The sequence below is a fragment of the Aquila chrysaetos genome, chromosome 4, assembly GCF_900496995.4.
Source record: "Aquila chrysaetos chrysaetos chromosome 4, bAquChr1.4, whole genome shotgun sequence".
Lineage (NCBI taxonomy): Eukaryota > Metazoa > Chordata > Aves > Accipitriformes > Accipitridae > Aquila > Aquila chrysaetos.
Window position 1 is genome coordinate 32,273,292 of NC_044007.1, and position 71,366 is coordinate 32,344,657.

At 43.1% G+C, this 71,366-nt stretch overlaps 1 protein-coding gene across 4 annotated transcripts; it reads left to right on the plus strand.

Annotated features, from left to right (window-relative positions):
- Positions 1-10,541: 10,541 nt before the first annotated feature.
- TPD52 (tumor protein D52) lies at positions 10,542-53,926 on the plus strand. 4 transcript variants are annotated; one of them, XM_030011154.1, is made up of 8 exons: positions 10,542-10,764; positions 40,685-40,800; positions 43,115-43,263; positions 44,145-44,246; positions 45,275-45,301; positions 49,734-49,775; positions 51,212-51,260; positions 52,385-53,926. In XM_030011154.1, exons 1-8 carry the CDS (start codon positions 10,743-10,745, stop codon positions 52,499-52,501), a joined length of 624 nt encoding a protein of 207 aa, XP_029867014.1. In that variant the 5' UTR covers positions 10,542-10,742; the 3' UTR covers positions 52,502-53,926. The 4 variants fall into 4 exon arrangements, with proteins under 4 accessions (XP_029867014.1, XP_029867011.1, XP_029867012.1 ...); XM_030011151.2 differs by lacking the exon at positions 10,542-10,764 and adding an exon at positions 35,120-35,600; XM_030011152.1 differs by lacking the exons at positions 10,542-10,764; positions 45,275-45,301 and adding an exon at positions 35,121-35,600.
- The last annotated feature ends 17,440 nt before the right edge of the window (positions 53,927-71,366 follow it).

The following is a 71,366-nucleotide window of genomic DNA, read 5'->3' on the forward strand; positions in this document are numbered from 1 at the left end:
GGAGATTACTCAGACATCTCCCATTGCAGTCTGTACCTCACGAAAAGCAAAGATACCTCTTTGCGTACTGGACTGACCACCAAAGACATGTCTCATGGAGGTACACCCTGACTAGTTCAGGGACTGATGATGTGCAGCTGTGCAAGCCTGGGATTCATGCTGCTGTCTGTGTTTATGCTGCTCCTTGGGTAGATTTTACAACCTGCAATTCAATTCCTTGCTCTACAGCTACATTACTGAAAATCCCAAAGCTAGGTACTGTAGAGCTGACCTGGAGCCACTGCAGTGATGTGGCACAGCAGGTCCTTCAGCCTGCTGTGCTACAACAGGGTGATGGGCAACAAAAGGCACAACAATAGAGAACGATGATTGACTGGGCCTGCAAAATACATTTCCATTTGAATCTGGCATTGTTTCGTCAGTAGAGATAATAGCAATAAGCTTGTAGGAGTAATCTAAAAATGGTAACTGGAAAATGAGTTCCAAGAACAAGGCATCAGATCTGTGGTGAGCAGGTCTTGCAGCCTGATGCGTGAGCCACAGCATTGGGTGATTTTTCTCTAAGTCCCATTGTCTCCCAGTTCTTGATTATGTATGGCATTTGCCTTGATATTTCTTCTTCTTTTCTTTACGGAGTAGAGTTAATTAAGCTGGTTTGACTCTAATGTACACGCAATCTAGACAAGGACAGCACCGTGTCATAAAAAATTCCCAGGGGGCAGAAAGATGAGTCTGAGGACATGATCAGTGTGCTTCCTCAAGCTTCTGGATTGGAAAAGAAAGTGAAAAGAAGCAGAATTATATCAAACACCTTTTTTTAAGCCATTTTAATGATTTGGGGAGATTTTATCCTGTCTTCAACAGTGGCAATAAGAAGGTGGCTATTTAAGGAGAGCACATGAGCCTGGCCACTTTGAACTGCTCACTTGTGCAGCACGTGCAAGTACATTAAGGCTGTGAAAGGGTACATTCTTGCCTTTTCCTTCTAGTATTTATAGTCCCGTTGTCTGTGAAGAAGAAAAGACAATGTAAATAAAGACAAGCCATGTGAGAAGCCTTATGAGAAAGGAAGACTGTTGGAGATTTGTTGTCTTTTCTCCCCCATCAGAGCCACCTCAGGGTGCCTTCCTCCGGTTGCTGGTTGCACGGGTTGTTTCTGCCCTCTGGTCTGCTGTTCTCTCCTTTCCTCCTGCTCTGCCCTGGGTGAGGGATCCATATGGTTTGCAGGCTGGGAGGCTGCAGGCAATGCATGATGAGCAGCAAGATGGGAATTCACTGTCAGCAGACCAGGCTGCTGAACTACAACCCCGGTAAACATTCGTTGCACAGCACCTGGAGGTGCTCTGGGGGGAAGCCCATAAACATCACATGGAAGGTACCAGTGTTTTCACTGGCTTTGATAAATGAGTATGTGTACCTTCTAAATGTTGTCCAATGACTGTGAGACAGCGTAATTGCAGTGAGGTGGCAGTTGCTACAGAAACGGGTCACTGGAAGAGCCAAGCAATTAGGCAAGTAAAAGCCAAGGAAATCATCCATGTGTAAACTGACTTCCTAAACATCCACACCTCCTCTTATTGTATGCACTTGTGGGCAGAGAGATGGACTGTGTAAATAGGTAGAGTATTTATCATTAGCCAGTTTGAGATGTTCTTTTTTTAATTTTTTTTTTTTTTTGAGGGAGTGTACATCCTCTTTAAAAATGAAAGAAATGACCACTTAGAGACAGAGGAAGCTTTGCTAAAAGGTCTGTCTTCCCCTGGCCTTATTTATTATTTAGTTCTTCAGCTGATGTATTTAATACTGGAAGGCACTTGGAGACTCTAGTTTGAAAGAAATATGCTGCACAAAATCAAGCTTCCTCATAGGAGCAGGAAACATCTTCAAAAGTTAATTGCTTTTTCACAATTAAATAAACCTTTTTATTACTGCTCTGTTCAATAAGGAAAAAGAACATGCAGCATGTCTTTAATTTCTTCAGGATGCATGCTACATGGGTAGCCTGATTCCCTTCTCATTTTCTGTTTTGGTAACAGTGAAAACCTCACACCAGTGAGTTGACTCCGACTGTACTTGCTACACACAAGAAGAGAATTAGGCATGTTAACTGTGATATTTTCTCTTAATGCTGAAATTGGCTGGAGACACAGAGCCACATACTAATTTACTTCATAAACCCCAAGGATAAAGCATTGAAGAGATGCAAAAGAAACCATGGACTTTGTCCTAGGCTGTTTCAAGTTGACAGCGGTAGGTAATACACTAAGTGGAAAGCACACTGGAGACACCATTGTGTACTATCATCACAAGAGAAATAAAAATACAGAGTTCAGTGTTCAGAGAGAACAGCTGCAAATATTATTTCTTCACCCAGGTTAGCAGGTACTGGCTCCAGGCTGAGCAACAAAACCATTCACATGCCTCTTTCCTTCACAGCAAACCAAAATATTGCTCATAAAGCTACTATGAAGACCTTGATTAAATTATTAATTATCACAGACGTGTTAGGAAGTGAATTGCAGGACATGCTGCCTTATGGCTTTTGAACTCACACACTCTTTTATACCCTCAAACTATGGCACCTCGAGATCTGGGTGTGTGTAGGGGGACTGTCATGCATATCTCCTGGTTGTGTGGAAGGGGGTACATACAAATCCTTTCAGCAGAGGAAGGAAGAATAGGCAGCTGGCTGTTTTCCAAGACCTCCTTACTGGTGCTGAGGATATTATTATTCATTGTGTTTTGCATGCTCCCAGGGCTTTACAGAACAGATTAAAAGTTTGGCCTTGGTAGTAGTCCCTTAGTGCAGTGCAAAGCGGGTGGCATTAAGTGTAACATGTCACTGCTTTGAGCCAGGAGCCCAACATACCCACCTGGTAGAGGTTTAAAAGGACAAGGCTGTGACCAAAGTTCTGGCTTGCATTGAGGGGTCCTGACCATGGAAACCTGACCAAGATCCGCCAGCTGCCATCTTTGACTCTGAGGGTGAGGGAAATAAGAATAACTGTGAGGTGGAGTGACCGAGTGTGCTCATGGCTGTGTGAGGGAGAAATGGAGCAGCTGGGACTTGATGCATATGCAAAAGAGGGCAAACGAGTGTGCACATGAGGGGCTGGATGGGTCCATAAACGGCTACATTACAGAGGGAGACATGGAGGTTAAACAAATCCAGATTGTAGCTCCATCCCCTGCTGTACTGCACACCAGGAGTTCTGGAAAGAGCTTTACATTATTTATCTTCCAGCCACTTCCAGTTAGCACCAAGAGGCAGTCACCCTGCAGTGTGGTACTTCAACATGCCTGCAATGACTTTCCTCCAAAATCGCAAAGGAAAGCCGTCTTACTAACAGCACGCTAGGAATGCTCCACGAAGGGAGCAGAGTCTGTACTGAAACCAAGTCTGGCTATTAATCGGATTCATACCAGAAACTCAGACTGTTTATTTAGTGAAGTAATGGAAATGAAAAATGTGTAACGCAAAAATACAGTTTTGGGAGAGTAGGGGGATTTTTCAGGCATAGAGATTTCACAGCTATTCACCCAGTTTGCATTTGTGTCTCAATCTGGAGAGCTGCTGCTGCAGTGAGGACTGAGACTGGAGCTCTGACAGCACCAACCGAGCCCATCTCGAGCTGAAAGAAAGAGCTGAGAGACGCAAGTTTGGAACGAGGGTGTAAACATCTATACGTGGCCCAGCTAGTGCTGTAGGAGGGTGGGACACTACTCTAAGAGGTGTAAGTTCTCCTTTATGTTACCTGTCAGATAACTGCACGTACGCTGCTTGTAATGGGCCAGCAGTGTTGCTTTATCGCAGCTTATACACACACCCTCTCAGCGATTACACGGGCAAATAAAGAACACCCTCGTGCTTGTATTTAGCACAGGCAACACTGTATAATTCAGACACAGAATATACGGGCTTTTGCAAATGAAACAAGTACTGGGATTTTCTCTTTGATGGGAGAAAAAGTAAAACCGAAACCCGCTCAGGCGGGAGGGCAGGTGGCTGACTTTGCAGAACTGCAGCTGTGCCTCCTCGCTGCTGCTGAGCAGGGAAGTGACTGCCCCATTTTTCAGAAGTTCTGGTGGAAGTTTAGGTTCCCTGAGAAATCAGATAAACTCTGTGCTGCTTTTAAACAAATAGATACATGTTAGGAAAAGAACAGAGGAGGCCTGCTTCATCGGTTTTGCTGTGGCTGAAATTGGAAGCATGGTCTGTCTTTAGGGAAATTTCAAGGCAGGACTTTTGCAAGGAGTTTCAGTGTGAGCTTTGTAAGATCAGGTAGAAACTATGTTAAGAGATGTAGCATAGTTGGCTTCACAACACTCTGAAGGAAAAGCTAACTTATGTGAGTTATATCTGATTTGTGCATCTTGTGCGTTGGAAACATATTTCTAAGTGAGATGGAACTCTAAGTGATGGAACTGCCTACTGGCTGGCTAATGGCAGCAGGGAGTAGACAGTGTTACTAGTAAAAGATTAATGAGATGAATGAATCTTTAATCTCAGTGTTTATGGTCTAATTTATTACTCTTATTTTCACTTTACATTGGGTAGCTCAGTGAAATGCCTTATCAATGAAAACAGCAATATGCTTAGAAGCTTGAAACAACAATTATCTCTCTTCAAGATCCTAGATGCTACATTATCAAGGAACTATGAGGCTTGACTTTTTGTTTGCAAAATAGGGAAGGAAAAAATGTCTACTGAGGGAATTTAAAGGCTGGAGTTCTATGGCTTGTGTCATGCAAGCAAGCAGGCTTTCGAAATAGTCTTTTTCTGCTTGTAAAATCGATAAACAATTTGCAGCAGTTTTAGTTAATTGGGTCATTCCTTTTTTCCTCCCTTGTAACCTTCTAATTTTACTCCTATATATTTCTTCTGGCTCCAGTTCTGGCTTTTTTTTGACTGCTTCTAGCAAATTATAAATAATCTTTGTGTTTTGGTTTACCAGTAATAAAGTGGACCTAGTAATACCTAGTCATCTCACAAGAGTATACTGAAAGTTAACTAACAATTTGAAAAGCAATTCTAGATCCTCTGGTTCTTAATTACCATGTAGTAACTGTACAGCACTGCAGCCTTAAAAATAATTTAGTAATGAGTTACTGAAGACATGACCTCATTTTATTCCTAGTATCAATTTTTAGAATGTGAAAATGTTCCATTTAGTCCATTTTCTGGAACAGAGTATTTGTGACTGACTAATTAGCAGCAGTTAGTTGACATGGATGTCGTTTAGCTAAAGCTTTATCTACAGTATATTTACTACAGCAATAAAGGTTCTTGCTGCAGATGGTAATGCATGTGACAAAGAAAGGACTGTGCTCCCCAGTTGATATATTTATGTCATAACTGGAAACAGCTCGGAGGCTTGAGAACACTTTATCACATCATTCCTGGAGCTATAATTGAGCAAACGCTATCAAAGGAAGCTGTGGTACAAAAGTAAGTAAGTAATGAGAAGTTAGAAACATTTCTTCTGCTCACAAGAGAAAGTAAGGAGCAGGGGTGGGAAACGTGGGGAGAAAAGGAGAAATACAAAGTATTCCTGGATATACATGAGTTTTAGTAACTTTGCAAAGGGGAAAAGTAGCAACATTAACATCAAATCAAAGGCTGCATAATATCATCGCCTTTCATGTGATGAAGCTTACAGCATTTGTGCATCTGTGTGCACATCTGTGCAGAATTTCTTCTATCTCATGCAAAATAAGCCTTGTTACGAGTTTTGGGGTCTTAATTACAGTAACCACGTAGGTACTCTTCCTTCAATCAGAAGTGACGAAATAACCAGCAGACAGAGAAAATCCAAACCCATGGGGTGCTCTAGCTCTCCCTCTAGTGCCTCTGCAGCAGATTTAACATGGGGTTTGAATTATTTTTTTTTTTAAATTTTTTTATTTTTACACCACCACCACCCTCCGCCACCACCCCCTATGTCTATTTATCCCACACTTGCTAGTAGCTGTATAGGGTGGGTGTCAAATGCTGCTACAGATGGGAGGCATGAACTCCCAGCTAACAGCCTTTTGCATGCACCCGGTCGAATTAGTTACAGGAAACGAGCTTCATGTAGGCGGGTGTCGTGAGGGCTGGTCCTTTGATGGAAGGTTTAGTTCCTGTAAGAATTTTGGGATTTGGTCCGGGACAAATAACTGTCTTCTTACAGCTAGATGACCACTGTGCAATGCTCATGGAAGCTTCTCCATGGTGGACTATGCAGCTGAATACCTCCAGGTTCTTTTGGAGGCATCTCCGACAGCTCTGCCCTAAATTTATCAACACCCAAATGATTAGAACTGCAGGGTAATTCTCTTCTAAAGCATGTAACCAATTCAGAGTTTAACTCCCACTTGCAAAAGTGATCTTGGAGACACTCTGGCATTTAAAGAGGTAGAAAGGCATCCACAGTTGTTTTCAGTGATGTACCACACTTAGCTTGTGGTGAGGCAGGAGCCTATGGGATTTTAGAATCCCACTAGGCATCTCCTTACCTATTCCAGTGCATACATAGGGATTATCTTTACCTATAGACGCTAAGAGGTGTAAAGGATTTATTTTCCACAAAAGGCTTTTAGCAGGAAATACGTGAGTCAAAATTATAGACTCTTTGACTTGCCAGTCAGCTGATACCCAGCCTTAAAGAGGCACTTGCATGTTCAGTGTCTCTTTTTGATGGTACAGTTAATTGGGCATAAGCAATTCTGCTTTTAGGGATTTCTAATGCTGCCTCAGGTGGGACATACTGCATAGGATTTCTGACCCAACGTGTGCTCCTCTTTGGCTGCCAGGACTTTGATCCAGTAACTGCTTTCAGGGTATGCCTGGTGCATCAGGCAATAACACAGAGGGAGTGAGTGTGCTTGCTTGTCTGTTTTCCCCTAATATCCCACTGATATTCACCTAGGATATGGCAAATATAGCTTCATTGAGTAACTACAGTTTTTACTTACCCATGATACTGGTGGTTCAGTATGTACTTGCCTCCCTTGCTGAAGGGGTTTTGAATTTGCACTTTGCAGGAGAGTCCCCAAGCCAGCAGGTTATGAAGAAGGGGCTACCAGGTAAGCCAGAGAGAGGTGTGAATACCACCCTGCCATCAGGGCTGTCGTGTGGGGAGGAAAAAAGCCCAAACCCCTCTGTGTTTAGCTATGTCACACTGAGAATTTAATAATGTCCTTAGTGGAACGCAGCTGAGTGACTAGGCTTTTCTCTCACTAAAACGTAATGTCAGACTCTTTTGATCCCGTGAACTTTTTTTCATGTGCAGTGGAACAGTTTCCATTCGAGGAACTGAACGTCTTCCTACCCCACGGCAGGGTGCTTCCCGCTGAGCTTGGAACAGGTTTATGGGAGATAAGAGCTTAATTCCCCGCCTGGAAGAGGGAGTTGAACTCAGGTTTAAGTTAACAAAATCCTTCTAGATGCTGACTTATAAAGGAGCCAAGCTGACGGTGCTCTTTTGCTGCATTTTGCAATAAAATGTTGGATGTGTTCCTTAGGAAGCATTTCTCCCAGAAGGTGACTCAAGGCTGTGAATGAATGGAGGACATTTTGTGCCAAGTGAAGTACTACAACCCTGGCAAGGCAAAGGAATCGGAACAGATTTCTTCAGCACTTTCTAGTGCTGAGGTTATGTGGCCTACATGATTCAGGTCTAAAATGCTTTGGGACTTGGCACTCTCGGTAGACACAGCCCACTCAGCATACTTACAGTTGTACAATCTTGTTTGTGTTTGCTATTAGATCAGCATAACAGCTACCCTGAACTAGTATAACCTCTCATCATCCGATTCAGCTCTGTGTACATAGGAAGCTGTCCGTTTGGAGGTAATTGCATTTGTAACTATGGCAGGAAAGCTAAAGGGCAGCAAGGTCTTTGAAAAATAATTAGTTGTCTTAAATCTGGATTCTTCAATGACCTTGGCAGTATTCTCTGAAACCTTGGCCTTTATTCACTTCTGACTGCCTTGCCTGTTATTTGCAATAAACATCTAATCTAGGGGGAATATATTTTAAAACTGGGCTCTGACTCCACAGTGGGAGATCTGGCCTGTCTGTACAGCAGAGCACTGGGAAGGCGCAAGTGTTGTGAGTGTGAAATGAAACGTGGCATACAGCTATAATGTGAGCTGCTTCTATGTTTGCTGCTCTAGTCATATTCCCATACAATGAACGTCCCTTGCACAGGACAGGCTCAGTCCCATTCAGGACAAAGTATTTTGAAGTCCTGCATTTAGGTGGGTAGTCCCAAGTTCAAATAGGCTTGCCTTCTATACATGTACATGTTTGTTTTTATTTTTATAACTGACTGGAGGAAACAAGAAGTCACAGGCACAATGCTCAGTAGCTCAGTACACCCCTAGTCCCATTGTCCTTCGCTTTTGTCCTTTTTCATAAAGACAACAAAACCTTTAGGACAGATTTAGTCTTCTCAGTTCATGTGTTTATAGTTTACGATCATAATTGGAGCCCGTAGGCAATATTCATACTACTTTTAATAGGCATCGGTTTGAGTAGCAGATGCTTATTACAACGATTCCATCTCCTCACTAGTCAGGGCTATGTGTAAGAATGGAATATGTCATCGTATTTGGAGAGGGTAGGTTTTGAGTGTCTCTCTTGCATCTAAAATCTTTCTGGACAGGACAGCTGGGGACCTGGTTGGGATCCGATCCCACAGGTAGCCCCATTGCCACTTTGAGTGGGCCACAGCTGCTAGGGAAATCGAACTGCAGAATGCCTAAGGGGGGAAGGGGGGATTTCTAAACTTAGGCACTGAGTTCAGCAAAATGGGTGCAAGATCGCGAACATTAAGGCTACACCTGCATTGAACAGGTCATTCCTCAGCCGGGTGGGTGGTGAGTGAGTCAGTAGTGGTCCACTCAGACTCAGGTGGGCTGGTGGGAGTGTCACTGGCAGAGGGTACCAAATCAGCTCTCCAGGTAATACTCCTTTCCTGATGGCTAGCTCTTGCTTTTGGGGATGGGCTGGTGAAGTATCTCTGCTCCTAAAAGAAGCAGTGAGATGCTTCACCGCTCTGCAGGTTCGTTCCTGACAGGTGTTTCAGCACTGCCAGGGCTGCTGCTAGTGTGAAGTAGCTGCAAAGAGGGACAAATTTTAATGCTGTTGATATTCTTTCACTGTGACTACAGATCATGTATCACATATCAGCTGCTCAGTGGGAAAGCTTGGGACTTCAAGTGTAGCACTGTGGGAAAAAAATCTGTATTTTTTTTTTTTTTTAAAAAGCAGATGTACCTTCTCAAATATCTATTTGAGTTTATATTTTGAAACAGTTATAAAATGCAACTGAGATACGTGGGATGAGCTTGTGGTGAGAATCATATATTTGAACAAATTAATTGCTGTGCTATGAGATGAAACAAGGTATAAACATTCAGGGATATATTCTGATCTACTTGCTATTTTTATGGCACCATTGTAACAACCTCCTGCTGCAGCTATGCAGATCCCAGGATATAAGCAAGCGTTCCTTTACCCTAGCAAAAGTTCACGTTCCTCAGCTGCCTTGTAGATTGAAAAATACCTGGATTTGCTGCTGCTGTTTGTTACCCAAAGCAAGGACACCCTGAGTTGGCACCTCCTGACTCTCTATTGTGCTCTGCTTTAGCATGTGACCGTGCACGCTGAATGCTGGTGACAATTTGGCTATTCACATAGCCCCACGCGGCGGAGGCCTCGCCGCTCGTTCTGCGCAAACGTCGATCTTTTCGAACAAACAAATTCATAGATGTCAAGGACGGGGATTTGAAAAGGGTGGGGTAAAAGAACGATTTGGTAGCTTGATATCCTTGGAAGTCTTGTAAAGCAGCTTGCTGGGCAACCTGTGTAACGAAAACTTCTCTGCGCTTAATGTTGTTTTAATAGAAAGAGCTCAGCTTGCAGCCGGGAGAGTTGTTGGCGGTTTTCGTCTCAACCGTTCAAGTCTCTTTAACGCAGCCACAAGGCATCGGCTTGCCGGGTGCCAGCGCTAGCGAGCCCCGCAGGGGAACCTCCAACGCGAACACAAACTCCCAGTCTAATTTCCGCAGCGCGGTGCAGTGCGCGAGGGCGCGCACGCCTCGCTAGCGAACGCACGACGAAGAGCAGGGAGAACGGCCGGCCGCGGCCTGCCGGGAACCGCCCCAGCAGCACCACTGGATCTCTTCAGTCGCCGTGCTTAACGCAGCCTCTGCCTGCTCGTCTGAGTTCATTAATTACAGACAGCGGGTCCTTCTCGTCTTGCCTCCTCCGGGCCGCGCAAGGCTGCGTTCAGGGACGGCGACGGCCGCACCCAGGCGCTGCCCGGCCGCCGCACGCACAACGGGCACGGGCTTGAGCCCGGGGAGGGCACCGCGGCCGCGGGAGCGGGGGCTGCGGTGGGACAGGGCCCCCAAGGCCAGCTTTAGGGCTCCTACTACCGGAGGTAAAAGCGCTGCCGTCACGCAGCGCGAAGACCCGATCCGCTGCGGGTTCGTTCGGCTGGTTCTGAGCTCTTCAACGCTGCAACACGAAAATTGGGCCGGGGCCGGGGCCGACGGGCCCCGGCCCCGGGCGACCGCCCTCACCTGGGAGGGGCGGGGCGGGCCAGCTGACTGACGTGAGGCGGCCCCGCCCCACCCCGCCCCGCCCCGCCAGCGCGGGCGGCGCCTCCGCTGCCAACCAGCAGCCGGCGGGGGGAGGCGGCGGTTGCCGAGCCGAGGCCAGGAGAGCCGGGACCGGCGCCGGGGCCGCCATGGAACCCCCGAGGGACCAAGGTAGAGCCGGGGGGGGGCCGTCGCTGCGCCGCGCCTCGCCTCGCCTCGCCTCAGGCAGCCGCGGGTGGCGGTGCCAGGCGCTGCCGTGCGGCGGGGGGACGGCGGTTCCTCTCGCAGCCCTTCCGCCGCCGGCACGCCCGGCCCGGACCTGCCCTGCCCTGCTCAGCCCGCGGCGGGCCCGGCTGGGCGCACCCTTTCCGCGCCGCCGGGGCTGGGCGGGGACGCGGGGGTGAGGTGAGGTGAGGTGGGGTGGGTGGGGGAGATCCCCTCACGAGGTAACAACTCCTGTGGCGGGCGTGAGGGGTCCACGGCGAGAGCGGAGCGCGGCCGGCTGAGGTAGCTCCGCTGGAGCCCGGGGCCGGTGCGGGAGCGGGTCCCCCCCGGCCTGTGGCGAGGCTGCGCCTCCCGTCGCGCCGCCGGCTCGGGAAATGCGGAACCGGGGGGGCGGATGCTGGCCTCGGGGCGGGCGGCAGAGCCCGGGGCGGCCCCCCCCCCCCCAGTGTCCGTCCGTGTCCCGTTCCCCCCCCCCCGCCTCAGTGGGTGCCGCCATTGGGCGGGCGCGGGCAGTAAATCCCGACCTTCCCACGGGGGCTAGGGGGGAGCATAAACTTTGTTCTCACCCTGCAGCGTTTTCATTTTACGAGCGTGCAACTTTCGATTAACCAGCGCTGTTCGTAGGGTTGATTCGCTCTTAGTTGTCTCCATCCCGGGGCTGCTCGGCAGCTGGCAGCTCCATTTTGGCAGCTGCCCCTCGGCTCCTGAGCGGTAGCGGGGGTGGCACCTCCGGGCTGTCGCCTGCGTGGGTCTGTCGGCTTCGGAAGGCGGTGGTGCTTCACCGGTGTGCGTTTTGCCTGGGGAAGAGTGTTGTCCTAGCTGCCGCAGTTAAAACGCTCTCCCTAAAACTTTGTGGTTCACTTAAAACAAACAAAAAAAACCCTTGGGACTGCTGCCCAAGAGAGTAGTTGGTGCCTTGAGGAGGGCTGACCTGGATGCAGACAAAGCAGGATCTCTTGCTGTAAAAGCTTCTCCCACAAAGATATATGTTCTACTGATCCATATATCAGTTGGAGTCTTTTATACGGTGTAGTACTGAACTACACATCAGCTGCTTTCCACCAGACAAAGTAAGGCAGGCCTGGGTCAATAAGCTACTTTGAGTAAGCTGGTGGGGCTGCTCGGCCCAGCTCAGCATCTGCACCTGCACCCTTGGACTGATTTCATTCAGCGTTTTCCTGCTGAGCGTCCATGGGACGGTAGGAAGCATTCACTTGTGGCAGCAGCGGTGCTGAAAGCACACGAGGTGCTGGGAGTGTAACCCCTGACTCTGTGGGGTCAAGCTCTCTGCTCTGCCAGGTTCAGGTGCCAACCTTGATCTGTCCGTGCACTCGTTTAAGTGTTTTGAGGCTGCCATAGTACACTTGTACAATTAGCAATGACTTCTGAGTTTGTATGTAGAGAAAAGGGCAAGTTATCTTTGCTGGAGCAGAAGATAATCTGGTGAGGGGCTGAGCCTCTTCAGGGAGGTTCTTTCAACCATTCTGAAGTCCTGTGTCTGCCTTCGATATATATAAATTAAAAAAACAAAAAAAACCCATAAAAAACAACAAACCAAACAAAAAAACCCCAAACCCTATTCTTGGGGACTGACAAACAGAACTGTTCAGCCAGAAAACAGCACCACTGTCAGTTCGATCACGATTTTAATTCAAACTGCAGGAGTGTTAACACAGATTTCGGTATTTGTCCTGAAGTTCTTTTTTTGTGTTCGAGCCTATTAAAAGGCAAACACCTTTATTGCAACTGCAGGGTCTTGAACAACTTCCAATGGAAAAGGAGAGTGAAATACTGTGATCTTTTGAAAAGCTTTAGTGACAGTGCTGACACTTTCTAGAGGCTTGTTTTGCTATTGAACTAATTTTTGTATAAATACTGCTTTGTATGAAGAGGATACCGCACCTCAGGTTGTATATCAGAATAGTGTATCTAGTGTGACGTAAGTGACTGTTACGGAGCAAACATGGTGCAACACCTTCTTCCTCTGCCTTCTTTTTGGAGGTGATTATGCTATTTTTCTCTTCTGGGTGAGGTAAAGACCTGGAGGTACAGCAGGAAAATCTAGAACAGCCAATACACTTGTGCTTGTTCAACTAATGGCTTCTAATACCCTGCTAGTTAGCCTTCAAAGATCCATCTTCCTGGCAAACTGGCGTGCTTGCATAGGAAATTGTGCTTGATGATACGGTATTACTCACCAAAGCCACGTACTTGGCTAAAATCCAGGCTGCCAGGTCCTGTCTCTGGGGCTGGCTTCAACATCCTGGATTGCCTCCTCTAACGAGAAATTAATTTGTTTAAAAGTGTGAGTCAGAGGTGGTACTTTTCGTTGTTACGATGACAGCTTTCTCAGCTAGCGAAAGTTAGGAGGTGGGAGGAAAATCTAGGTTATAGTTAAGACTGCGGCCAGAGTAGACAAGGCTAATCCTCCAGGTGTATAATGTGTTTAAGTCTTCCCTCTCTCTCCTGTAATGGCAGCAGTCCTTAAAGGGTTGTTACTAGCCTACCATCGGCAGCATCAGAGCCATTGAGCAATCTTTCACTTGAAGTGTCTTTGTTTTCAGTGAAGGGATGTTTGGCCTGGGTGTATCCTTCTATATGGTGCTCAGTGCACTCCAACTGCTCTGGAAAGCTTGGGCTGCAAGCACTTGGGGTCTCTTGCTCTGTGACTACAAGCACCAAAGCAGTAGTGTCGGCTCAAGTCAAATGGATATAATATTCTCCCGAGATGAGGAGTCCCTTGTTCTATTGCTTTGAGTTAAGCTGCAGTGAATAAAAATCTGGTCTTTCACTGTGTGGAGTCAGTTGGTGAATGGACTAATAACTGCAGTTGTGTTTTCACAAAGATTCAGGCTCCCCCTGACCCCGCAAAAAAAAAAAAAAAAAAAAATCGTGTACCTGGTTTTGGTTGCAAAAAGAGTCTCTCTGTGGCTTGCCACTGGTACTGTTAGTGCTAGTATGGCTCACCACTGGAAAGAAAAGGAGAAAGCCACCCCAACAGTAGAAGCAATGTGCTGATGTGCTCTGAATGAGGAGACCGTGCCACTGAGCAGTTTCATGAAGACATGCCGCATGGCACAAACAGTTATCTACTAATACTGCATCTCCGATGTTGTGTTTAGGGGGTTCCATAATCTTAGGCTTCAGCAGCTCTTCGCTTATGTAACCTGGTGTCTTTCAAAATCTTCTGGTTTTGTGGAACTTAGGAGTCCCAAAACACTACACGATTTCTTGACAGAGGATGTAAGCCTTTCTTTTCCTAGAGCCTTGACTTGCATTTCTGGGGCTGACAAAATGGACTTTAATCTTCCTTTTGTGCAGAAGGAACTTGTTGCTGGCAGTAGGACAAGATTTCCCCCATTGTCCTAATGGATGAAGCTGCACCTTTTTCTACTGCTTTATTTGTTTTCTTTATCACTAGGTACTTGCAGTACTGTAGGTAAGAATTTTTTTTGTTCCTTAACGTGCAATTGTGAAATCAAACACTTGTAAGTAAATAAAAGTGGACAGCTGTTGTCGGAAGTGCAGAGGAAGAACGAGCTCACTGAACTGAGTGTCTGTAGCAGCGATTTGAAGATAAAAGAGGAAAAAAAAATAGCAGAACAGTTAATGTTAGTAGGTCTCTTGAACAGCAGCAAATCTTCCCCTCTCTTACATGAAAAACTTGGGGTGGGGGGGAAGTCTCATTGCTCTGACTCGGGCTGAGGGTCCTGGCTTGACAGGGTGGCGTTATGAGAGTTAAAGGCATTGCTATCCTCCCCCCTCAGCTGGTGCATGAATGAGGTACTGAAATGCAGGGGGGATCGGTGCACTGTGTTGGAGGGATGCTGGAGCAGCTGATGCACAAGCAGCTGCCCGTGCATCGGCGTGGGGTCGGCAGCCAGAGGCTGGAGCAGTGTCAGCTGTTCCTGCCCTCTCCAATGCTTGGGCATTGAAGGGTAACTTGAACTCTTCATTCATGCTCGCACCCACTTCAGGAGGAGGTGGAGGAGGGAGCCTGCCTGGCTCTCCAGCAGTGGAAAGAGTCTGTTGCTTGTGGTATGCATGGATCTTCTGTTTCTGTTCCCTATAACCAGTGCTGTCACATGCAGTCAAGACAATCCTTCACCGAGGCAGAGTAAAGCTTGCTCTCAGGCCTTTCGGGGTAGGGAAAGCTTAGCTAAGGATCTGCTTCCTTTGATCTGCCAACAAGGCCAAGCTGTAACTGCTCGGGGCTTTTAAAATCCCAGTGACATGAAATTGATGCAAGTCCTGTTTGTTCCAGTTTCCCACACTTTGAAGCCCTGTGAAACAGCCCATGGGTTCCCCTTTCTCCCATTGCAAACACGCATCTAAGCAATGGCAGACCTCGAAGGCTTGGCCTGATCTTGCTCTCTCAAAACAAAGCACTGCGCCTCGGCTCCAGTTGAAGAGCTGTGCTGGCGCAGCCTGGGCAAGCGCCTTGCTCTGTTTGATCTGGGTGCTTTGTGGTGGGTAAAGTGTGAACAGCTGATCTTTATGGCTGAAGTTGGCTGCCATATGTTAACACCTCTCCTAAAGCTGGCCTGGGCGTGAGTGCCATTGAGCTGCTTTCAGCTGTGCCTGGAGACTTCTAAGCACAGCCCCTTCCATCTGCAGGCGCTGCCAATAATGATGTACTGCACTAGTCTGCCCTGGGAATTTCATTTATATTTATGTTCTTGCTCCTGTCGATCTTGTATATGCCTTTTTTTTTCCTTGTCTTCTACAGGTCCTAAATACAGTAGCTCTTGACTAACAGCCTCTGTTTCACGAGCCAGATCTCAGCGTAGTCCTGGGAGGAGCCGGGTGGCGAGGGAAACGGGTGTTGGGGCTTCTGATGCTTTCTGCTGTGAAGTGACCCTGCTGGGCGAGGGCACCCCGAAAGCTGCTTTGGCTGCCCTGAGTGTTGTAAAGGCTGGGGTGCTAGGTAGGCTTTGTCCTTTTTCTTCACAACCATTTGCTCCTTTAACAGGAGGGGGTCTAGAAAATTTTCACGGGGAGGGAGCCCCTCAGCCAGTACAAAGAAGTCTTGTGTGAAGTCAAGGGACTAGATTTGCCATGTAAAATCGGTGACTTGTTTGTGGCTTGCTGATTCCTGAGGGTGCTGGACATTACTGCAGGTAAGGGAGGATATCAGCTGTATCTCTTCAAAAAGTGATGTTTCCATGGCAGCAGATACAGTGCAGGGAGTCTTCTTGAAAGCCAATGTTTTCTTGACCAGCTTTCAAAAGAAAAAAACCCCAAACAACTCCATTCTTAGTTTAATAGGAAAGAACAACAGTGTTGGTTGCTGAATGCTGTGCAGCAGACATCTGATGGGTGTAGGGTTTTTCATGGTTTTAAGAGAAGCCCACCTCCAGGTAGGATGATGATGACCCCACTGTTGCCTCCACTGGAGTCTTTGTAATATGGGCACTTCTGATCTGAGATTTGCTATATGCAGGAAAGGAGGTGTTTACCCTTGTCCTTTTAATATCCTGCAGTGAGTAAGCAGAAAATGTCAAAGGGTGACTGAAAGGGAAAGCAAGCTTTAAGCGAGATTAAGCACTAAATTGAAATGCTCTTGTTCAGCCAAAACTGTCACTGTGTGTCAGCTTCAATTTAATACTCCAGAGGGACAGCTTTCTCTCCTGTTAAAAGTAGTGAGCATCCTCAAAGTCCCTCATATTTGGGTGTGTATTAGCCGGAGAGATTAGGAGCTTTCACTCAAAAACCTTGTATTGGAGGGTAGGCTTTCAGCCACAAGCCTTCTCTTTTGAAAAGGCCTGCAGTAACAGACCAGCTACCCATAACTTTCTAATCTGGATCTCTCCTAAAGGTTCAGTGTCACTCCTGCCATTTCCTCTTGCTCCTTTTCCTCCTTCTCATCTGGCCCTGGTTAAGGGAGCTGAAAGAACATGTAGCTGTGTGTTGGCTTTGGCAGTCTGGCAGAGTGATACCATAAGCTATGGTTGCCCTGCTATGAAAATACTTATCTGGCAGAGGTGTAGACAGCTGTATGCATTTTTCTGCTATTGCAGCCACAAGTGGTGGCAATTTTCTCATGAGTCTGCAGCCAGTTGCCCCTGGGGGGGCAGTGCAGCGGAGAGTAGACTGGCTGCCAGCAAATGCTGGTGTGCAGAAAAACACTCATTGTGCTATTACTTGCTCCTGAACAGAAAGGGGTGGATTGACGCTATCTAGCGAGAAACCAGTGCTACTATTGTGGTGTGAATGGTGTCACTGAAAGAGGCAGCTTTTCTGTTTCACAAGCTGACTTCTCTGTTGCAGAGTGTGAGAGCAGAGCAATATGTGTCCTCGGATGCTCACCAATGGTGGAGTGCTCCAGCAAATGTATACGCTGCCTTGGCTGAGCCTGGGACGCTCCTTTAATTTCTGCAGAACTGAGGTCTGTAGGAACATGCTGTGCCACATGGTTCGGAGTGACAGGCTTCTGAACTGCCCTCTTCCTGCTTGTAGCCTACCAGCAGCACAACAAAAGCGTGCTGTGTCTAAAAACTTCATAGGCAAAGAGGAAGCGTGCTTTGTGTGTGTATATACATATATATATAAAAAAAGCAAGCCAATAATTTATTGTTAGTGTAATTGAAATTTTAATGATCCAATTCAAGAATGATTATTAGTTTATATCTTGTTACAGAAAAAGACTATTTATACAGATGAAGTCTTAGTAATAATAAAGGTAACATTGTATGCACTTAGTTTCTACACCTTTTCCTGGTGTTATTCTCATCCTTCCCCTGGCTTCTGAGGCTGGTAGTGTCATTTTGGTGGTGGCAGGGGTATTGCAGCAAGCTGTCAGTATTGTGACTCCTTTGCTGGGAGGAATAGGATGTTGATGGCTGCTTCTTCCTCACTGTGGGATCCAGTGGGGTCCTTGTGTAAAAAGCAAACAGATTTGCTTTCTTTCATTGCTCTGCAAGCTTCATGTTACATCCAAATCTATTATATAAAGTGCTTTTTATATATGTTAGATACTATTTCTTTGCTCTCTTTGTTACCTCTAAAGTAGTTTTGTCCACCTGCAGATCTCCATTGGCAATTGATGACTTTCTTACAGCTGTGGGATCTCCAGCATCAACCCTGTGCCCTATTATGTATCATACTATGCCTGTACTATCACATCCTGTGTCTCTACTTTCTGAGATACACCAAGTAAAACAAAGCTGCAGGCAAACCAAGAAAAGCTTAGACAGGGTAAGCCTGACAAGCCTCTAGTCCTGAGGCCTTGCAAACTCCATTCAAAGGTTATGGCCTATTACTAGCAATGGCAATATGGTATGGTGGGGTAACAAAGAGGCTGGTGAGTAGCTGCAGCTTGCTGGGAGTGGTTGGAGATGCTAGCAGAGGCAGAACAGCAGTTTTCCTGTTTTGCTTTCCCTTCTCTAGCAGCTAGAGGGGAGTGGAGTTTCATCAGAGCCCCCTAAGCCTGGGATATAGATGAAAAGATGTGCCAAGGGAGGCAACGTGGGCTGGAGTTGATGTTTCCAGTCAGGTGCTTCCCCTGTGCTTTGCTAGGATCAGAGCCCATGCTTGGCAGTGATCTCGGTTCATGAGAGAAACCTCAAAAACATTGAAAAAGAAGCTTTGTAGGTAATGCTTCTTAGCTGCTTTTTAGCATGGCAAAACTGCATGTTTCAGCTGTGAGCATTGGGGATGTTTCTCATGTCTGTTTTGCTTTGTTTACTTTTTTCTAAATTACTTTAAACTACTAGCAGGAGTCTTAAGATGGGCAAAAAGGAATCCTGCTCATCCCTCTCTCTTCAACTGTTCTCTGCCTAAACATGTATCACATCATGGCTTTAGAAAGTCTTGATTAACTTGATCAGCATAGCAGAATTTAAAAGAACCCCCCCAACGGTTCCACTCGAGTCTTCGCTGTCTGACGTTCATAGCAGTGCTCTACAGCAGTCCAGTCCCTGGGAATACTTGTATAATAGTGGGCATCTGTACCTGCTGGCAGGAAGGTCTGCCTTTGAAGAAGGCCATTTCTCTAAACTTGCATCTTCTGGTCCCCTGTAGTCTCTGCAGAGTTGTCTAGGGTCCTGATACGTCCCCTGCTTTTCCTCACACAGGCTCCCAGGAGTGGAGCTGTACAAGGACTTGGCTATAAGCATCTTTAAAGAAGCTGTCCTCTAAGTAGGAACCAGTACTTCCAACCCAAAAGAAGGGTCAGGGGTATGAAATGGGCACAGCTCACACTGGCTGAAATGCATCTTGCTCTCTAGTCGCTGTATTGGTCTGTAGAAGACAAATCCCTTCAGCATAGCTCAAAAGTGTTTTGCCTACATCTGAGGAGTCTTGAGAAGCAGGCTGAAGGCAAAGCAGAAGCCCCCAAATCAATCACTGTTTTTAACTAACCTGCGGACTCTTCTGTGAGCTTTGATTGCTGTTTGCAAAGCTTAGTTTTATGCCTGAACATAGACAGGCTTCAGTCCGCATGAGTGGATCACACGCTGCTGCATGCTGTTTCCATAGCATCATTCAAATCTGTGCTAGGCAGTCCCTGAAGAGGCTTGCTGAGCAGCTGACGTGTTCAGGGATGAGGAGCATCAGGAGTAGTACCAGCCTAGTGCATGGGCTGGGGAAGGAGCCTTATTTAAATACTGACTTTCCTGTTGCCAGATGTTGCTGTCTTGGCAGAAGGAAAACAGGCCGTTTTACTGCAATGTGCTTTGCTTGGAGCCATGAGCTCTTGAAAGCACTATTCATGCTGTGTGTTTCAGCTCCTTGACAAGCCACTTGCAGCATTGTGCTCCAAAACTTTTTTTTTTTTTGTTGTTTTTTGAGGGGATTCGATCTTGAGTAAAGGGATAGACCTGCAGTGAGTTCTTGTCTTTCTCTTCTCCCAGGACCACTCTGGTGCCTGCCTGGCAGGTATTTATTTTGCTGCCTTGTCCTCTGGGTTGTGACAGCCCTTTGTGTCAACTGGCTAGGCAGACTCTTCAGGTGCCGTGCATCTGTAGGGCCCTGAGTAGGTAGTGTGTGGGCCCTCGAGCAAGGGATGTGTGCACCTGCTGTACTCAGAGCATTGCCATGTGGTCTGTCACCACCTCTGGAGTCACTTGAAGGGGCAGGGAGCAGAAGTTACTGCAGAGGATCCCAAGGAGAAAACTGTCTGGACATCTGAAGAAGGCCAGGTGATGTGTCTGAAATGGCAAGCTCGGTTGTGCTGGTGCCTGCCAAGCGGTGGCTCTGCCCTGATCTTCTTACTGAGCAAGACTGAGCACAGCATGGGTCTGGCTCCCTACTTCTCCCAGGTCTCAGGGCATGTTTGGACCCCTGCACGCTATCTTCCCCACCAGTTCCTGCCCCAGGGTGTGTGAGGACCTCAGCCGCAAGCTTGGGCCGGGGACACACACCCCACACCCAAGTTGAGGATGTATGTGGAGGGGATCCTGTGCTCCATAGAAGTTGGCCTTTAATTTATGTAGCTTAACTGCTAAAAACTGCGCTGTGGCTTCTAGCTGGCTACTACTGTCATATGATTTAAGTGCAGTAATTTGGAAGGAGGGGAAGACTTTAAAGCTTTACTGTTGTTTTCTCCAATAAATCAGTCCTTAACTGCAGTAAAGGTGTGTTCTGGATGCCCACTTTAAACGTCCTCATCTGAAGACTCTGAGGAAGGAATAAGCAGTCGCTGCTACCATTTAAATAACTGTTTCTAGGAATCAGTCTTAAATCCTAGCCTTTTCTGAAATACATTTGTATTTCTTAATGCACTTCTAGCAAATGCTGAGGTACAGCAGTGACACCTGTCTGTATCTTGTAAACTGCTACTTGAGCTTTGGGTATCGATCTTGATGCTCTGCCAGGACTGCAGATCAGTCTAAATAGTTGTCCCTTCTGGGTTCAGTGCCTTGCTAGAAAACGTTTAGCACTTTACTCAGTCTGGCAGAACGACAGTGGACACTAAGCAGGTAGTAGTAAACTTCTTTGGAAAAGTAAAATGCAGTGGCTGAATGTCTCTTTTTGCATAAGATCTTGATTTCTAGACGCAAACAAGTCCTGCTTTCCTGCCCTTTATGTTAATCTTTAAATACTCAGTCAACTATGTTTTTTATGTTCTGGAGAAATCTCTGAGTATTTAATGTTAGGGGCGGAATTTGGTTTTGGACTGCATTGTCTCCAGCAGTTAATTTGTTCAGAGAAATAAGCCTACTGCAAGTGCATCCTTTATTACTCAGTTCCAGCAACCAGTGCTGCCGTTCAATATAAACTTGTTTAGTTGTGTTTCCCATCAAGGGAGGAAAAAACCAGAAGCTCACCAGGCATGTAACAGCTGCCAGAGAGAAGCTGCATACGTCGCAGGACACTGCTGCCATGTGCAGTCTTGCACAAACTGCCCGCAGGTTAGGTTGGTTAGACAGTACAGAGTGCTTTACAGACACAAAGAGTGTCCTGGCTTTGCTGGAGTGTGTATGGGTGTACTTGTTTAGTATGTTTCCCTCCAAATCATGGTTGCGAAGACTTGGTTTTAGCAGTCCTGCAGGAGAGGCAGTTGGTGCGCTGAGAGCATGGCTGGGACAGTAGGTGAGGCTTTTGCCTAACACACATCTCTGGGTGCATTGCTTAAAACACCAGCTTCTGAGCTGCAAGTTGTTCACACTATTAAGTGTATAATTTGTTCCTGCAAATTGTTCTGGGTTGGGGCAACCCCCAGTATCAGTACAGACTGGGGGATGAAGGCATTGAGACCAGCCCTGTGGAGAAGGACTTGGGGGTACTGGTGGATGAAAAGCGGGACATGACTTGGCAATGTGCGCTCGCAGCCCAGAAAGCCAACCGTATCCTGGGCTGCATCAAAAGAAGTGTGACCAGCAGGTTGAGGGAGGTGATTCTCCCCCTCTACCTCTCTCTTGTGAGATTCCAGCTGCAGTACTGCGTCCAGCTCTGGAGTCCTCAGCACAGGAAAGACATGGGCCTGTTGGAGCAGGTCCAGAGAAGGTCCACAAAAATGATCAGAGGGATGGAACACCTCTCCTGTGAGGGAAGGCTGAGAGGGTTGGGGTTGTTCAGCCTGGAGAAGAGAAGACTCCAGGGAGACCTTATTGCAGCCTTTCAGTACTTAAAGGGGGCTTACAAGGAAGACGGGGACAGACTTTTTAGTAGGGCCTGATGCAATAAGACAAGGAGTAATGGTTTTAAACTAAAGGAGGGTAGATGAAGACTAGATACAAGGAAGAAATTTTTTACAATGAGGGTGGTGAGACAACAGACCAGGTTGCGCAGAGAAGTTGTGAATGTCCCCTTCCTGGAAGCGTTCAAGGCCAGGCTGGACGGGACTCTGAGCAACCTGATCTAGTTGAAGATGTCCCTGCTCATTGCAGGGGGGTCGGACTAGATGGCCTTTAAAGGTCTGTTCCAACCCAAACCATTCTATGATAAATTACAGACTCCATCTGAATCTTTAATTTGGAAACTCATGCCACCATTAAAGAGTATTTGGGGCATCTTGCTTTGATACCTTTCTGTGTGGGTTGCAGATGAACATGAGTGCTATGGTTGGCAAGGAGCCAACCTTGTGAGCAGGGAGAATTAGTTTCTGCATATTTCTAAACAGGAGGAACTGAAAACTGTTGGAATTAACGCTCTGAAACTGAATGGTTTTGTTTGGCTTGCATGCCTGTTGCTGAGCAGGTTTTTTGGCGTGAAAGATTTTTGGAGATTGTATAAGAAGGGAAGCAACTTGAGTGGAATATGCAGAGCAACCTGTTGAATGCTTCCTGCTGTGGCAAGGGAGTGTTTTTGGAGTAAACAGCAAAAGGGAGGGCTTTACTGGAATAAAGTTATAGTTGTCTTTAATTCCATTCTAGCACACTGGTACGTGAAGGCTTTGATATGCTTCTGTTTCTTATTTACAATTCAAGAGCAAACTTCACCTTGGTGAATCACAGAAACTTACTTCCCCCCTCCTATCCCCAATGAAGAGTACTTTCCTATTCAAGAAGCATCTTTTGAGAAAGTGAAAATATGGAATGGGAAGAGGGGTACAGAAGTCAAAGGAAGACCTCTGTGTGTAGTCAAGAGGAGCTGAGAAGACTTTTTAAGCTCTTTGGGAGGCAGAACTGATAAGTCGAAGACAAAAAAAGCATCAAGTAAAATAACTAAATTTCTGTAGTCTGCCTGTTCCAAGGCAATGTCACTAGGGAGGTCTTGTTTCCCCTTCATGCAAGGTGGTGGCAGCAGCATTTCTGAGGGGGGGTGTGATGTGGCCTTAATAATAATACCGTATCACAGCTCCCTAGCTAAACTACACAATTGGGGATTGACAACTGGGAAGAAGCAGTATGCCAGTCAGTGCTTGGACTTTCCCCTCTTCAATATCCTGATCCAGTTTTTATCTGGCAATGCAGAATGAAAAGTTTTTAATTGCATTATTAATAGCTATTTAAGCTTTGAATTATTCTGAGTGGTTTCTGTGCTGATGGCCGAGCTATGATGTGCCAAACCTGATGTAACAGTAACCTGCTAGATATCAGCTAGACCAATCCTTTAAGTGTAAAGTTTGAAAAGCTTACCAGGCTAATCCATTAAACAGAACTGATCCATTAAACTTGAACTGGAGCATGACCAGAGTGGCTACAAATATATGTATTTTTTTGTTTGACATTTACAGTTGTGAAATGGGGTGTGTGATGGGTTACCTTGTGCAGTAGGGAATGATGCTGAACTTAGACTTCACTTAGCAGTGCAAACGTCTATTCTTAGGGTTTGCAGTGATGTTCAGTTCCAGGTCAAATACTGTGAGGAGGCAACTTGAAGAAACAGTGGAGTGCAGTTCTGGACCAGCTGCTCACTAAAAGCAGTGGAGGTATGCTTTCTTTAAAAAAAAAAAACCCAAACCCAAACAAAACAACCAAACCCACGTAAATCCAAACAAAAAACCCCAACAAAACCCCCTTCTGTTCTTCCCCCGACTCCGCCCCAACTTTTAGAGCTGAAGCTCAATTTCCTTCAAGACACATCCTTCAAACTTTGATCTTTCAAACCCACTGCACTTCTTCCCTCCCCCTGTAGTTTCCATCATGTCAGCTGGACCAGAATCAGGAAAAATGTGTGCCCGACTTTGTTCATCTAGATGAGTCTTTCCAGTTTTGTCCACTCTCATATACTTCAGTAAAATAAATGGTTTAACTTGCTCTGCTTACTTTACTGTGAAATAATAAGTGAGGAGCCTGGAGGTCAGCTTATCCAAGCACGTTGATGTTTAGGAAAACTTACCTTTGTGTGGAAAGGACAGGGACACGACTAGGTGATGCATAAATACATGAATACTGCTTGGAAATCTTGAGAGATTAGTACTTTTATGATCCGAGATCAGTACTTTTCTGATCTGAACCTGTGTAGGTTGTAAAAAAGCAAATATAGATTGCCTATAATGTCACCCAGAGGCAAAAAGTGGTGTCTCATGTCCAAAGTCTGATCTGATGGAAGGAGATATGCTTAAGTCCTTCTAGGACCTGGAAATCCTTGGAAGCTTTATCTCTTTGTGTGGAGTCATCTCTAGACAAACTTTCTTGACCCTTTTCTTTGCCTTCCTCTGCTTTTGGAGTGATTAGTGTTTTATGACTGTCTGTTGATTTGTGTGACAGCAATATCTCTCTAGGCTAACAGTTTCATTTAATTTACTGTCCTAGTCTGACTTGGAGTAGGAGCAAATGTCTGTTAACAGGATTTACTCAGCTCAAGCAGCATTAAAAGTCATTCAAGGACATATCACTCGGATAAAATCTCAGAGTACTTATTAATATAATGGGAACTTCAGTGGTTGTAATACTTTAAAGGTAGATGTATTATCTGCATTGTATTAGAAAAAAAAATAAGCCAGTCAGTGCAGTTGGTTTGTTAGTGTATTGCTCCTGGTTCATTCCATGCACAGTTACAGGATTCTCCCTCTTACCTCTTAAATGAGATTAAGAGCAGTGGAGAAATAATCAAGCCCCACATCTTGAGTTTGACCAGTTTGCAGCCCTGGCAGAATGTGGTTCAAGGTCCCTGTGCTAGTGATAGCCACTGTTCCAAATCAGTTTGGAAGCACTGCAGAATGGGTGCTGCCCAGCTGGGTATGCTGTGTAGCAGTATGGGCAAGTAGCAGCCAAACTCTGTCTGGAACAGGACACTTCAAGCGCTACTCGGTTGGATGGGTGACTAGTAAAATGCTGGACTGTAAAGGAATAGGTAATGTATCTTGTTTGATGCTGCAGAGAAAACAACACAACTTATTCTGTGTTTTCAAATGAGAGATACCCAGTAATAGTGAACTGCTGCATCAGTGTGCAGGAGTACTTTATACCAGCAATCTGTTGGTGTGCCATTAGCACTCCTATGTTAGGTTTTGTTTTCTTGGGTTTAGGTGGGCTCACCAAAATTCTGCAGTGGGTGAGAGATATAGATGAATAATATGGGCTTGTCTTCATTATGGGCTGATCTGCTTGGATAAGCTCCGTAAATGGCTCAATGTCTATTGTCGGCTTTTAAGTACCTCATGGACAGGCTGGTTCTCTGAAGGGCTTGTGGCAAAAAACATTAGTAGTCTAAGGGTGGGATTGGACCGGTTGGGGAAGGGCGATCAGGAGCATGTTCTTATGACCTGAGAGACTTCTGGGGCATATATGATTGCATATTTATTGTGCCAGTGCACTTCTACTGCTAGCTAGGCAGGTTTTTACAGTTTTGTGGACATTTCACACTATGTTCTCAGATAAGCCAAGAGCAAAAATGTTAATAGGATTTCTACACAGCTTGCTACTTGCAGTTGCTTGTGTTTGAGAAATCATACTTTAAGTGTTATGCAATTACACTTGTTTGACAGCACCAGTCTAATTCTTAAACTTGGTTAGTCAAGGCCTGAGAAGGGAATAGTATCAACCTGGTGGTTGCCATCATCATGTTGAATTATTCTTACATTTGTCATGGATAACCGAATAAGGAGCCAGACTACAGCAGGAGCACAGCTTAACCACGCAACCAGTAACTTGTGTGTGGAAGTTCTGCCAAAAAATACACGTTTTTACAGCTTTGCACTTTCCAAGAACATGATGTGACTGCAAGGAGCTGTGAGACTTGAGAAATTCGAAAGGTTTGTGCTTCTCAGGAGGGACTACTTAAAAGTAACTGGTATCCCAGGAACTTGTGCATAGCCACCTCTGTTTGGTGAATATGTACAATAAGGGCTAGATTCAGCTGTAAGTTTTCAAATTAATTCCCACATTTTAATATGCATTTATTGGGGGGTGTAATTCTCTCCCAAGTTGCAATGAACTTAAAGTTAGGTTTGAGGACAAAAAGGGTAAGTTAGAGGCCTGGGCACTTGTTTGCTTTTGTAGCTTACTGAAATGGCTCCAGGCTAGTATCAAGTACCTTCAGTTGACTTCTGATATATGTTGTTTGGATCTGTTTTAAGCCAGCTGATGCTGTGAGTGTAGAAGAGGGCAGGGTAGCCCAATGAGGGGATTAGGCAGAAAAAATGAAAGGTACGGTATCCAGATGACCTGGCAAAAGATTGGCTGCCAGTCTTCTATATGAAGGCTGCCACCAAACAGTGCCTGTATGTGTAACAACAGAAGTCAAAATGATGCTTCCATTAAGTCCTATCAAATCTGCAGTGAGGTCGCCAGGGGTGAAGGTATCTGAACACAGCCTGAATTTAGAAAATTGGGCAGGATCTTAGGGGAGTGCAGCCAGCTAGCCGTTTCCTTCGATAGCGTTAGGGATGTTTGGAATGGATTTATGTCAGCAAGAGAAGGCTGTTTTGACAAGGTGGAGCTTTCCATGCTTTGTTGTCTTCTGTTGGTAAGCTTAGCAGTGCTTCTAATAAATTTCACTCCGGTTGGTATTATGTGTGCACCCTTTGTGGGAGCACACCTGCAGATTACTGTGCTCTCGCTGTTTGTGGGCGACTTGTACAACAACGCTAAAGATTACTGTGTCCCAAGCTCAGAAGTGACTCTCCCAGTGCTTTTGAAGGGCAAGTGTCCTAGTTTCAGCTGGGATAGAGTTAACTGTCTTCCTAGTAGCTGGTACGGTGCTATGTTTTGAGTTCAGTATGCGAAGAATGTTGATAACACTGATGTTTTCAGTTGTTGCTAAGTAGTGTTTAGACTAATGTCAAGGATTTTTCAGCTTCTCAAGCCCAGCCAGCGAGAAAGCTGGAGGGGCACAAGAAGTTGGCACAGGACACAGCCAGGGCACCTGACCCAAACTGGCCAACAGGGTATTCCATACCATGTGATGTCCCATCTAGTATAGGAACTGGGGGGAGTGTGGGGGGAATCTCCGCTCGGGGACTAGCTGGGTGTCGATCGGCGGGTGGTGAGCAATTGCACTGCGCATCATTTGTACATTCCAATCCTTTTATTATTGCTGTTGTCATTTTACTAGTGTTATCATTATCATTACTAGTTTCTTCTTTTCTGTTCTATTAAACCGTTCTTATCTCAACCCGTGGGTTTTGCTGCTTCTTCCCGATTTTCTCCCCCATCCCACTGGGTGGGGGCGGAGTGAGTGAGCGGCTGTGTGGTGCTTAGTTGCTGGCTGGGGTTAAACCACGACAGCAAGCTAACATCTTTAGCTGAACCAGCACGTGTTTGGAAGCTTTTGTGCCAGCTTTTGTCTGGACTGAGGAGCTTTACTAGGAGAACCCAAGAGCAAGCACTAGGGAAAGTTGCTGGGGGAATAAAGGAACCTGCACTGGAGTGGGTGAAGAGTAAATTGAGGAGCCTGAGAAGGGAGTTCAAAGACTTAACTTCAGCCTAGTTTCCCTGGGCTCTGTTTAATTGATAGATTAAAGGGTAAGAGGAGGTGAGGCTCCTGCTATAGGGTAGTTTTAGCGTAGTGACACTGATAGCTGATTTGTCAAATTCAAGCTTTTCTTTGTATACAAGAGTGAACTCTTCCTGCTGCAGAGGCGTACATTCACTTCCCTCCTGGGGAAAGAAGGGTCAGGGAGAAGTGGATGGCTTTCTAAAACATATTTGCCAAGAGCTTCCTCTGTGTTGAAAGTCTGGAATCACATGTCAGGCCCAAGAAGTTGCTCGCTTATTCATCTTGTGAGCAAAATGTAAGTCAGTCCCGTTTATGCAAATACAGGACTTTTTTTTCCCTCTAGAATCTGGCCCAACTGGACTGGTCAGCTACCTTTTTCCTGCAGACTCTTCACTGAAATCAAAGTAGTCACTACTGTTGTAAATGCTCTTGCCTTGCTTGTCAGCTGTCATAATACTCCTGTACATTGAGAGATGTGTGGAAGTGCCAAGTCTCCTGTGAAGTCTCTGTCCATACCTCAGTTTAGAAAGTGTGGGAGAAAATTGAAGTTTATTCTGTCAGCAGGTAGGTATTTGCAAATCCAATTCACAAGATGAAGGGCTGGCCATAGACCTCCCATGGGGCAGGGCACCAGGACTCCTCATGTTCCCGAATAGTCCCTTCAAGGTTGCAGACCTTGGAGGATCTGGGTGAGCAGCCTGTGACTTTGTACAGGCATTGTCTTAATCACAGAATGGTTGAGGTGGGGAGGGACCTCTGGAGGTCATCTGGTCCAGCCCCCCTGCTCAAGCAGGGACACCCAGAGCTGGTTGTCCAGGACCATGTCCAGATGGCTTTTAAGTATCTCCAAAGTACTTACCCTAAGCCCCATTGCTTGCATCAAATTACGTGCTGCTTGGTTGCTTAGGTGCTTCTGTACTTCTGTCCTTGATAGTAAATGGTGCAAATTCTGTGCTACACCAAATCCAGGCACGAACTTGGTAATTACGTGGCAAGAGCTAGTGTGTACCTCAAGCATTGAAGACTGTTTGCTGGTATTATTAAAGCATTGCTAAGACTACAGATGGTGCTTTTTTTGGTGATTATCCTTTCAGATATCACAGTATGTGATTTAGCCTAATACGTAATCAAATCTGCTGTGTTCTTAAAACTTCAATATCATTTTCATGGTGGGACTTGATATTGTGGACTGAGAATGGTGGGCTTTTCTGGAGCTGCTTTTCAGAAATGCAGGCTCCGGGGAGCAGTGTTGAAAGACGGAGGTTTGCTTTAAGAGTGCAAAAGGGCACTCTTGTCTTCTGAGGGAGGCTGGGAGTCACTCCAATTGAACTCACTCAAGTAAAGCTTTTAATTAGATTGCAAGGTTACATACTAAAACTTTGTTTAAAACAATCCCATTCTGCACTACAGCCTTTTCTTCCTAATCTTTTCCAACTGTCATCTGGCTGCAGCTCAGCACTATTTCTCCAGTGTTTTTGACAGGTTCAGTCTCTTACCAGGGATTGGAGTCTCTGAAGAATGGCAGCATAACTGGCATAAGCAGCTGAAGTCAAATGACTAAATACATTCCTCTAAAATCTACCTGACAGTGTTTTGACTCTGTTAATCTCAGTAGGGAATGTTCCTCTGTATTTGCAGAGTTTGGCCTGACTTTGCCAAAGTTGATGCAATGCCCTAACTGATCACCGGTTCTGGGGTGCTGGCTACTGTGTCCTTTGGCCTGGACTCTTCCCATAGTTTGGAAACACTTCTCACCTGTCACTGCTGGAGTTGACAAATGTGACTTCTTTGACCACTGAGACACAAACCTTTGCCATAAGTCAGGGATTTTTGCCTAATGAAAATCTTTGAAGTCCTGGAGCAGATGTCTTCAAAAGGTAGTGGAGAACCTGTGCAAATACAGAGACTGTCTGATACAAACAGGTTATGAGTCTTGCTGTGGTATCAGCTTGTCTAGCGGCAAATACGCAGGAGTGTGGATCTGCTCCCTCACAAGATCTCAGGAAATTAGTCTGAGTTTATTATTGGATGGGGAGGAGGAGAGAACTGCTGCCTTCGCTAAGACATGCGTCAGCAACCTGAAATGCTGTGGGCTGAGGCTTTGGTTTAAGAAAAGAGCAATACTGGCAACTCCGTAATCCTTACAGGGTGATACATCTTGGGAGAATACTGATCATTCCAAGAGGGCTTTGTTTGGTTGTTTTGTTGTTTTTTTGGGGGGGGGGGGGATTGTTTGTTGTTGTTTTGTTTTGTTTTTTTTGTTTTTTTTTTAATGAGTAAGTGAAGGCAGCATTTAGTCTTAAGAAAATGCTGGAGAACATATTTGTATACAAAGAACCATGTTGGACAATGCTGTTGCATCAGGGAGACGATGTCCAGAGAAAGCATGTGGGGGGAGGCTGAAGTAATGAGATTAATATGGTGGTGTTGAGTTGGATTCTGCTAGAAGACAGCAAATGCCTAAACCCTTAAGCCACATTCTGCTGACCATTACTAACAGGGCTGGAGAAGCCTGTACTCATACTGTTCAGCAACTCCTATAACTGTGCAGCTCCATTCATGGCATGCACAAATCTTAGGGGCTTAAAGAGGTATCTGCTGTTAAAGGGAGGGGAGAGTGCACAACGTGGAAATAGGAGCACGAATGTACTAAGTTAAGGCTTGCTTAGTGTTTGGGCTTCTGTCCTATTGCTTCATGGCATCTTTCTTAATGCAGTTTTAAGGCCTTCAATCAGGTGCTGAAAGGCTTTACTCGTCTGTAAACTGGTAAGACTTTGAAGATCAAACTGATGCTGCAGAACCTAGATTGGCTTAAGATGCTTAAGTAGCTTTACAGTTCTTAAAATGGCTTATGCCCTATAAAACTCAGTTGGAGTGGGGAGAGGAGCCTGACTGTTGCTGCCTGATTGGGATCTACCTGGGAAAGATGGGGGTGGGGGAAAACCTGACTGGAATTCTTTACCCCAGCCGCAGTTACTGGAAGGCCTCCGGTCAGTCTTCCCTGTTAGCAGACCGTAGAAGATGCAAATTCAAACCAGGTATAGGCTGAGCAGGCAGTTGAATCTTAACAATCAACCTTGAAATAAGAAATTGAATATTTTTGCTATGCCCTCTAAACAGCAAGTGCCTCTTCCCCCTCTTTAGCAACAAACTCTTCCCCTCACCTTCCCCCATCCTTTTCTGCTTGCTGAATTAAGTGCTGGAGTCATGGTAGGCTTGCCAAAAGCGTGGACTGTAGTGTACAAGCTTGGCATCTCTGTGCTTAAACAGGACACAAACACAGGACGTCCAAGATGTTGAAGGTGCATACGTAGCAGCAGAACTCTGATTAGGCACAGATTTTGTGGATTGGTTATTTAGGTAGCTTTATCTGAAGTATTGTTTGGATCTTGTCCTAAGGCAGCCACTGCATTTGTCCAATCCCAAGGCATTAGTGGTAGCCTTTCCATTTTGAATTTAACTCCTTGTATGAAACCCTACTGAATATATAGCTTAGTTTCTTCAAAGTATTGAGCTGGGTTTGGTTTCTTGAGGAAAGAGGGATATAACTTTTTTAGGTATAAACAAACTATTGTTCTGCTGGCCCTAAAGGTGCAAAAAGCAGCTTCTCTGCAAGGCTACCATAACATCTTGTCCTTGCTTAGCTACCAACAAGGTGGTAGTGCTTTAATACCATATTGCCTTACTTAAATTTCCTACTTAAACTGGGCTAAGGTGGAAGCTGCAGACTTGGGTAGAGGGTGGTATCTGAAGAAAGAACGATGTTGTCTGAGACTAGGCAGGCAAATATCTGGTTAACAGTGTTTGCTCAAACTTAACAGTTTTTCTTGCCGTGCAGGAAGTTCCCTCCCTTATGATTCATGACCTTTACAATCTGTGCTGACTGTTGATGCTAAACAGTTACCTGGGAAAGCTTTAAGCACACTCTCTGACCTTAACAGAGGAGATTACAGAGGAGTTGTGATGGTAAGACTTTGCAGAGGCTTGCCAAGCCTTCCTGAGCCACTTTGTAACATTCAGCTGAATTTGTCAGTAATTGGGTCACCCATCCTTGACAGATGTTAACTACCTTTGTGCCAGTCTCTCAAACACCAGCTCCTGAAATGGCATGGATGACTTAAGTACCAACCTCTTATTTATCCTGAGTTAAGGGCAAATGAGCACTTGTTCTGGAAGAGCAAAATCTTCATTTTTAATCTCTTGCATAGTGAGTAAACCCCCCCTGCTACATGTCTTTGGCCCAGGTGCATCCTTAAGTCTTCAAGATCTCTTAAGGAACTGGCTAGCAGTTGATACCTGCAGTAACAACCAAGGTACACCTGTAACAATTGAACTTGCTATGCAGGGCAAAGAACAAAGATACTTGAGCATGCACAGTAACTACTCTAAGCCACATAACAGAAGTCTAAACTTCACCTTCAGCTCTGAAATTTATGTCTTGCACTGGGAAGGCACGGTACATCTACCAGGGTATGGCTCTACAGCCTCAGGTCCACCTCAAGCCAGCTGCATGTGCTTTGAATTACTGTGAAGAGCGAGGAGGAGGAATGCTGTGCAGCGGGATATTTTGGTCATGGGAAGGCCCTTTAGAAAGACCTCATGATGAGCCTGTTTTCATAGTGTAGAGAAATCTTGATTCCTGCCATTGCCTAGCTGTGTTCAGACTGTCAAGAGCTGCTAAACTTGTCAAAAAGCTTCATGCTGCAGAGCAAAACCTTTCTTTTCAGTTCCATGTGGCTGCTGTGTGTCACCCCCATCGTGCTTTGTTTCCTTGGAGCCATCACTTTAATTTGGAAAGTCCCTTGGAGAGAAATTCCTCTTCCAAATGTGCCACACTAACAGCTAGCAGGGTCTGTCTTCTTCAGACTGCATTTAGGCAGTATAGAGGGAGTGCTGCCTTGCTCTGCCCTGAATCCCTGGGTGTGCTAAGGAGCTACTGGGGAAGAAGTGAATAAACTGACTGGTATGGCTGGCAGGGCAGTACTTGTCTTTCCTGGAGTGGATGAGTTAGGGATGATGGGTAGCCCAGAAGTTGTCCTATAGCTGGTTTGGAAGGGTGGACTGCAGTCCTTTCTCCTTACAGCCGGATGGGCTTGTACTTCATGGTGAAGACCATCAAACTTCCCTAGGTGATGAGGAAGAAGCTTGTTCAGTAAGACAGCTTCTTTCATCACCAGGTAGGATTTGTAGCTGAGAATGAGTGAGGAGCAACACTCCCGTAAACTCCTGCAGGTAAGAGAGCGGGAGGCCGATGTGTTTAGGCAGCTTGTTGGGAGGTGCTATAGCAACCCAGCTGTATGGCCACTATAAGATAGATTAAGCTGAGCAAAGAGGGTAGTTTCAAGTAAGGAGTGCTTGCACGGTCCCTCTCTTGGCAACGATCTTAGGACAGTATTACTTCTAAAAGCTAGAGAATTGTCTCGGGTGACTTCTGGGCTTGTGCTCAGGCTATGCATAAGCCAGGGCAAAAGCAGAATTTAGCCTCTCATGTGGAGGCTCAGATTTGTAACTCAGCAAACCTTCCCTGTAAGCCAAAGGTATGTTCTAGTGGCGGGCGATGTCCTGGACTTGTCTCTCTGACTACACTGAAGATGTGTTGAGGAGTTTGGCCCATACACGCTTCTGTCTGTAGCGGTGACAGGCCAGGTCAGCGGTCAGACTGGCAATCCAGATGTCTCTAGGGACATGAAACCAATTTTTGCACAACAAATATGCGGGAAGAGTACCAGATCTTTTTTTGAATGGATGGTATAGGGTAAAACTGAACACAGGGAGTTTCCTGTAAATGACAAGAACGTTAAGTGTTGATTCCAGTAAATGCCCTTGGCCAGGAAATGGTATTCCTGATTGTTAGCAGGGATGAACAGATCTTCATAAGGGGTTCTTTTTCCTGTAATAGCTACTTTCAGTTGTTGTAGCCTGCTAGCATTGACTGGTGTTACACTGAATGGTTCTCTGGGGTTGGGAAAAAAAGTCCTAGGGGGTAGCCTCACCTTCACTCTCTCTTTCTGTGTCGGGAGAGCAATGGTGGAGAACGCCCAGCTCTTCCAGTGTGCCACATCTGATAACTTGTCATTTTGCTTAAGCCAGTTAGTACAACTAGTGCCTGAGCCTTTTGTACAGAAGGCAGCCCCTGTCTGCTGAGTTATGCAAGGGAAGGCTGCAAAGCAGAATCAGTAGCTATTCATATTAGCGTGCTTGGTTAATAGTGTATTATTACTGTAGCCATGTAACAGTTCTCTGCTGCCTGTGGATGCTTTAACTAGAATCTGTGACCAAAGCTTTGACCTTTGTCAGATGAACTTTGCAGTATTTCTGGCAGATGCCACAGCCACGTGTCAGAAACGCAGGGGGGCGTTATATTTTCTTCTTTTCAGTGGGTTCGGAAAATAGAGACCTGTGTTTTAGGCTCTGGCACTCTCATTGTTACGAGCCTGCAGGTAGTCGGCACCAGAAGCCAATGTAGGTCTGCAGCCTAAAGGAACTGCTCTTTAATTAGATGGAAGGTCTGTTCCTGCGCCCGCTGACTGCAGTGGAAATGGGAAGTTAAAACTTCAGAAGTGGTACGCTTTCTTCTCGTATCCCCAGGGAATACATTGCCCAGGCTTGACTTGGGTATGCCAAGGCTTCTTCACTTCTACGGCTTTGAGTGGAGGATGGTGTAATGTGTCTGATAAGCTCTGTCTTAAAACATCACTCTTATGGTGGAGGAAAAGATTAACGTCCATTTGATTATGCTCCTTTGTGGGCAGGCTGCATTGAAGAGCCCAGGTGAAGGTATGGGGTTGGGAGGAAATCATTGTAAAGGTGATCTACATTGCTAGTAAACTTGGTTTTTTTCAGTGAAAGAAGCTGACCTTGGAAGAAAAAAAAAAAAAAAAGTAGTGAAGCACTGCGAAACTGTGCTGAGTGCCTCTTTTAGGTAAGAAGTACTTCTGCTTCCCAGTGCTAAGTCTTATACCCCCAGCATGAAGTCAGATGGCTTACATAAGTTGATCTTTCTTTATGGTATATGTGTCAAAACATAAATACATTTCATCAGGACGATGCATTCCAGTGTTACCAGTTCCTGGCGTAACCAGCTGCTCTAAATGATGCTGTCTGAAGTACTGAGGACATAGGGCAGTGCACTTCAATAATCTTTTTTTTAAAAAAACCAACACCCCTCTCCCCCCCCACCCGATATGTGCATTATGATTTTTGCTCATGAGGCTAAACGTTAGCATGTTCATTAAAAAACCTAGGTGGTGTTTATAGTGTAGCCTTCAGAGATGAGTGCTGCTTTCTCCTGAGCTTGCACTACAGTGTGATACTTGGGCAGCAGAGACTGGATTCTGGCTACTGGTTATTACACTGGTGGAAGCAGCTGGAGAAATAGTTATGCACGCAGAATTTTCCATTAATCAGAGGAAAAAGTCCTACACAGATGGTATATAGGATAGATTACGGCTAGTAATCCTTTTGTGTCCTAGAAGATTAAGGATATCCTGGTGTAGCTGCAGTCAGCTGACCTTTTTTTATTTAAATGATTGAAGATTCTTGATGCAATTCTGCAGAGGACCAACGCTCTTCCAGAAGCCACGAACAGTGCGCTGTGAATGTTTGTTAAAGGAACAGTCTGTTTAAGTCCAGCCCTGGTTATAAATTTACAGGAACTTAACTTTGTGCCATGTAAACAGCAGCAGCTACAAGACGGCCAAGAAATCACTTGCTACATGGCTCTATCAAATCTAACAGAGGTGTAAGAGAGCTGAATTTTATGAGGAGGTGTAGTGAATGTCATGTGAAGAAGCGGAGGGTTTCTGAATCCTGCTCTCCGGGTTGCCCCAGAAAGCAAAGATGAATGCTTCGGTGGAAGAAGAGGATGGCTACATGCTCTGAATTTTCTGGCATGGATCTATATGAGGATTACAAATCACCCTTCGATTTCAATGCTGGAGTGAACAGAAACTATCTTTACCTGTCGCCTAGCATAAACCTTTCTCCACCTGGATCACCTACGCTGGCAAAGTCTGGTAACATCTCCCCTCCACCCTCCCCCCGCCCCAAACCCTCTACATAGAAAGCTTAGTGATTAATATCGGTAAAAAGGAACTTCTCAGATGAAGACTCCATAAAATTTGGCTGAAATTCAGGTGTAAATGAATGTAAAAGTTGACCTACTGTTAACTCTGGTAGTTTTATTAGCTTTGGTGTGTCATGTAGGTAATATCTCATGCTGTGCGTTTACCAGCTTTACCTTATTTGTTATTTCTTAATTCAGTAGAAAGACAGTTTGAGGGAAAACAAAGTAAGCAAAAAAATTAGGAACAAAAGGGCAACTTCTGCAAGATTGGAGTAATTGGCCTAGTTTGACTATTAGCTTTTTTGCAGGGGACATAGGAATTGCATGCTTAGTATGACTTCAGAGCTCTGGGTTGTCTAACATCTGCTCTTGCCTTAGTACTGAAAATATCACCAATTAATGAAAATGCCCTCTAAAACCTTTAGTCTGTTCCACCTAGCATTTAAAATGCTGTAAATTTTACGCCTGCAGATACTAACTGTACTTGCACTCCCTTGAGTGGCTGTTTCGTGCTGTGCTGCAGTGGCATCCACCTAGTGCTTAATCCTGCTAGTTTCTAGCTGGTAACCTGTTGTACAGAACACCTACAGCCGTGCCTCCCAACACATACTAGTCTTGTTTTACCACCTTTCCTTTCCATTCCATGCTGCTGGACATAATCTTCCAGAGAAATTAAAAATATAAAAAGCTTAGCCCTACTTCAGGTGTGACAAAGCAAAGTTACAAAGGTGTTGACTTTTTTTTTGATGGGCTCATTCTTTAAAATCTTAAAGAAATGTGCATCCCTTGGGGGATGTCTGTGTGAACTAAAACAAATGTCTTCATGAACTTGATGAGCTAGGGGCCTCTGGGGAACAGTGATCAGCATTCACCTCTGCAATTACTGCATCTCCTACCTCTTCTAAAGGGGGTTAGCAGTCCTTTGTATCTGGTGGTGATGCATCAGCAGAAGCGCCAACCTTTACTGGGCTTTTTTTTTCTTTTTCATTCACTTTGAATGAATATATGATTAGTGTTTGGGAGAAGCCCAAGAACTTTCTCCCCTGTGTTGAAGAAATATGTCTTGCTTTGGCTTTTTCACTGAGATAAATGGGAAGCACTTAAATTTGATCTTTCTTATATATTGCAAAATAAATATCCTCTGTAGCACTATATATTACTCAAATGTTGGAGTGATCTTAATCTTGTAACAGCTTGTTCTCCCGAACTCTAACAAGTGCCTTTTTTCTTTAGCTTTGCCAACTGTATAGTGATAGCCAAAATGCTCATTCTGAGTGTCTGACACAGAATATGTCCATCTAAAGATAAAGCTTTGTGAAGGCTAAACCTTCCCCACTCCAAAGGCTGCTCATCTGAAATGACCAGTACTTCCTTAAACTGCTAAAGTTTACTGCTAAACTCTGAATTCAGGCCAGAAAGAGGTAGGAACTTCTGGTCAAAATAGAGCACAAACTTGCGTTGCAACCAACCAAAGCAAACCACAAACCAGAAAACCTGAGTGTAAATTGAGTAACTCTAATGCTTTGCCTACCCTGGCAGAATAATAGGGACTTAAGTGCCATTTCCCTGAACGTGATCTGTGGAGTCCTAATCAACTAAATTGTTCATGTCTTTATTTGGTTCATTTAAGTAGATCTAATAAACTGCTGGGATAATATGTTAATCTTAGAAATACAGACACCTAAAAACTGACCTTAAAACTAGGTAAGTTTTCCCAATACTCGGTAAGTCTTCCCATTTTTTTTTTTTTCCCCAACACAATTTTTACTCTGTTTAAGGTTTTAAGAGATGTGAAATGCTCAGCTAAACTTGGTTATAGCAATCAGAGTACCAAACTGAATTTTTAAGGCAAAAAGTTGGAAGCCGGTAACAAGTTGGAAGTCATTAACAACAGTTCTGCTGGTGAACAGAGAAGACCACAAGTGAGAAATGCTCTCTTAATAACAGATTGAGCCAAAGTATTTCCATCTGCTGGCTGACTGCTATTTCTCTGGTTTCTTGCCCCGCACCCCACAAAAATACCTAAGGTGGGCTGTGCACCTTTCCTTATGAAGCTTGCTCAAAGCCAGATCTTGCTGTCTGTCAGGCCTCGTTTATGGGGTATGTTTGGGTTGTAGCCATGCCATTGTGGAGGTCTGTGAGTTGTTATCTGTGTAGACAACTGCTTCTTGGTCAGGCTGCCTAGCATGGCCTTCCCATAGCACAGTTGAACCCTGTGTCCTGCAAGTATTGAAGTGAACTGAGGAATGAGAGCAAAGCAAGCAGAGGTGAACAGTAACAGGGGAGGTACCAGAATAAAGACTGATAGAAAGGTGTTTGCATACTTCAAATGGAGCTAAAGAAAAAGTTGTAAAGGGGAAGGGGGCAGAAGGTGAGGAGAGGAAGGCATGGTTAGATCTACAGCGTTGAGGTATGGAGGACTCTAAGTAGCAGTGATTTCAAGTCTTCCTGAAAAGTCTAGAAATGCGAAGGGGAGGAGAGATCATTCCCTTGCTTCTTAGCATTGTGTCTTAAGTTTAGTGTAGGCAACAAGCAGTACAAACTCCCTTAAAACACTAGTTTTCCAAAGAGAAGGTACATTCCCAAAACAGAATCTATTGCTGCAGGAGACAATCCAGCATGTTTTCCTACTGCTGGATTCACTTGATCTATTTTTGGTGAGATAATCCAGATGACTTTTCATAACCAGATTGAACAGACTTTTAGCTGGATGTGCTAATGCTCTTGCAGTCAGCACGGTCTTTGGTACTTGCAAACTTTCTGAAATGGCTCTCACAACAGCAAGCTCTGTAGTCCCTGAAGGGCCTGCAGATGGAGAACAAGGGCAGGAGTCGGAGGCTAACATACTGGGGGTCATAGAGTGTCAGGGGAAGATGCAGTTTAAGTCATTATTTTTCCTCCAGTATAGGCATATGTAGTTAATAGGATAAATAGCAATTTGACAAAAAGGCATGGCATTCTTAACCATTTGATATTAAGAAAAGGAAATATGTTGGTGTATAAAACAAAAATTATCTGATTGTGAGACATGAGCCGTAATACTTTTTTTTGGTGCTGTAGAGCTGTGCTTTGGTTTGGGCATTAGACTTGAACTTTTTTTCTGCCCTAGATTTCTGCCAGAAAATAGTGTATTGGGAAACCTGTAGGAACTACATTATTTTTGTATAGAAGACAGATGTAAATCTGTGGGAAAACGTGATAGAAATTTCATAAATAAATGCAGAATGGGTATTCAGTTGCTTTCTGTATGCTTCCTTCTCGGTGTACTCGGTGGTAACTTAACCATTTACAAATGTTCTGCCCATGTAGCAGTGTGCTTCTAGAGGACAAGTGTTCTGGGCACAAATAGAGGCAGAAAACATACTGTTTTGGAAAGAATTTGTGGAATTGAGCTTTACCTCAGTTCAGTAACTTGATCAAGAAGAACAAGGCCTCTTCTTTTCTTAGGCTTGACAGCTGCTAGGAGCATGTTTCATAGAATACTTACAACTAATTACAGACTCGCAGAATCTTTTTTTTTCCCTGACTTTTCAGTTGATTGTGGTGTAGCTATTTGACATCAAGCCTCACAATGAAATCATAGTGGTAGTCTCATTGCATGTTAATGAGGCTTTGGATTCCCAGAACAAATGGCAGTATGGAGTGCCACCAGAAGCTGCTGAAATGAGGATGGAATTTTATCTGGTTAATTTCTATAGTGACTAGTAAGGGAACATTACTTAGTATGTTCTCAACTTGTCTGAATTGTATATTTCTATACACATATATACATATACACACACACTCTCACCCTCTCTCCTTACAAACAAACAATCCTCCTAGTTTTGGGGTTTTTTTCTTCTATTTTGAGATTTTTTTTTCAATTCTTTTTTACTATCTATAAAGCTGTTTTTCCTCTTGAATAGAGAATTAGTTCTGGGAATCTACAACCATTCCAGCATGCAGTCTCTCTGCAAACTGGTCTCTTTGCAAATCAGAACAAGATTTCTTAATTGTGGCAAACTGTGTGTTTAAGTGTCAGCTACAAAGATTCAAAATGGGAAGTCTTTTGCTGGAAAAATTTGTTTGTTGCATTAAAAGGTGTTTAAAGTGATCTTACTGCAAGCACTAAGGAGTAAGAATAAATGAATCTTTAAAGTGAGTGCATCATAGTAATACAAATAATATCATTCTCCGTCCTTTTCCTGAAGCTGTGGCCATAGGGATGTTTGGGATTCATACAGAGGAGTTTGGCAGAGTTTTGGTTTCTGGGTTTGGAAGGGGAAGAGGCAGCAGTGTGAGTGGATGCACATCCTCATCAGTCCCTTCTCACCATTCCACCGGTTTGTCTGAAGTGATGGCCTTTTGTTCCCAAGCTCCTTTTCCAGGCTTCCCATCTGTCTTAATGTCCAGGCGCAAAACAGTAGCTTACTTCTGGTTCCACAATACCTATGACTTTCTACCACACTGGTCCCAGCTACTAGGGACAGAGAGATTGAGCAGGGTAAGGGAAAGGAGTTTGTACTTGCAGTGCAACCCTTTTCTCAGCTGTTGCTGAGCTTGCTTTTTGCCATGACTGCTCCCAGTATGCTGAGAAACGGGCATTTTTTTAATCTGATCCAGAGAGCAGGGAGGGAGGGAGCCTCTGCATTGGTCTCAAGCACCTCCAGTGCTTCCAGAGTTTCTGTGCCACATGAGCAAGAGAGAACAGAGAGCACATGGACTCCTGGGCAAAGGCTGTGTAGGAACCACTGGTTGGGACATAGCGTTCTGCGCCTTGGTTTTTATCAGAGTGGTGGCATGCGTTGTTCTCAATATGTTTCCAGTCTCTTCTTAGAGCAGCAGTTGCAATTACATTAAGCTTTAATAAAACTTGATAGAACAAAACAGCCAGCAAAATGCCTCTAGTTTCCTGTAAGCACTGGGGGAGCGTGACTTTGGTGTACTCTCATCACTTTTCTATTGTCCACTGGCACAAAAGGGCTGTGTATTAACATTAGCTGCTATCTGGCAGACATGTGATGATCTGACTTATAATGGTTTATTCACCTCAAGGGCTGCTGAGAAGTGACTCTATACCTGAGGTTGGAGAGGATGCTGCTGCTACAGTTGATATGGCAGAAACACTCTCAGAAGAAGAACAGGATGAGCTAAGAAAAGAGCTTGCTAAGGTAAATATCTTGCAAATAGTTCTTAAACTGGTTTTGAGAATGAAAATCTGGGATAATGCTGTCTTTGAACATACAGTTAATGCTTTGCATATTTATTCTGTGAGCGTCTGAAGCCAGGTACGGCTGTCCTGTGTATTGCAGGGAGGGAGAGGGAAGGTGTCAAGGAGAAAAGAACAGCCAGTTCTAGCTATGGGGAATTAAGCTAGAAGTGTTGAGTGTACAGATCTTAAACCAAGATGCATAAACGCCTTTTTTCCCCTCAAGTGAGAAGGGGGTAAATAAGCTGTCAAATAGAACATGGTTGGAAGCCAAAACCAGGTATTGTCTCAACTGTTGTGGAGTAACTAAAGCTGTTGTTTTCATGAAGGATGCTTCATAGTAATATCTGTGTAGACACTGTTTTGCTAATGTCTAACCATGTAGTCTTGCCCATAGTTCATATAGCAGAATTTTTTTTAAGAGCGAGTTAAAGTAGCACTGTTTGAAGGACAGTCAAATATTCAGCCTGATACATTGTCCTGGTTTTGGCTGGGATAGAGTTAATTTTCTCTCTAGTAGCTGGTACAGTATTATGTTTTGGATTCAGTATGAGAAGAATGTTGATAACACACTGATGTTTTCAGTTGTTGCTAAGTAATGTTTAGTCTAAAGTCAAGGATTTTTCAGCTTCTCATGCCTAGCCAGCCAGAAGGCTGGTGGGGCGCAAGGAGTTGGGAGGGGACACAGCCAGGACACCTGACCCAAACTGGCCAAAGGAATACTCCATACCATGTGATGTCATGCCCAGTATATAAACGGGGGGGAGTTGCCCTGGGGGGGGCACATTGCTGCTCAGGAACTAACTGGGCATTGGTCAGCAAGTAGTGAGCAATTGCATTGTGCATCACTTGTTTTTTATATGCCAATTCTTTTATTATTATTATTATTATTATTATTATTATTATTATTATTATTATTATTGTCTTCCTTTTTGTCCTATTAAACTGTTCTTATCTCAGCCTGTGAGTTTTACCCCCCCCCCCCCCCCCCCCCCCCCCCCCATCCTCTCCCCCATCCCACTGGGTGGTGGGGGAAGTGGATGAGCAGCTGTGTGGTGCTTAGTTGCTGGCTGGGCTTAAACCACCACATACATGCATTTCAAAAGTTGTCAGAGTCAAGCTTTATTGAGTCACCAGTCTTTTTTCTTTTGTAGCTCTATGTGACTTTAGGACCCTAATAATAGACACTAACTTAAGTCTAAGGTTGGCAAACAAACGTTAGCTGTGAAATAAGCACATTTAATGCAGTCTTGGTTTTGGTAGTCCTAAGTATTATTTCATGCCAAACCAATCAGCTGAAGATGGTAAGGGAAATCTGGTCCTGCTAGGGTACATCATGCTGGACTTCAGACAGGTTTCCAAACCAAAGGTACATTGAAGATACTGGTATTTCCTCAAAGCGGCTTAAATGAGTGGGCAGCCTGATACTCTGAAGTAGGGTGGTCCAGTCTGGATGAGGAAGTAGGGTTGGATGTATTCCTTCGCCTTTGTACATATGGCCTTAGTGCCTCTGTCACATCTATATAGCCCACAGAATGGTATCATAAAACTGTTTTGAGATCTCTGATCATGATCTGGTCATGCTTCTGTGAGAAGCTTAAGTGACCATCTATGTGAAGAAGGAAGCATACAAATGATACAGTTTTCTAGTTGCTGAACAGGTGCTGTGTTTTTGTTGTGGGGTGGTTTTTTTTTTGTTTGTTTGTTTTTGTGTGGGGTTTTGGTTTTTTTTAACTGCTCAGACTGTCTGCCACCATTTCCACCCCTGCTCTGGGGAAGGCGCTCCTCTGGCTGGATCCAGCCTGCAATTGCTGGCTTAAACCACAAAAGAACCTTTCTGTTCAAGCAAGGAGACAAAACTTGTGTATGGATCAGACATGCTCTGAGCTTCCTGATACTGGTCATACATTGGTGTCTCTTCTGATGTAGAAGGAGAATACAGGCTTGGCGATTGTCCCAGGTTTGACTAATCTTCAAGCTTCACATAGGCTAATGTTGTCTAAAGGTAATGATTTCTAACTATATGGTCTTTTAGTTACCAACTCCCTTGTGCATATTCCAGTAACAGCTAGCTGTAGGTAGATTACTTTCTCGCTAGCTCTTGTTGTAGACTATGTTGGATTTCCCTTTTAGTATTTAGAAACAACTGTGAGGCAATGTTACAAAAGCGTTAGCCCTCCCATTACTGATGCCTAGTAGATATTTTAATAAATACATAGCTAAATGGCTGGGTATATTGCTTGTTAACTTACCTCTCATCAACTCTGCTGCCACAGGTGGAAGAGGAAATCCAGACGCTCTCACAAGTGCTAGCTGCCAAAGAGAAGCATCTAGCAGAAATCAAGAGAAAGCTGGGAATTAACTCATTACAGGAACTAAGGCAGAACATTACCAAAAGCTGGCAAGATGTTACATCAACCACAGCGTATGTACCAGTTCACAATGATTGCCTCAGCTGTTGAGGTGAAAACTGTGTAGTACTTGTGTCACGTCTAAACCCTCTGTTCTTGTGAAATGAGATGAGTGTAGATAACACAAAATAAGGTTGCACTAAAACTTATCTGGATAAATCATCATAGATTTCTTTCAAGAAGGCCCCTACTAGCCATATCATCTCATGCCAAATAAGAATGATTGACCATAATATGGGTGATTCTAATACACTTTTTGTCTGACAGATCTGAGATACCATTACTGAGATACCAAGGTGTCCTAAGTCCAATAGAACACCCCTCTTTTCCAGCCTGAAAAAATTGTTGTAAACTGAGCTTGTGCAGGAATAGTGCAAAGTTACAGTTAATGTTCTTGCCAAACACAACTGTTAGCTTATGGCCTAGAGTGAACAGCCTTCTGCAGTTAATGACTACACAGAATGTAAGAGGATGTACCTCAAACTTTTTATGGTGAAGTTTATTGACAAAACCATTCAGTACAAGATTTTAGACACTTGGCACAAAAAATAGACTTCTGTTCTTTTTCAGTGTGTGTGCATGTTGTTGTTTTCTTGGGGTTTTTTGGTGTGGGGTTTTTTTGTGGTTTTTGTTTTGGTTTGGTTTTTAAAAGTCCTACAATAGCAGATAGCATCTGTTCTGGGTGCATGTTGGTGAACCTGATCTGAAGTCAGAGGTGGCAGAGATGCTGTAGCCAGAAGGGACTGCAATGGCTCAAAATAATCTCTTAAGTAGCTTGTCCATTTGACCCCAAAGTTGAAGTATACCTCTGGGTTTGATACAAATTTACATACGCTAAAAGGTTCCTTATGTGTTCTGTTAAAATAACTACAGACTTAATTTTATTTGAACACAGATACAAGAAAACGTCAGAAACCCTGTCTCAGGCTGGTCAGAAGGCTTCTGCTGCTTTTTCATCTGTTGGTTCAGTCATAACCAAGAAGTTTGAAGATGTCAGGTAGGTTTCTTTAGCTTTTCCCAAGTAGTTGCATTTTTTATTTAAGCAGGTGATCACTGAAAGAAATTTATGCTGTTAACATACCTAGCACTTCTAAAAGTTAATCTATCAAGAACCCTCAGCATGTTTTAAGAGAGCTGAGCGACTTGCTGCAAAATCTGCTTGTATGTCCTCACTGATGCAGAAGAGTTCTGTGGTGTGTATTTTATATATGCAAGAGAAGCAATGTATGCTGTTACCTCCACTGCTACTCTTATTTTTCTGGTAGGATTGCAGGTGGTAGTGTCTCTGCCTGCATCTCTGTGACGCACATAGCATCGTCAGTTCTGTTCTTTGACTTTCTCAGCTAGTGGAATACTACCTTTAAACAATGAATGTCTTTAACTGTTTGTGGTTTGGTTGTTGGTTTTTTTTGTGGTTTGGTTGTTGGGGTTTTTTTTGTCTTGTGTGTGATTCCTTTCAGGTGTGTTTTATGTCTTTGTAAGTGGTTCTACATCATAGCAGTGGCTTGATTTTATTACCTTTTTCATAGACTATTGGCACTTTTTAATTCTTAAATATTGGCATACAACATATTTTGACCTGTGTCAACTGACACAGCCCTTCATGCAAATTACGTAAGTTTGGTGGTCATTTTTAGCACTATTGTAAGCTGCATGTAAAACTCTTCCTGGATGCAATCCAGTCATATTCTTAGCTTACAATTCTTTGTTTGATTATATAATTTTTGCTACTGGAACATATGGAACTATTCATCTCTGCTTGTAATTTGTTGCAAATAGTGGATCAAACTTATTTTCCAATTATTGGACAAATAAAAATTCACACATTCTAACAGAATATTGCTGCATTGGAAAGCAGTGTAATAAAATCAGCCCTCTGTTTTAAAGTGCTGCCATTAACCTCTTTCTTGCTTTCTGAAGTCTAGTGACAAAACACTTTGAGGTGCAGCTACACAGTTACATATTTTTCTTCAGATTTATCAGAACTTCCTTTCTCTCTTTAATGCTTACTCTGGCATTGTGCAGACTACAGGCATTTTCACATTCCTTTAGGTAAGGTGGGCACAAGAATTGTTTCTGAAACTAAGCATGTAGTCAGACTGTCTCGATTAAAATCTTTAAATAAGTTTTGTCTGTAAAAGGTAATTTCTTTTTTTTTTTTTTTTCCCTCCAGTGTTAGTTAATGTAAAACTGAAGCTCTTTTAATGTCAGGGAAGATGCTTCTTCATGTTCACCTGGTAACTATCCCAGAACATGAAATCTTGAGAATACATAATAATCAGTTAGTCTCTCTTCCTTGTAAGAAAGGAATCTGTTGAATTTTGTGAAGACACAGAATATGGTTTTGAGGTCAATGGCATGCAGAACTCCTCCTTCTCTTTGTCTGTACAGTGTTTGTGCCTTGACAGAGTAGAAATTTTCCCTTTTTTGTGTCTATTACAATGGCTGTTTAGCATTGTGACTCTAATCAATTTACTAGAGTCTAAATGTAAAATAGTTTATGCATTCTCTGTTCATAGTTTGTACAGTGAAAGAGTCCTTATCTTTGAGTTGATTACTTTAGCAGCTCCAGACACTGCATATTTTAGTTACCTTGTCTGCATTGCCTTTTATCTGCCTAGTCTAAGCAAATATGCAATGTTAAGTTTTCAGTAGTTAAAATTCCTGTGTAGCAACTTCTGTCTATTGCCTCTCATCCTGTCTATGCACACCTCTGAGTCTGGCTTCATCTTTTCTGTACTCTTCCACTGATTAGCTAAAGACAGCAGTAGGACCTCTATAAAGATGTAGGGATCTGGCTCCTAGAATACTAACTAGGAGCTATAGCCCCAGGGGCAGTGCCTGGGGAGGAGGTGGGCAGCAGCACAGGATGCTATCAGACTCTGAAGTGAGCTCAGTTTGCTCAAGTATAAGAATAGCAGCCTGTCTGAAAGACCTCCCCTTTAGCATCAGTAAGACAAAGGGAGCCTGGAAGATCTCTCTAACTTTTGGATGCGGAGCTCAGCTGCTCACTTAACAGGGTTCACCTTTCTTAAGGCTATGGTGTTCCCTTACTAGTATTAGACTATTGCATTTGACAAGGACCAGCAGAGACTCATAGCTCTCTTCTGGCTTCAGCAATTTAATATCGCAAAAGAAGAGTGTCCTAATTACTCAAGTTAGTGCCTAGGTTGGTGTTGAGTACTCTGTCAGAAACTGGGCCACTGGGAGGAATGTAACAGGGCCAGAGGAGTCCACACTGTTGTGCTTCTTGGGGAGAATCACAGCAATGGAAACTCAAGGTGGTGTTATAAATACAGGAGCAGCTGGGTTGAAAAACAAAACAAAAAAAGTGGGAAGAATTAGTCCTGTTCAAGATCTTAGTTGCACTTAAACAGGAGATTAAAAACCTTAGAGTTTTTTGCTTTTGTGAGGACCAAGTTCATCTGGGATTCAACCAGTGAATTCAGATCCCAGGGTTATGTGACTACGCAAGTGGTGTCTACTTTTACGACTGCGCAAGTCTGAACTTTCTAAAGTTTTAGATGCCCAAGTTCTTTGCTGGAAATGAGAATTGATGGGCCTGATACTTACTTGAACAAATACTGAATATGCAGGTGCATTTTTATTCTTAAACTCTTATGTGGCTGGTTCATCATGGCTTTGCTTTTCTTGGACTGTTTTAGCTTAAGGACTTCTTAGCTGTAATGGCATGATTTCTACTGTGTTGGACTATTTCCACGTTCCATGCAGCTAACATCACATGCAGGTCTTAATTCTTGCATTGCAAAGTGATTTTGGAGGGAGTTGTAAAAGGGAGTAAGGCAGCTGGTGGAGCTGTGAACTTGGAAAGTACTGAAATAGAGAGGAATAGAGGGGACTGGTAGCGTGAAGTCAGTGCATTATTGCTTCCTTTTTGTGTTTTTCCTCTGCTCTTTGTTATGCTGAAAATGAACTCTGTTCTTTCTTACGTTTCTCTTAATACCTTTATTCTCCTTTATAAGAATGTTTTGAACTTTAGATGAGCTAGCCATCCTTGTGTATGCAACATCAGTATTATGTGCAAAAAACCCAGTAGTACCAAGATGTAGTGCTCTGCAAACTTCCTGAGCAATCGTGACTTTGCACTTAGCTCCTCTTGCACTGCATCCATATTATGGAGCAGAAGTCCTCATCTTTGCCCTGTTCTGAGATTGCAGAATAACTTTCTTTGCTTGCTTTGGAAATCTGATACGATCATGGACTCCTAAATATCATCATTGATCAGCATATCAGCTGGAAACCTAACTATTAACAAAAGCAAATAACTAGTGCTTATGTACTCTTAAGCCCATGTTTTCCAGGCAGGGACTCTGGCATACCTCCTTGTGCATTTTCAAAATGTGAGGCAATGTAGTAGCTATAAAAAATAATCACGTAAAGGATAAGAAAGCTTTTAATGCAGCTGGAGAGCAACTTATTGTGCCTTTTTTGGTTTTATATTTTTTAAAAAGCTAGGGGTTGGTTTGTTTGTGAGCATTGTAAAAAGAGCTTCTCTTCAAACCGCCCAACTTGATGGCCTAGTTCAGTGAGTGCTTTGATGTGGCATTCTGTCATTTGTGAAAAGAAATACAAGTTCTCTTCTTTGTAAAGCTTTTCAAGGCTTAATTGTGCTTCTTTGCACTACTTGAAGAACAGGTGATTTGATGTTAAAAAAAAATGAACTGCAGTTATCTAATCAAGTTGTCTTGCAAAACAGATCATGCTGTGCTAAAACTATATACTGTCTTATGGTGACACTTTACAAAATGGATACTGAGTTATGTAAGTGTGTTGTACAACAGCAAGTAAATTCTTCATGAACGTATGAATAGTTCTTCCATTAAGTGATCTCTGTGAGATTAAGGTAAACTTCCCTAGACACCTTTTAAAAGATCTGCAGTACACCACAGGTTGTTGCTCTTCTGTGTGAGCAGGTCTACAGATTGTAAATATGTATGGGGAAAAGAAGGTAGCTTTTACCCTCTTTAGCCTTAAACTTCTTGCAGGGTGAGGGGAAGTGGCTGAGCGTGACTGGATAAAGAGAACTAGTTAGTATGAGCGTAGTTCTGTACTAAAACTTGGCCCATAGCAAGACCAGAACTTGTAGTAATCCACATCACAGCGAGGAATATAAATTACACTCCAGAAGACAATCAGCTTCTACGTGCTCTGGAAAAGCTTGTGGAAGCCAAACCATCTGTGAAGATGAAACAGCAGAAATGGGGTTGGGGAAAGGGATGGAACATGGCCACACATTACTGATGTTGTGTCAGGACAGCATCTGGCCTTTGTGTATCTGATTCACAGTACACTGTACCTACAAACCAACCTTCAGTTGTGCATCTGCCTTAAGGGATCCCAACCTTAAGGGAACTTTTTATGTGTGTAGTTGTTTTTTCTATCACTGTATTCTACTGATGAGCCTCCTGAAGGAATCTCTTAAAACTCATTCTGCAATGAACACAGAACCTTCTTTCTTCTGTGAGTGTGTCTTCCATTGTCGGAAATGCACCTCCAAAACTCCAGTTAGTATCAAATGTGAGAGGTTTTTGTTTTGGTTTTTTCCCCCTAGCAATTGCCTGGAAAGTATTCTCCTGAAGTACATCATAAAGCCCAGTCAAAATTTGACATTCCAAATATAGTTATGAAAAACAGTGATCATCAGTTTTTCTAACTTACTATTGTGGTATTTTACAAGAAACATTTAACATACAAGACTAATTTGTATCAAGAGTAAACAGGGGTTTTCTAGAATATGGAACTAAATTAGATTCCAGATGGTCTTGAAGTTATTTGGGAGCTCCTTAACCTATATCCAGTCACCTTCTAGGAGTAGGTGTGTATTGTCACTAAACAAACAGTAACTATATAGGAACACTGGCAGGTTACAGAAATCCTCCATGAATTTCAGAACAGGGTTGAAACTAGGATTTTCTCCCTGCCCCCAGCACAAACCTGACCTTGAATATATACTGATGTGACTGCTCTTGCTAGATAATTTATACTGACAAGCAGATAATTTGTATTGATGAGTATGGAAATCTTACACTGAATTGAAATAGAAGCCTTCTGAATATAGGAATAATTCTTTCAGTAGGAAGATTATTTGATTGATAAGACTCGAGTGCTCACTTTCTACCTGATACCATCAAAACTGTAAATGCAGCATGACTATCATTGCTTGAGAAACTTAATGAGTAGACAGACTGTTGCAGCTAAGCAGAATATGTACTAACAAGCATGGCATTTGAATCTTTCTAAAAAGGAAAATAAGTTGTTGCAGCTTTTGCTCTGATGTATTTGTGTGTATGCATGGCTAAGCAATTTGAAAAAGCAAAACTAAGCAGTTACTATATAAGACTGCATAACTGCTTGGCTGTTTACCAGAGATAGTATCCAGAAGTCAGATCTCTAAGCCAATTTCTTCTCAGTCTATCACTTAAACTAACTTCTTGCTTTCTTTTTTCTTAATGCTGGCATTTAGTATACGCTCCATACAACATTCAATTAGCATGCCTATTATGAGGTAATGTATGCATAATCCAGCTGTTGGGTTTATTTCTTTTCATGTGTGGAATCAAGTCAAATTGAACTTACGTCAACTAACATAGATTTAAAACAAAACCAAAAAACCCACCCAACTTTGTAATGGATTTCCTGCACTAACATATAGGTTAAAATTTATTTCTGCTTAATGGGGGTGGTTATTGCACATCTGGAATGTGACCAAGTGCACTTCCCAGCTGTTTGGAGAACTATAACAACTTTTCCCTGACAGAAATTTAATGCTACTAAATGATTCCAAGTTTAAAAGGCAATAGCTTGGCATTTGTTTTGGAACAATGAAAGTGAGTAAAAAATACTGTGGTTTCACAAAAAGCCTCTTGCTGAGTTGGAGTGCTTGCCTTTTCTCTCCCTTTGCTTGGCACTGTGTCCCTCCATCCCCTGAGAGAGTCTGGTTTGATATATATATATGTGTGTGTGTGTATATATATATATATATATATATGTATGTATGTCACTGTGTGCTTTCCCAAATGAAAGAGTGCTACTAAGTGTGGGTGACCTATACAAATACCAAGCAAAGGGAGAAGGGAAGCTTAAGACCCTTTTTGAAAAAACCCTCCTGTCTTTCATCTTCTATATAATAATTTTGTTTTGAATCTGCCACGAATCCTTAGTCCCGGTCTGCCGAAGGCAAGCATTTTCCATCCTGCTTAAAGGCAGAAGAGGTGTACAAGCTGTTGCACAAATTTGCAAATGGCAGTGGCAGCTAGTTGGAGCATTAAGCCACTTCTCTGACCCTAATAAATAATACACTGGCCCTAAGCATTGAAAATCCCAAGCGGTCCTGTTCTTCATATGCAGAATTTACCACTTGTAATCATAGCTGTCTCCAGCACTTAAAAGGCAAGGGGGAGTCTGCCTTAAATTTAGCGTGTTAGCAGAAAATGCCACTGCAAACCATGTTTTGTTAATTGAACCCATAGCCTATTAAACTGAACTAGTTTTCCTATAACAAGTGAAAAAACTCTGATGACAAGCTTTCTTCAGCAATAATATACTAGGTTAACCAGAAGTGATGACTAAGCTTTTCTGAACAAATCCTTTAAGACAGAAACCTGTTTGAAATCACTGGGAATAATAAGCTAAACCTAAAATACTTGCTACTTCCACCTTCCATGTTGTGATGAAAGATCCTATCACTGAGCCTGGCAATGCTTAGTTGGCGATGCCAAAGATACAAATAAGCTGCAACTTGAGTGTGTTTGAATTTTAGTTTTGTAGTACTTGAGGAGATCCAGATCTAAACTATTTTTAGGCTACCCTTAAAACAAGGAGAGAGCCCCAAACAAACAAAACTCATGCTGACATTGGAAAAAGCAACTGTCTGCTTGTTTTCTGATGTAGACTAATCAGATATGTTTTTAATTGTGTGGTTCCTTTTTTTTATTTTCCTAGAAATTCTCCTACTTTCAAATCCTTTGAGGAAAAAGTTGAAAACTTAAAGGTAAGCATTACTAAAAGGCCTCTGTGATTGTGGAGGTGTGGATGTGGGGAAAAGACTGAAGTGGACTCTGGGTAGCCTGTTTTTTAGTTACTGGTAAACTGTTGAAGATGCTTAGATGACATCTTTTTAAGTACTGTGGAAATGGCTTCTCTGCCTAATGATCCAAGAATAACAAAATGGGCTTCCTGCACCTCTTACAGGAGGATGCCCTTAACTAGAAAAGACAAACAGCTAGCTAAACTGCACAAACAGCTAGCGTAACATACCTAGTATTATGTATCCAAAATGGTCTAGTCTTTTATTTCCATGCCTTCCTAAGGACTAGTATCCTACACAGGAAAATAGCTTGGGATCTTTCTCTTAATTCTGGCATAAAATACATAAGGCCTTAGTACGTTAACTTAAAATTGACTCACAAAAGCCTCAAGTGCCAGGAACAACCATTAATAGCTTCTCCAGGTAAAAAATCACTTCAAAAACAACTAATACATGTAACTGGAACCAGATTGGACTGTTCTTGTGGGCACACTGGGTTGGATGAGAAGCATGCAAGCAATAGCTTGGGGAGCTAGGCATCCCCTTGCAAACTAATTGGCATTAAGACTCTGGCCATCCCACAGGATATATGTACACTGTAGAGGGAAGTGAAAAAGCAAACGCGTTACCTGGAGAAAGTAAAATAGTTGCTATGCTCCACTAAAGATCTTGGGAATTGCTGTTGAGACTGAAAACTGTTCAAGGTTCTTTCTCGAGCAATACAGAAGTGAGTTTTAACTCTCAATGTTTCAAAGCCTAAATGGCTTGAAAGGCTGCATACCTGTATTCATTTTTAAGTGAGCGTGTGTCAACCTTCAGACTCCCTGGAATCAGGGCTGCTTCATGCTTTGTGTATCTCAAAGTCAGAGGGAAACTGCTATGTTAATCTGCTGCTGGTGATTGTTTTCTGCATGATACTTCAAGACTTGTCTTTGGACTATTGTGGAGGTAGCTCAGTCCTGGAAAAGCTTCTCTGCTGAAAAGAGTTATTAAACTTAGTCATGCAGAGGTGCTGATTTTATACAGTTAAGCGTGTCTGGCATGCCAAGTAACTGCAATTTTATGTTGAGGTGCTCTCTATGTTCTAGTCTAAAGTTGGAGGAAGCAAACCTGCCGGGGGAGACTTTGGAGAAGTTCTCAACTCTGCTGCCAATGCCAGTGCCACAGAAACTATTGCAGAACAGACACAGGAGGAGACCCACTGAGATTCCTGCCTCTGTCCTGCTACCCACTGCCAGATGCTGCAAGCAAAAACTAAGCACACTTGTAACGTTCTTTGCGCTCTTTCAACCAGATGTGCTTTTATTTAGCACGTAGCTATTTTACCAGATTAACTGATACCAAGCTTGTTTGTGGGTTCAAAATATTTTTGAAACTAAAATACATTGTTTGGGGTTTTGTGTGGGAAGGGGAATTTTTATGCCTTTCAAGCATTTAAAGGACTTATCTGTAATTTGAAGGCAACCTTTAAAATATAGCAATGAAAAAAACCCTCTTTTGAGAAGTTAATTATACTGTACATATACTGTGGATACATAATTTCTTTTGAATCTGTAACTACTGCTCAACTTAATCATTATGAATCTACTGCTGCTGCTGCCAAACTGAAGCTTGTTACTTCACTCCATTGTGATTATTTTAGTTAAGGGTTGCCTGCCCGGGACACCGGACTAGGAGGATCCCTCCCAGCTAAAGAAAGGACTTCTGCTTCAGCAGGCTTTAAACAAGTTATCCATAGCAGGATTACACGTGGGTAGGAACGTACTGTCTTACGAGCATGTTCCTCATACAACAGTTGCGGATAGGGTAATATATAACCTCTAAAACTCACTGATTTGTCTGTGGATTATCCACCTAGCAAACTTCTGACCATCACAAATGGAAGCAAGATGCCTAGTAGTGCTGGTTTGGTTCAGTCACAATAACATTTTCAGTCTTGTTTTTTGTACATGATGCTAACATGGTAAGATGCACTCTTCTGAACTTTTGATCAGTCATGAATAGGTTCATCTTAATTCACACATGGTGGCGTCACACTTACACTAACAAAGCATGGATTCTAAGAATAAGCCTGAGCACGGAAGTGGTTCTTTTTTAGGCATCAAGAGAATCGCTCTCAAATGCTAATGTTGTTTCCGTTGTAGGCATGTTGTTTCCGTTGTAGGCTGACCATTGAAAACATCTGCTACACTGTCTGGTGTTTTTTTTTTTTTTTTTTTTTTTTAACATGTTAAAGGCCTGTTCCACTGGCACCCCTATTCCTGTTTAAGACTCCAGGACTCCAGAAATGTGTTTCGAGAGGTGCAGCGTCATACTGCAGCATAGCTGTCTTATAAGATCTGTTCTCCTACATGTTGCTTTATCTGATGTACTCTTCAAATTTCTTGTATTTTGTATGTTTCTGGCGCATGGTGTCAGTATGGTTAGAACTTTTGGCAAGTGTTTTATCACTGTGCTTAGAACTGGAAACAAGTTTTGAAACATTTGTGTGAAATCCATGAAACTTCCAGCTGCCACCAATGTCTGGAGGAAAAAAAATGTTGGCTCCTGACAACCTTGTTAGCATGTCAGATGTAGTATATATGCTTAATTACATGTGAGAAGCTTAATAAAAACCTGTATGTAAATCATGTATTGTCCTGTGAATATGGAAGATTGTATAAATAAGTCAGAATTTTTTATTTCTGATTGAAACAGTCCTGTAAGTGTGATTTCGAAGTAGTGTTGATCTATACTACTGAACTAGGGTGATTCTGCGTGGATGAACTTAGCCTTCCCAGAGAAGACTAGGCCTAGGTTGACTTCTAGTGGCTTACATAAAATTAAACTGCCCTGATTATATTGGGAAGTTCAGAAAATGGGTTGAGATGTACCCTCAGCCTCTGACAGCTACACAACAAAGGTGGGGAGAATGGAATGACAACAGTTGGAGTGGAGCTCTTTGCCTATGGGGTCAATACCATGTAGGGCAGGTCCTACTAGAACATGATCCTTGTTGTATGGGTTCTTTTTTTATTTATCTAACTGATAAACAGAAGGGTCGTCTAGTCCAGAGTTGGGCTTTCTGGCTTGTGAAGGAAGATGGGTTTTTTCTTTTCAAAGGCCAAGTGGCTGCACCGTTGGGCCTGTAACACATCACGCTCAGCTTCGCAGCTGCCTCTTCCTCTGCCTGCGCCCTCCCCTCGAGCGCAGGTAGCCTTGGGGTGGCTGTTGTAATTTAAATTTTTACTTCCAGGGCTGGGCGTGTTAACGTCGCAGCCGCCATCTACCTCCTGTTCCCCGAGGCGGGACCGCCGCCTGTCTCTACTCTCGGCCTGCCAGGCGGGCTCCGCAGGCCGCCGGGCTCGCTCCTTCCCCTCAGCCGCCGGCCCTGCGGACGGGCTGCTCGAGCCGTCGCCGGGCCCACGGCGGCTCCGAGCGCCCCGCGCGTCCGACCCCGCCCTGGACGGCTTTCCCCGCACCGTCCCCCTGCCCCCGCAAGCCGCCTCGGCGGGAGACCGGCGGAGGGGAGCGGGCGCCGCGGTCAGCCGGGTCTGCTCGCTCCTCCGGCAAGAGCGCGCGGGCCGTGCCCGGCCTCCCGCCCGCAGAGCGGGGCCCGGCGTCCCTCAGCCAAGATGGCGGCGGCCCCGCCTCAGCCGGCGTCCGGTGCGCTTGCGCCCGCCGCGCGGTCAGAGTTCGCGCTCCGCCCTCCAGGCGGACAGTCATGGCGGCGCCGAGCTGGGGCCTAGCCGCCGCCCGGGCCGGCCTTCGGCCGCGGCTGCCGGCGGTGAGGCGGTGTGGCGGTGCCCCGCCGGCGGGGCCGCCGGCTGCCGGGGTCCTCCCGCAGCAGACGGAGGAGCGGCCGGGCGCCGGTGCCGCGGCCCCCGGCCCCCGGCAGGTGAGGGCGCGGCGGGGGTGGGGGGAGCCGGGGCAGTGTCCGGGGTGGGCTGTGGCCGTGCCGCCCCTGCAGTGCCTCCTGGCGGGCCTGCTGCCGCCTTCCTCGGCCCGCCTCCCCCGCGGCTTCGCGTTTCCTTCTGAAATGCCGGCGCTGCCTTCAGCCTACCTGGCTGTTCTCGCCCGTTCCTCTCTCGTCTCGCCCCTTCACCCGCCGCAGTAGAAGTCCTACAGAAATGCGGACGGCTCTTATGCTTTCTTGTTCTTCTTTTTTTTGTAACGTACTCCTACAAAAATCTAATGCAGAAAGTGTGCAAGTAGTTTTGGGTGTGTAGAATGCACGGTACAGCTCTGTGGGCAAAACTGTGTTCTGGCTTTTACAGGCGGGGCAGGGAGGATGTGGAAGATCTTTTAATTAAAACAGTTTTAGCAGGTCAGATCAAAGGCCTATTAGGGCAGTGCTCTGGAGATTCATAGTGGAAATATGAAGGCTGCTATGAATGAGACACCTGTGGAAATGCAGGTGTGTGAAGGCGTCAAAAGAAACAGCAGGACAGGGGTTGAAAGAATAGTGTATATTAACGTGGAAGACCGCAGTTCTCAGGGAAGCCGTTCTCAGGAGTAAAATTGAGGATCATGATGTGCTTGTCAAGGCCCATGCTGTGATGAGCCTGGAGCACAGATGATTTCTCAAGAGCAGACCCTGCTCCTGAACAACAGGAGCAGGGCAACAGGCTTGTATCGTATCTTATGTGCCCTTTGTTTTCCTGTTACTCCACCATGAAAACAAACCTGAAGAGATAGACAACAAGCAGCAGTCTGCTATTTATTGAGGCTGCAGTGAGTCAGAGTCTGGAGCAAAGGACCACCTTGTAAACAACTCTCGGCTCCTGAAGAGTCTAAAAGATAGGTCCAAAACCTAGTTCTTCATTGCCAAACAGGAAGACTCTCAGAGGTGCGGTGGGGCCTTGATAGCTGGCATCTGTCGTCCTCTGTGTTGTACGCAAGCGGTCTTGCCCCAGACCGCTTTGGTTATATGCTTCTTGTTGTGAGTCTGTGGGTATGAGAATGTGAGTAAATGAAACTTGGGAAAGAATGAGTGTGGGTGGGTAAAATGAATGTAGGGATTTTGTGAATAACCATCACTTTCTGGCTGTTGCATTGATTTTTGTCATGCTGATTTTCCCACAGTGTTAGTTGTGACAGTGGCAGTTAACAGACATCTAGGGAAACATTAAAAAAGCACTGTATGTGTGTACTACTAATGTATCGCAGAATATCTCTTCCAGGCTGAAAAGCCCTGACCTCTGATTTTTCTTCAGGTGGAAGTGATTCTGTGCTGCTCTTCATCCTTGTCACTCTTCTAACTTTTCCAGTTCTCTTTGACCACATCGGGGACTGGGATTAATTGGAGTGTGCCCCGTAGGATATGGAGATTAATGCTGTGAATTAATATTGCAGGACTGGTTTAGTACTGGGATTGTAGAACTAGAAATGCCTCTGTCGCTGAATCCAGGACCTAATATCCCAAATTACTGCATAATCTGTAACATTCTGTTTTGCACTGAATATCCACACTAGCAAGGCTGGCTGTAGAAAGATCAATGGTCTGCCTAACCCAGGATGCTGGCTCAGGTGGTGTCCAAGGGGGATGTCCACAGAAGAGTTGAGGAAGGGATTTACTTGATTGAGCTGTAGAAGATACTGAATGCTACTTTGGGGATTTGGGGGGTTGATTTTTTTTTTCCTTTTTTTTTTTCTTCTTTCTGTTGAAGTAAGAAGCTAGGAAACTATTCTTTTCTGTTTCTATCTATAAGTAAATTGTCATCAAGCCTTTAAAGGTTGGTAACCAACTCAAATGTTTCATAGTATTTACAGCATCGCTTCCAAGTGGAATTATGTACACGAATATAAATAATGCAATACAGAAATCAAACTAGGAATGTGAAACAAAGAGCTGGACTGCAACTCTGGATTTCACTACATTCTGCTGAATTACTTTCTCACTTGAACAAGAGGAAGACCAGTAGCTTGCTTTGCAGTGTCACGGTGATGTTAAAAGCATAACAGTGAGATGAAGTAAGGTTGTCCTGAGTCTACTTTCATGCTGTTCTTAGCCAAGTTAGCAAAGCGCTCGGTGAGCCCGTGTGATTGATGATTATTCGCTGTTTGCTCTTTCAAGAGTGTGCAGAGTGGGTTTTGGTGAGAATGAGTTAGCAGTGGAAGATGGTGTACTGAAACAAGGGGAGAATGAAAGGGGTGTGACTTGCAGTGCAATCTGTTGGTTCTGTGTAATTTTCTTGAAATCACCTTTTCACCAGTTTTAACTGATTTTTGATTCCTAGAAAGTGTGTTATTTGGTGAATAAACTTTCCACAGCTGGGAGCAACCCTGATGCTAACGTGGCATAAAGCTGGGTAGTACTTATGGGAGGGTGTGCTGGATGCTGCTGGAAAAACTCAAAGCACTATTAGGTGCCATGCATCCGCAGACTCTGCTCTTTCAAGCAGGAGGAATGTGGTCTTGCTCATCCCTTACCTGAACCACAGCCAGAGGAAAGCTTGCGTTACTTATCTCTGCTGGCAAATAGACAGGTACAAAGCGCTGCTTGGCTTTTGGTGTACTTGCACCCTGTAAGAGCACAGAGATGTTATTTGGATCCTTGGTGTTTCTGTTTCTTTTTGGGGCAGGGAGAGGTTTGGTGACGTTTCCGTATTGGTTTCCTATGTCAACTGTTTTTCCCTCATTTTTGAAACTGGATGAATGCTATGATATTTGGTAGGCAGTGGCTTATTTTAGGCAACTGTTGGGAAACTTGATAAATGGGTGTGTTGACATGTGTTCATCTAAGGTGTTTCAGAAAGCATATTGATATTTTTTCCTAGGTAGCTTTTTAAGTTTTTTGGGCACAGCAGCAAATGTGCACTGCTGACCTTGCTTCGTAGTTGCCTGGTGGTGGTCTCTGCTGTGTTGGTAATTTTTTAGGGTTTTGTGTTGGTTTTTTTTCACCTTCAGTTTACAGTTCTGTTGTTACTGTTTTGCAAATAGTGAAACTTACAGAGCAGGCACTTAAAATGTTGATTAAAATTGTTAAAAGGTTAGCAACTTGTTAAACAAAATATTCTGATACATGATATTTAATTTTGTCTACAGCAGGCAGCTTCTTACTGCTTTTTCCTTCTGCATTTTTATGTCTAGGTTTTGCATTCTAAACGACAAAAAAAAGACAACTTCAAAGTTCTTTTCTTCTCTGTGGAATTGCTTAAAGAAATCTTTTAGAAGGACAGGAAATGCTTTAGGTGTTACCTTTATTTGTAGATTGAAGCTGTCTCCCTAGCAAAATAGGAAACCTTGCCTTTTAGGAAGGACGTGATGATTTTTGTTGATAGGGTAGAGAAGTGGTTGTTGAGCTACGTTCCTAGCTGGGTTACCGACGTTTGAAGAAAATGTAAGAATGAAGTAATTAGTTAAGAATAAGTTGTATATTTCCCTGTGCTGTGAACTATAAGTAGTCCAAAAATAATTAAAAAATGAGTGGTGAAGCTTGTCCAATGTATTTTTAGGTAGAAATGGGTTATCACTATGTTAGCTTTGCTACTAGTCACAGTGTGATAAAACTTCTCTGTTGGTACCTTTTTACTTTATAGTACCAGGTTACAAACCACCAGGTGGGTGTCAGAGGCCAGTGACGTGAGCAGAAAGGCAGTTTTTGTTTAGAAGCAGAGATTTCCAGCCTGTGGCTCAGCCAGGCTGGGGGTCCCGCCGGGCAGGCAGGGATGCTGCTGCGCTCACTCGCTGGGGTTTAGGTGAACCTCCGCGCCCGGCACAGCAGAGGGCATTGCTTGTTTCTAGATGTCGCAGGAAAAGCAGCGCGTTTGAGGAATTTCCTATTTAGTTCCTTGAATACCGTGTTTTAAGGAAAAGCATTTCTTAAGAAGAAACGTAACTGACTTTCTCTAAAGTTCAGATGGAAGGGACTGGGTTAGTATCAGTACATCGTAATAACTAATTTTTGAAATAGAGATATTAGAAATTATTCTTCCAGAAATGTATATATTTTTAAATTTACTTAGCCACAGGTTCTGCCCTGAAAGGATTCAGAAATTTGAGGAGGGTGTCCGTGTATTTCAATTTCTTGTCACTATTTTAAAAAATAAAATATCACTATTCATAAGGAGAAGAAAATAAAAACTATTTTAATAGGTGATATAAAGAGTTGCCTTATCTCTTTATGTTTTGGGGGAGAGATTAAAGACTAAAACACAAAAGTGAGAATTTTAAAGGAATGTATTATGCTTTTGTTCTGAAAGCTGCATGGATATTCTGTATAATGGATGTATATCTGTCTTGCTTATGCAGCATCTTGGCAACCTCAGTTTAAAATAATGTGTAACACTAGAAGTCTTGAAATCAAGCATAAAAAAAAACCAAAATTATTTTTAATGTAATTATTGATGGGAAATATTTTTCTCAATCTGTCTTCCTACATAAGTTAACGTTTAGAAGATGATTTTACTGAAGTTGCAGTTATTTGAGAACAAAAATAGTTATTTATATTTAGTGCAGTTTTCACTTGTAATTTTCATAGTGTAGTATTTCTTAGGACACCTATTGTCTTTGTGTGGATGGAGTACTTTTCCAGTACTAATAAATGACTTAAAAACATTTTTGGTTTGATTACAAATGTAACAGCATTTTATAAAACCTGCACGCCAAGCACGGAGGTTACTCTTTTAGGTAGATTACCTTCTGGCCAGCATTCAGGTACTGGAAACTGCTGACTAACTGAGAGCGGGACTTGCCAGTTGTGGGATTTGCAGGAGCTGGAATGAGTTTTCTTTACTTGGAAGTTTCTCTTGGCTTACTTTGCCAGCTTGTACGGCTGCCTTTGAGAAACTTGGGTTATGTCTGCTCCTGCTATGCTGTGAACACGTCCTGGTGCTTTCAGGTTCGTGCTAAATAAGGACTGTATCGCAGGCTTCTCGGCATCCTCTCAGCTGGATCTGCTTGAAATGCTGGTTTGCATTATAGTGGGAATGAACCCGTTTGTCCTTCTTTTGACCTCTGAAGGAGCAGTTCTAGCCTGTGAATGCTTTGGCTGAGGCACCAAAACTTGGCCCTTCTGACTTGGGTTTGTTCCCGCTGTGGACACAGCTGGGTCTGTCGGATGACCTGCTTTGAGTTTGACAGAAGTGCTTGCTTGCATGACAGAGGATTTTGTAAAACTTACATGGTGTTGGAACAACACTTTCTGAAATGAAGTAGACAGGACTTCTAATGTTGTTGTTGGATGGCAGAGGAATGATGCATGCTGCCTCTTTGGAGAATGTAATTATAGTACAGTAAAATTGTACACAGTTGTGATAGGCAGCGGTGACTCAGGAACATGAATTCGTGTGGGAAGGCCCTGAGCACCTTGCACAGCTCTGTCCTTGGTTGGCATGCAGAAGACCACAGCACTGGAGGAGCAGCAGGTTGCAGTTGTCTTCTGGAACTTGCTCCATCAGATAGCTCTGTGTTTGCGAGTGATCGCTTTGACATTGCTGGAGGTCTGTGGTAGGCATGTGTGATACGCCTTGGATGACAGGCTGTCAGAGTGGAATCCCAAAATTCAAACTGTCTTGGGACTACCAGGATCATGGAGAAAAGCAAGTGAATGCCAGCTGCCTACTCTTCATCGGCTACATGTGAGATATCTGGAACAAGGTGCATGGAACCATGATGTAAAGGTTAAATAGGAATTGAAATCCTTCCTAGTAGTTATTGTTATCAGCAGGATATTTACATCCACTGTTGTGTGGGAGATCCCACTTACTCTTCTACTATGACTGTTGAAACAGCATCCTGTCCTCCAGGAGCCTGGAAAAAAAAGCCTGGACGGTCAGGGCAGTGATAAATGGAGAAACTGTCAGGCTGAAGATAAGACAGTGCTATTATGTGGGATTGCCAGTGTCCCATTTCAGCATGGCAACCTCATACAGCAACCTAAAATGCAAGGACACAGACATAAAATTGCTCAGAGAAATGATGCAGAGTTCTATCTAAGCAATCTAGCTACGCAGGCAGATGCTGGGCTCAAAACACCATGGGCTGTTCTTAGGACCATGTGTGCTCATCTGGTAAGATTTTCTTTTTGACATAATCCATGTAGCAGGTTCACCCATTTTCCCTGATTGATAGACTAGGTAATTTCTGTTCAGAATTGCACTGGAGAGTTAGATGCTTTGCGTGTTCTGCAAGCTGTGAGTTTTGGTATGCTCACACCAGCAGGTGACCTGGTGTTTGTGTGCTCCTTGGGGAGGCTGGCAGCATGCTAGATGGATGGGAATCTTACTGTTGAGACAGCTGATCCCAGCTCATTTAGGAACTGATGCAGGCACAGGGGAGGAGTATGTATGAATTGGAGGTAGCTGGGAGGAATGTGAAAAGCCATGGACATACGGGTTCAGGGCATTGTTGGAATCACCTCTTGGTTCCTGGTTTTTTTCATCTCTTTCCATGTATTACATAAAGGAGTAAAAATACTTAGATAACTATGTGATCTGAATTTGTTTCCTTTCCTGTTACTTATAAAGAAATTGCAATAAGACTTGGCTCTCCTTTTATTCCTTAAAGCAGAACATCAATGAACTTTTGTCTGTACTGTTGTCTTCACCTCTTTGTTTTCATCTGTTCTTTCTTTCCACCTCTCTGAAAGCTTCATGTTTTGTTAATCTTGTATTGATACCATTGCAATGTTCTAATTTTTTGCTATAAAATAATCCTTGAAAGATATAGATAAATACTTCATGTTTTAGATTATATATAGAAGTTATTTAAATTCAAGAAAAATAAGAAGCTTTAGTGTGACCAAATTATGTACTATTTTCTGTTATGAAATAAATTCTTAGCTCAGCGTTGTTTAGTAAATGATCGTTCTGGCTAATCAACATTAGCGTATTTTCAAGGCTGCATTTGAAATTCTTTATGGAAGTCTTGTTTTGCAGTTTCTGCACTGTGTATCCAATCAAAGTGTGAAGATAACTGGAAAACCTTCCCTTTACTACAAACACAAAGAAGTTGGTATTGAATCAACCAGTGCAGCAGATTGTACACTTATAAGATTTGTTGGGTAAGCCTTGGTGGTTTGGGTAGCATTATAGCGTGTTAGCAATATGACTTTGCTGCTTTCTGGTATTTTAAATGGGCAACTGATTGATTAAGAAGTTTCAAAAAAGGGTCTAGAAGCAGCTGTAGATGCTTAATTTTCTTGATACAGCTGTGATGTCCTTCCCCTCCCCAGATGTACTCTACTGTTTTATGCTATTCCTCCTAGGCACACTTGCGTAAAGTCACAGGAAAAAGAAGTGTAGTTTTAAATTTTAGTCATATGTGTCGCTGTATATAATACCAAAAAATTCAGACTCAAACAAAATAGAGTATACCTTTGACTCTTCTGATAACGGGCAGGTATAGCCATAACTGACTAAAAAAATCACCTGTCTTTGGATTTACTATGATAGTGCAGTATTTGTTGTAGGGCATACAAGGCTAGTCTGTTAACTGAAAAAAATTACATTTGTTTTATGAACAGTATTGCTACATTTGATGTAGCAGCATGTAATAAGACATTGATGACTTAGGTCATTTTACAGAGTATTCTGAATAATTATGCTCTGTTTGAAGAACAGTTCACCTACTGCATCTCGATGATAAGTCTAAGAAATATCTATCTTCAAATAGAAAAAAGCTGCAGATAGCCTTAACAACTTAAACAGATTTCTAGACAACAAAGAAGTTTTGATATTAAAGTGCAATTCGGGAAAACCTGTTGGAATATTATGCACAGCGTACAAATCCTATTCCTGTGATCTTTTTTTTTTTTTTTTTTGAGATCTGCATGATCCTACTTGAAAAATGTAATTATGAGAGACAAAGATTGTTTTCACCATGGTATTTTACTGGTTAAGTGCTACATGTATTTGGTTAATTGTTATTTGCATCTCTTTTAAAAATGTGCTTAGTTCACAATATTACATTGTTCATTATTATTAGGACAATATATATACATGCAAGTATATTGTGTGTTCTCTGCACAGCTGAGATACTTCTAATTAGAAGTTATTCTGTATGCAAAAATGAAATAAGGTTTGGAATATACTATATTCATCAGTCAGCATTGCAATGAGTACCGAAATACGGACCTTGATGGAAGGTTGTTGATGAACATAAACTGGTATCAAATAGTGTATGAAGAATCTTTCATTGTTTTTAAAATACAAGTGTAATCCTTTCCTAATCTCCAATTAAAATATAATTTAAAACACTTTTTTAAAAAGTGTAATTTCAATACATGAAGTTGGCTTAAAAATTGTGTCTGTAGCCAAGCAAAATCTTCCAATGCTCTTTGCCAAGTCTGACAACTATTACCCTTAGAACTTCCTATAACCACATTTGTTTCCCTTTGGATAATGCTATGAAATATGAATAGTCCCTATTCTTAGTAAAACTGAAGTTTAGTCCTTTTCATTTTTTTTCTTTTTGGGACGGGAGAGGTTGGTAAATAGGAACTGTAACTTGGACAAAATGAAGATATTCTTCAGTGAAAATCAGATATTTCTGCATTACATGCATTTCAAAATAGCTTTGTAGATATTTTTGCGTAGTAGCCTCTTTCTTAATTAGTCCCAGTTCTTCCTAGGTGGAAGTCAATGAAGCAATACAGCTTTTACAGACCTTCTTTAGGAGTTATGTGCCAGAAGATTTTATTGCTTGCATAGGGCATTGGAAAAATGGTATCTGTATTGTTGAAAGTATAACATGTACTTATGTAACTGAAGATTAAACAGTTAATTTTTAGGCTGGTAAGGATCGCTGTGGCCATCTAGACTGACTTCATCTGACATAAGGCACTGAATTTCAGACAGAGACTCTTGCACTTCCCAGCAAGCTTGTCTTTCAGATAAATTTGTGGACTTAAAAATAAAAAAATACCCTCTGCTCTCATGAGACCCCACCTGGAGTACTCCATCCAATTCTGGGGCCCCAAGTACAAGAAAGACAGAGCAGGTCCAGAGGAGGGCCACAAAAATGATCAGAGGGATGGAACGCCTCTCCTATGAAGACAGGCTGAGAGAGTTGGGGTTGTTTAGCCTGGAGAAGAGAAGGCTCCAGGGAGACCTTACAGCAGCCTTTCAATACTTAGAGGGCTTGTAAAAAGTCTCTCTCCATCTTTCTTACCAGGGCCTGTAGTGATGGGAGAAGGGGCAATGGTTTTAAACTGAAAGAGGGTAGATTTAGGTTGGACAAAAGGAAGAATGATGAGGGTGGTGAGACACTGGAACAGGTTGCCCAGAGAAGTTGTGGGTGCCCCATCATTGGAAGTGTTCAAGGTCAGGCTGAATGGGGCTTTGAGGAACCTGATCTAGTAAAAGATGTCCCTGCCTGTGGCCGGGGGGCTGGACTAGATGACCTTTAAACATCCCTTCCAACCCAAACCATTCTATGAAAAAAGTGTCAATCGTAATAACATGCATGTCAGAAAGCAACATCAGAGTTTCTATTCCAGTATTACTTTTGGTGTTTTCTGCCTTATGAGGGCAGCTTGGATATCCACTTAATGTAACTATCTAAATGGGATTTCGTAGAGGCCTTTTTTTCAGTATTATTGTAGTTTACTTAGAACTAAATTGAAAAATAAAGTAAGATATTCTTCATTTTCCAGGGCTTATAGCTCAGCTGGTTTCACATGGATTGGCAAGAGCAGCTTAAGTTCTCTGGTTTACAGCTAAGGTTTAAAGTATTGTCAGATTGTTTTGTCCAAGCTGCATAGAAGGCTTACAGAGTAGATCATGCTCTCTCAGATGCTCCACAGGGGAGAGGGTGCTCCTCCCCAGACACTTCAGTTCAGGTGTGCTCCCAAGTCACGCTGGGACTCTGAGACTTCCAGCACATTGTATGCAGCAAAGTCACTGACAGTTTACCTTCAAGTTGGCAGTGAGTGTGGAGATACCTTAGCTTCTGTACTTCTGCTCCTTAAGGCCTAATCCTGCAGTATTTAAAAAAATAAGGAGTCAGGGTTTCAATGAAGAGGTCTTTACAAAATACTATTAGACTTGCACAGTAAATTAGTCGCCAAAAATCCTAATATCTACAGTGAAATGAAAGTGATGCTTTGCCAAAACACTTAGTCACCGCTTCTCACCAAGGGATGCTTAAATGCTTAATTTCAGCTTTTTACTTCCAGCCTTTTTGGCTGGAGAGTTTTGTTTGTTTCACTTTCTAAAATAAAACCACATTTCTTCACTGTGCTGAGGAGAATGTATGGATGTTCCTCTTTTGGTTGAAACAGCAGAAGTTTGCTTTGCTTTCTGGCGGTTCTTTGGGGGTGCTTGTAGTTTTAAGGTTGTGATGGGAAATAACTCTGGACAATTAAAACCCTAAGTATGCAAGGTTTTTGAAAGCTAATAAAGATTTAATAAATGTAAGAATGAAAATATAGCAGTCAATTTCCCTCATTGTCTTCTAGGCAAAAAGAGTGTTTTCCTTTGCTTTTTCTGATCAAAAAATCTGAGTTTTTTCCCTCCAAATTTTAAAGTTTTTGAGGAAAAGCTTTCAATGCTCCCTGTGCTCTTCTCGAATACCAGTTTTGTAGTACCATATTGAATGGTATTCTGTTTTCTTCTTTGCACTCCTGCTTTCTTCAAAACTTACCTTTAAAAAGATGGGTACAGACACTATTTATGTTTATTCCAAAACTATATAATTTGGAATTCGGTACCATTAAGGGTGAAATTCAAATCATTACTCAGGTATGGGCAGAAATTAATGAATATGGTACCTGCTGGAATTTTTAGTTATACTGATATTTCTTCTACTGGGCTGTAGATATTAAGTAATTAATATTAGAATATATTAGAATCCTTATAACTAAAATAATTCCCTTAAAGAATTCAGGTCATCATAGTGTCAGCTGGTGTGCAAGTGCTGTCTTTACAGAAATTGGGCCTTGGAACAATCTTTGCATAGGAAGTGATTCATATGAAGCTTTTTATAAATATCTTCTTGCTTACTAGCAGAGAAGCTTCCAGTTTTCTCCTTGACTACTTTCAGAGCTCTCCTTTGTGACTCTGCAGTCATTAATCTTAGATTTTTCCTTAAATCACTGCTTTTATTTCTGCTTTGAATCACAGATCCTCCTTTTATGCTTTCTCTTGGGACTATTTTCCTTCAGTAGTTTTAGTAAATAACACAAATCTTGCTTTTGTTTGAGCTTTACACAGTAGTTAATCTTCAAAACCCTTTGTTAGCAAGAAGTTTATATTAGTTCTTCACTTTTATCTGTTCGTATGGAATTAAATGGAAGAGTCTCTTGTTTAAAGGAAACCAAAGAGATCTTCCTTGTCTTTGTGGCTGCCCAATTCGGGTTGTAAGTTGAATCTGTTGGGAAACGGTATGAACTTCAGTTGTGTGATTTTAAATTTTTTTTTTTTTTTTTTTTAATAGGAGAAAACCTCGGGCCACTAATCGGGGAGGAAAAAGAGCTAAATTATGGTGGCAAAAAAAATGCAAAACAGACAGTGGACTTTAAAAGAACAAACTCTGAGTTCATGCTGTCTTTGATTATAACTGTGTGCTGTTAGTGGGATGATGGTGTGCTGTTACTTATGAGCCTTAGTAGGTGAATTTTATGACAGTTGTATTTAATTACTCATATACTAGCTAAATTTGTGTCCTAGTTTGCATTATGCAGAGCTGTATAAGAATAATCTCCCGATTTTCTATGTCCGTAGTTTCACATGTCTGCTTTATCCATAAACATTTGGGTTTTTTAAATAAAAGCATTTTAATATTTGCCTTGGTACATATTGCAGAATTAAACATCAGGCTTCAAAAAAGGCTAAAATAGCCCTGTACATCTTTTAGTCACTGGAGCAACAAGCTGGTGTCTATGGTATGTATTCTCCATGTGTGAATAATGTATATTAGCTAGCAATTTGCGAATTGTCCTCTTTAGTACTACTTTAGATGAATGCTGTTCACAAATAAGAGGATAACAAGTAATTCGATATTTTTTGCAAGTGTCTCTTTTTTAAATGGTAGAATGCAGATGGAGAAGAGAAGGTATGTAGGTATGTGTCATGCTGAAGAAACGGTTCCTGTCTTTGCATTACTGTTCACTTGAAAGTTCAAGTGATGCTCTAGAGTCATATTTCATCTTAGACTTCTGATTTCTCCCAGTACTACAAAATGTAAGCAAGTCTGTACTGTATGTGACAAGTATTTATCAGATTTTGTTTCTATTTATTGTTTACATATCTGTTGATACTAAACAAGTAGGTGAACCCCTGGCCTGCAGAGCTGTAGCTTTTGTTGTCTGAAAAAATAATGGTAGGCACAAGGCTTCTGCAAAGGAGGAGGATGCATAATACTGTAGTTAGTGCTATATATTGAGGTGATTACTGATGGTGTTTTCTGCATCTCAAGATGTATGTAAACTGTGGGACGGTATTTAAAAAATTTGATGGAAGAAAAAGAACAATTCTGTGTCAGCCTGTCCTTTGGGTAGAGGTGCGAGTGGTAGAGACCCGAGGTGGGCAGTGTGGGGTCTTTTGCCCAGTGCGGAGCTATTTTAGAAGAGGACACAAAAAGTCTGTGACTGCAGGAGGTTTGGAGGGCTTTGCAGGTTTAGTGGGAATGCTGTCTTGGTAGACAATAGCTGTACAGTGGAATGAGCTTGAAGATGCAAGTCTGGGTTGGTTTATAAGAAATCTAGATTAGACACTGACTAGAGGTTGACATTATTTTAGAGTAAATGAGTAATAAACATTAGTGTCAGCTCTTAAATTTTGCAATTTTTTTTTTCCTAAACTTTTCTTTCCTACTAATACAGGAAGCAGAGCTTTTGCTTCAAGAAACCTCTAAAATCACTGATTACTGGTAGGCACAAAGTTGTGAGCATGTTCAAAGTTGGAGGTATAGAAGGTACTTGAACTTACTTGGTCAAGGGAGGACTGAGAGCTGTACATCTCTGATGAGTTAAAGGCATGAGGCCTCAAATTTGAGTGATTATATTCTAAGACCAGGATAAGATATATTGAACTTCTCAATAAAGAGTCATCAGTATTAGACCAAATAGTTTAATGTATAAAAAGCAGGTGGCACCCAGAGAAATTACTTTGAGCTGTAATTGCTTGTATGTTGAAATTTCAGTCACTGTAGTCCTATATCAGTCCTCTCGGTGCTCCTCCTGAGTCTTCACCCTCTTTTCTTGGAAGAACTTCAGTGTGCAGGGAAACCCTGGTGGTGAAAACAAAGCTCGATGCTTGCTCTTTGATAAGTTTAGGCGAACTCTCGAGTTGGCAATGCTTGTTACGCTGCTTCTGGATGGAAGGCCATTAACTGTTGGATGTCATGTTTTGCAGTATATTGCCTGAGTTGGTCCTGTTGCCTTTAAGGTGATGCTCTTTTGCACAATAGAGTTTTGACTTAAATAGAGCTTGTTGCATTCAAGTAAAAAATAGTAAAAGTATACTAGAGAGGAATTTGGTGATTGAACCGTGTGAATCACTGACCTGTTACCCTAGTAATGCCTACAACTGTTAAAAAATTCCTGGGATTTAGGTTTATATCTAAGCAACAGTGCACGCTTTTAGTAGTTACAAGGTATGGAAAATTAAGGTCTGGTGGGCTGGTAGATAGCTAAATTTTTTTAGTTTGCTTGTTGAAATAAGTGCCTTATCAATATATACTTGGTCAGAGAGTAGCTTAATGTATTTGGTTTTGTTTTAATATTCTTTATAACAGGCTCCCAGTCTTTTCTCTTTCCTAAATAAAATAATATGTGTTGAAAGTGATCTCAGGAGGTCATCTGTTCAGACCCCTTGCTCCAAGCAGGACAAACTTGGTTCAGGTTGCTCAGGGCCTTTTCCAGTCAAGTTTTGAGTATCTCCAAGCTGTTGGGCCTTTAGCTATTGTGGCATGTTCCCATTTTGTTGTTTTGTGTAACTTAACTTTGGACAGGAAAATCTTTCTAGCTATGGATGACAGTGCTGAGGAAAACAAATTTGCGAGCTATAGAGGGTTGCGTTTTTTGCATGCTGCTTGATGTTAATATATCATTCACCCTTTAATTGTAGCAGTCAGATTACCAATCTCCTGTCTCACTCCTCCATGTTTCATCCATGTCTCTTGCATTCCAACATGCATGCTACTTGCCTTTGCAAGCAAGCATAAAACGTGTAGCTAGGGTTTTAAAGACACATTGCTCAGTGGGTGGGATAGGACCACCCTGCTTGTATAGTCATAGGCTTTGCTCCAGAAATAGTATGTTACGTTCCTCCATTGGAGTTACTTCTTTCATTTGGATCTTACTGGGGTTTAAATCTATCACTTTTCCTACTCTCTTGCAAATAGCACATCTTGCAGAGTATTCTGTTACTGAAAGAGCTACTGTTTTTTACTGAACTATGCGCACAGAAAGAGAAAGGCATCCAAATATTTGTGAAAAACTTTTAAAACCTAGAAATTAAAAGGAAAATCAAACAGGTTAGGCATTTAAGAAGGAGGAGGGAAAAAGCCTTTATATTTCAGGTACTTGAAAAGAACGTGCCCTTTGTGCTTCTGAATTTTGTAATATTCTCCAATTTTTGCAACTTGACGTGTTATTATCTATCACAGCTGCGTGGCCAGCACTCCTTGAGAATCAGAGAAGTAGAGTGCTTAATAAAGTATGTTGCCCTGTTGTTATCTTACTGTCTTACTGTTTTTCTATGGTGCTACTGTGGGGAATCCAGTTAAGGAGACTTAGAAATCATGGAGGAAAGTACTCAAAATATCATTAAATCTCTTTAAATGCTTGAGATAAATTACTGTTTAATGAGCTCTCCTTTAGGTTACGCAGAATACTGGAGAAAATACTGTATTTTAGCTCACTTTCTTTCTAGACTGTCCACAAAAGAATCCTTGATGGCAGTAACCAATGGAGTCTCTTGAGGATTCTCCTATACATAAATTAGATATTTGTGCTCTTGAGAAGCAGAATGGAGAATGCTGCAGACTTGTAGACCTGTGATAGTATTCAAAGAGATTCCCAGTGGCTTCTTGGAAAACTGTCCACAATGAAGAATGGCCAAGGATTTCTTTGTACATTAGCATTTGTATTTTAGTGAGTTTAATCTCTGTTCTAGTAAGGAATGAGCACACCTGTCATTGTGTAAAGATAACACTTGTGTGTCGTGTACAAAGATTATTTCACAGGCAAGTTTGCACATGGGAGAATTTTGTATCTGTCTTTTTTCCTGCCAGGGAGTTGAAGGAGAGGGATGTTATTAACTAGAATGGACCATTTTTTGGTGATAAAACCAGGAAATTCATAGGATGTTAGTGTACCCATCTTCATGATGTGGAGATAAAATTTTCACAAGCAACAAGTATTTTTAGGGTAGAGCGCCTACTGTGTGTGCCATTGTATGAAGGCAAAAAGAATGAGGTGAATGCCATTTTGCGAGTGTAGCTGCCAAGAGACGAAGGAATTTACTGTGAATTGTATTATTGCTTAAAAAATGGCTCAGTGTTGCTCAGCATGTTCAATGGCCATTACTAATGCCATCTTTCTAGATAATGGGAAAATCTCCTTCAAACCAAACTCAGATCTCTTGATTCTCTCTACTAGCTCAGGCATTTTCCAGATGATCTACATATAAGGAAAAGGCAGTTGGAAATGAATCATCTAATGTAGTGTCTGTTTCCACTAGCATTCATTAAATTAATCCAAACCGTAGGTGGACCTCCTCACATCCTGCTGAAATATGAAAACAAAGCTGCTCTTTACCTGATACCTGAACTTAGCTGTGGAGTATATATGCATTAGCCTACAATATTGGGTTTGCGTGGCAAGGTTTTGATAGCGGGGAGGCTACGGGGTGGCTTCTGTGAGAAGCTGCTAGAAGCTTCCCCCATGTCTGACAGAGCCAAAGCAGGCCAGCTCCAAGACGGATCCACCACTGGCCAAGGCTGAGCCCATCAGCGACAGTGGTAGTGCCTCTGGGAGAACATATTTAAGAAGGGGAAAAAACTGCTGCATAACAGCAGCCGGAGAGAGGAGTGAGAACATGTAAGAGAACCAACCCTGCAGACCCCCAGGTCAGTGAAGAAGGAGGGGGAGGAGGTGCTCCAGGCGCCGGAGCAGAGATTCCCCTGCAGCCCATGGGGAAGACC

Coding starts and splice junctions, on each gene's coding strand:
- TPD52 (XM_030011151.2), top strand. CDS start 35,429: ATGCTTCGGTGGAAGAAGAGGATGGCTACATGCTCTGAATTTTCTGGC. Junction 35,601..40,684: donor ACCTACGCTGGCAAAGTCTG/GTAACATCTCCC, acceptor ATTCACCTCAAG/GGCTGCTGAGAAGTGACTCT. Junction 43,264..44,144: donor GATGTTACATCAACCACAGC/GTATGTACCAGT, acceptor ATTTGAACACAG/ATACAAGAAAACGTCAGAAA.